The sequence below is a fragment of the Alligator mississippiensis genome, chromosome 4 (assembly GCF_030867095.1).
Source record: "Alligator mississippiensis isolate rAllMis1 chromosome 4, rAllMis1, whole genome shotgun sequence".
NCBI lineage: Eukaryota > Metazoa > Chordata > Crocodylia > Alligatoridae > Alligator > Alligator mississippiensis.
In genome coordinates, this window is record NC_081827.1 from 3,866,089 (window position 1) to 3,923,788 (window position 57,700).

Sequence of the window (57,700 nt, forward strand, 5' to 3'; positions counted from 1 at the left end):
CCAGACCCCGAAGCCAAAGGTTGACCATTCAAACTGGAGTGAATGCAAACAGTTTAGATGTTACCTGAATGGTGGAGGCTGCTCTGAAACTCAGTTTAACTCTTAAAAAACAAATCCTAGAAGACTAGTATCAATGGGAACAAACACCGCTGGGGTGCGATCTGTTTTTCACCAGCTTTACATTTGCTTGGATAAGATACAGTACAAGTGGGAACGCTCGCAAGAGCTCTGAAATGGGCAAACCTTTCTTGCTGCTGCAGCTACGGGTGCAGTTTTGCCTCACCGATGGGAGAAAACTTTAGTGTTCTTCAAAAAACTTTTTTTTTTTTAAAGTGTCTGAACATTAAGCGCAGACGGAAGCTGTGAGAGCCTCCTCCAGACAGCTCACTCTCAACGTATGGCAGCTGGCTTTGAAGCCCTGGCCCATTTTAAGTAGGGACGGCCACCTAGGTCAGGTCACATGGATATTGTGCGAGAGGAAGAGAAGCCAGGAAGCAGCTGATTTTGTTTTGGAAGCAAGGCTCAAATTTTGCCAGATATGAAAGACTCAGGCTGTTACCTACTTAATCCTACAGCCAGGGACATGCTAGAAGGGAGGGACAGGCTACAATTGGATTAGGACAGGTTACAGGGGTGGGCAGATGAGAATAAGATGGGATTCAACACTGACAAGTGCAAGGTGCTGCACCGGGGGAGGAAGGACCAGCAGCACACCTACAGGCTGGGGAACTCCCTTCTCATCGGTGCAGAGGCAGAAAAGGATCTTGGAGTCATTATAGACTCCAAAATGAACATGGGCCGACAGTGTGGGGACACGGGCAGGAAGGCCAACCACACCTTGTCGTGCATCCACAGGTGCATCTCGAGCAGGTCCCAGAAGGTGATCCTCCCCCTCTACACGACACCGGTCAGGCTGCAGGTGGAGTACTGCGTCCAGTTCTGGGTGCCGCACTTCAGGAGGGATGCGGCCAGTGTGGAGAGGGTCCAGAGGAGGCCACTTGCATGATCCAGGGGCAGCAGGGCAGGCCCTACGAGCAGAGACTACGGGACCTGAACCTGTTCAGCCTCCACAAGAGGAGGCTGAGAGGGGATCTGGTGGCCCTCTATAAACTGGCCAAGGGGGACCAGCAGGGAATGGGAAAGTCCCTGTTCCCTGAGCACTACTGAGAGTAACAAGGAACAACAGCCATAAGTTGACTGAAAGTAGATTCAGGCTAGACATCAGGAGGCGCTACTTCACAGTCAGGGCGGCTAGGAGCTGGAGCCAACTTCCAAGAGACGTGATGCTCGCTCCTACCCTGGGGGTCTTCAAAAGGAGGCTGGATAGACACCTTGCCGGGGTCGTTTGACCCCAGCACTCTTTCCTGCCCATGGCAGGGGGTCAGACTTGATGATCTGCTCAAGTCCCTTCTGACCCTACCTACTATGAAACTATGCATACTTGTTGGAGTTTGGGCACACCTTCTTACTCCGTTTGTTCAGCTGACTAACGTAGGCTACTTTCTATTAGGTTTGCGCGAAAGAGCACCGTCACGCTTCAACTTGTGTTTCAATGGAAAAGTGTTTCGCTTCAAGTTTAGTTTCATTTTGAAAGCAGTTTCATTTAATTTCATCAAAAAAGATTCAAAGTTTCAACACTATTTTGACATTTTGCCCAGGCTATAATATAGAAGCACAAAACTGGAGGAGGAGCAGCCTCCTCTGATCGCAGGCAGATCAGGGCCAGCACCCCTGGGAGGAGTCCGGCAGACCCCCACAGCCCTCCCAGCGGTGCAAACAGGAGGCTGCCGCTGCCATCTCCTTGGGCGCTGAGCAGGTGGAGGGAACAAGAGCACAGCCCCAGCGCTGTGCACTGCTACCCCCACCGGGCTTAGTTCCACGGGACACAAGCAACTGGGAACCGAGCCAGGTGGAGGTGAAGCACAGCCCCCGGGATGGGCTCCACTCACCTCCACTGGGCTTCAAGCTGCTAGGAACCCAGCCTGATTCAGGCAGGCTTCAACCTGCTGGTAACCCAGGCCAGTGGAGGTGCCTATGGCTTGAAGCCTGGTAGAGGTGGGTGGGGAATAGCCCGGGGCCTGCACTGCGCCTGCCTCCACCCAGATGGGTTTCCAGTGGCTTGAAGCCTGTTGGGAGCAGGTGGGGCAAAGCCCGAGGGTTCCCACCAGCTTGCAGCCCAGCGGATGGACAACGGGTGCAGCCCTGAGGCTGTGCTTTGCCTCTCTCCACCAGGCTCAGCGCCCAACGGCTCCCAGCCCCGTGGAATTCAGCCCATGGCAGGAGGTGGAGTGCAGCCTCGGCTCTGCCTGCCTCCCACCACCAGGCTCTTCTCCATGGGGCTGGTGGAGCCGATTGGAGTGCAGCCCAGTGTCAGGAGGCAGGCAGAGCTGGTGCTATACTCTGATTGGCTCTGCCAGCCCCAGGGAGTGCAGCCTGGTGGCAGGAGGCGGGAACAGCCAGGCTGCACTACCTGCCAGGCTGAGTGACATGGGGCTGCTGGGAGCGCAGCCCTGCCTCTCCCCTGCCTCCTATCCCCTGGCTGACTTCCTGCTTCGAAATTCTAAACGTTTGAAACATTTTGAAATTGTAAACTTTTGAAACATTTTGACTGGCCTCATTTTGCTTTGAGGCTGTTTCAAAGCCCTCTGTTTCATTTTGATTTCGCTGTTTTGAGCTTGAAATGAGTTAAAACAGCGTTGAAACGAAACAGCTGGTGAAATTTTACACAGCCTTACTTTCTATGCTTCAGACTAATAGAAGAACTCCAAGATCCCAAGGTCTACAGGGCCTGTGTATCCCAGGTGGCACAGGGCCCAGACAAAAATCTGAGTCCAGGTGGTGGCAGCGGGACCCTGGGCTCGCAGGTATGCTCCAGGAAGGGGGTTGGCCAAAAGTTGGTGCCACTGGGGAGGCATCCGAAACTTGGTTTTTATGGGGCACAGAGAGGCAGGTGTCTCAGCACAGGAGTGCCCCCTGCTGGCCTACCACGCGCATAACCTGGGGGGAGGAATCATAGTCACTGAAAACCTTTGAGCAAATAAGTCTTTGATCTGGAATCAGGTCAACTGGATAGGACTAAACTAGAATGACCAATAAGTATGCCAAAACCTCCGTGGAGGACCTGCAGCAGGAACTGACTTGAAGGGGCCTCCCTGTCCCCAAGGACCATAAGACAAAGGACCTGATTAGGTCCCTGTGGGTGAATGACTGATCCCAGGTACCACCCCAATCCCACCCCCATTCCAGGTGGGAGCGGAGCTGGAGGAACCTTTTTCCTGGGGTTTCAGAGAAAGAGCCCTGAGGGAACTGCTCAAGAAGCAGAACTGCCTCCAGGTCCTAGAGCTAGAAGCCAGATGGTGCAGCGCCAGCTGGAGGCCAAGCTATGCCAGCATGAGTGGGAAAACTAAGAGGCGCAGCGCAAGCATGAAGCTGAACCATGTAAACACAAGATTGAGCTTCTCCAGTTAAAATGAGATTTAGGAGCCGAGGAGGCACAGTGCCTAAGGCTGAGCAGCACTGAGCGGGGCAAACTGTGCCCCCACAGGGTGACCCTCAAGGACTTCATCCTATACAAAGACACAGAGGACCCAGAGATGTTCCTGAATAACTTGAAAACGAAGCATGCTGATGGAACTTGGAAAAAGAGTGCATAAGATCTGTTGCAATGGGCAACATGCCTGTGATCCTGAACAACCTGCCCTCTAGGTCGGTGAATGACTATGATGCCTTTTAAGTAATTCATTGTGCATAAGAGGTATAGTTTGGATCCAGATCATTTCAGGAAGAAGTTCCACACAGCTGCCCCACAGCAAAGAAAGTCTAAGGCTGAGTGTGTGGCCCAGTTGGGAAGTCATTCCTTAAATGGGTGGAGGGAGCCAAATCTGACACCAGACATAAGGTGCTGGACCTTATGCTGCTAGATCAGTTCTAGTTTAGGTGCTCTCAAGAAATTAAACAACCTGCCTACAGTGCTACAGGGACCAGTCATCCACCCATCCTGCCAAAGTTGCCATCTCCTCTCCTGGAAGGCAATGTGGATCCCTGGGACATTCATTTCTGCTGTCACCTTCCCCATGTCTCAGGAAGGGGAGGGGTGGGGGAAGGGGCCAAGGTACAGCGTGAAGCTGGAGCTGCTCCTGCCACACACCCCACAAGCCAGGGCCCAGGGGCTGGCCCTGGTCCATTGCTCCTAGGAAGAGAGCAGGGGCTGGCAGACAGGGTGCAGCCCAGAGCCCTACTGCCCCTTCCCTGTAGTGTACAGCACCTGGTACAGGGTCAGAAGGGTCCTGAGCTGTAGCTGTTGTGTCAGTGGCCAGGCCTGGGCAGGAGGGAGACTGGAGTGGGTGAGAGTCAGCATCCTTATTCTGACAGCTGGGGGCCACCTGTGGTTGGACTCCCCATGGGCAGAGAGCAAGAAGCAGCCCCCATCCCTGGGCGCCCTGCCCAGCTGCACCACATAAACCACACATGGAGGGAGGACAGCAAGAGCAGCCTCTGTGGTGGCATGTAACAGGGAACATTAGCCCTGTTACCAGGAGGTAGGTTGGTCCCTTTAAGACCAGAACTTTCCAGGCACAGCCTGCTGGCAGGGTAGGGGTTAAAAGCTGAGCCTGGCCAGCTAGTCAGGTGACCGGAAGCAGGCAGGCCAGAACTATAAGAACCCTGGGCTTGGCGGTAGTATGGGGCAGTGGCCAAAGGGGAAGGAGGTTGTGCATGAATGCTCCACTGAGAGGCTTGGCTGGTGGTCCGGCTGTTCTGAGAAGGGGACTGTTGATGGCTCTTAGAGAAGCGGTGGCAGCGCCGCAGGGAAGAGCATCACAGGCAGCGGGAAGCAGAAGCACCAAACCATGAAGAAAATGCAAGCTGGCATGCTGCCTTCTTTAATTCCTATTTTCTTTTGTGGTTATAACCCACTGACTTATTGTGTATGTATTTTTGTTGATTGATAGACCAGTGCTTGGCTGATTTGCTGATTTGTTGAGTGATAGACCAGACAAAGCTGTAGGGGAAAAGGAACATCATTAGTGCCTTGTGTGCAGTCATAAAAGGCCAAAGGGGCCTAGTGTACCAGTGTGTACAGTTGTATAGAGTCAGCATCTCAGAGCTGGGTGCAGGACTATTAAGCTGGGCCAGTGGGAGTTCAGGGCCACTGCCCAGCCTTGAGCTTGCAGCCCACTGGCTCCGAGCCCAGTGGATGGGCCTCTGGGCTCCATATTGGAAGCAAAAGGAGGGCCACGAGCCCCAAGATTAAGGAGCTAGAGCCTCAGAGTCAAACGCTATCCGGTGGGTTTAGACTGGTAGGCCTAGCTAAAGAAAGACAGGGGGCCAAGGCCTGTGGTGGCTGAGAACCCCAACATAGAACTACAGTAGGCAGTCTCCCGCTTGTAAAAACATCTGTATAATATTTACATCAAGACGTGGCAGGCGAGTAAAAGTGGAATACAGGACAAAAGATAGGAGGGAAACATTAAGGGATTTCAAGGGTGCCCCACAAGCCATAGGCCACAGATAGCAAATAAGAGAAAAAAATGCCATTGGGGAGGGCAACCTGTTATAGGGCACTACTAGACTGAGCTACCCACCTCATTGTGCCAGGCCCGAAACCTCGCTTCGGGAGGCTACAGCCAGCCTTCCCCCTTCCTGGAAAACACCTGCAAGCCTGGGGTAATGCTGTCATCACACGGGCGCTGGTCTCTTGCACAGCTATGTGCAGAGTAGGGATACACATAGATGTTGTGAATCTTGGGGTGCTTTGCCCACAGTAATATTTTTGGGTGCTTCTTTCAGTCTGAAGCATCCCAAGATAGCATCTGGAGAAGCTGAAGATTAGACAGGAAAAAAAAAATGTTGCTGGCCAGGGAAGGTGCAGAAGGCCACCCCACTCAGCACCAGTGAGGCAGGTGGCTCAGCCTAGTAGTGCCCCCTATTGTGCCACCACAGAGACTACTCTTGCTGTCCTCCCTGCATGTGTGGTCTCTGTGGTGTAGCTGGGCAGGGTGGCCAGAGGTGGGGGCTGCTTCTTGTTCTTTGTCCACGGGGGGCCCACCCCCAGGTGGCCCCCAGCTGCCAGAACAGTGAGCTGCTGTTGCCATAAATAGGGCCTCAGCTTGTTCTCGGCATGTTTCCAGTGCTCAGTGGAGTCCTGGGCCTGCCTGGACACCCCAGGCACACCCGGAGCTGCTCTCAGTGATGACTGAGATCTAGAAACACTCACGGAGGACAGACATGCTGTGCCCACCACAAACAGGTGTTTTGCAGCCCCCCCATGGCCCTGGGAGCCCTGAACCCTGCCACAGCTTGGACTCCCTCTGTCAGGCACTCACCAAGAACCACTGCCTGCAGAGTGTCATTGCACTAAGCAGGGAGAGTCAAGCCCTGCCCTTGTAGGACTTAAACCCCCAACCTCCCATGCATCCTGCAGGTTGGGAGAGAGCTTTTGGGTTTGTCTAGTGCTTCTCTCTCTGCATGGATGGGCCTGGTGGGATGGGCAGCAGAAGGACCAGGCATGGGGCAGCTGCCAACTTGGCTGGGCCCTTTGGGGTGCAGAGCAGAGCTGTGGAGAAGCCTCTCCCCTGGAGGCTCCCTGCTCGAGGGGTGTGATACTTGCTCTGGGTGTAAGAGGTCCTGAACTATGAGTGCCATTGGTTTTGCCTCCCCAGGCGCTGGCAGCCCTTGGTGGCTGTAGTTGACCCAATGAAACTTTGCAACTGTTTTCCTCCCCTGTGCCTAGGCTCCTCCTTGTGTGGCTTCAGGACTAAACTCCCCCTTGGATGTGAGCCCCTTCTTCCTTTAGGTGGGTCAGCACCGGGTCCTGGAAGGTTCCACAGTGAGCAGGGAAGATGGGTGTGAATCAGGCCCCAAGCTACCTGCCAGCAGGGGATGGGACTCAGCCCAATGTGGCCTTAGCAAAGCTCTTGGCAGGGCTGGAAACCACACAGCTAATGACAAGCATGTGTGTGGTTGGGGAATTCCAGACCAGCTAGTGCTGCTGTTGAGAGAACATCTGGGAAGCAGCTGTGCACAGCTGGCTCGTTGGTCTAGGGGTATGATTCTCGCTTAGGGTGCGAGAGGTCCCGGGTTCAAATCCCGGACGAGCCCCTTTTGCCATTGGTTTTAGGGTTGAAGTTGCCTGCAGCCACCCCAAGACCTGACACTGGCTGCAAGAGCTGGAAGAGTAAAGGCTGCAGTGCTGGCAGGGCATAGCTTGAAGCAGTCCTGAGTTCAAGTCTCATATGGGGTGTGAGTGAGGCTTGTCCCTTGCTCTTCCCCAAACCAGGGCAGTGCTCTGTCTGCACTTGTGGCCAACACCAGCAATCTGATCCATGTTCCTAGTTTCCCCCAGTGCTTAGATCCTGAAATCCCTTCCTGCTTTGAAGGGGAACACCCTCTTCCTGGGAAATCCTGTGGCGCTGGGTGGTCCGCTCACAAGGGACAATCACCCCCCAGAGCAATGACTCTCCTGGAGACATGGCTCTTCCCTGTGTGTCCTCAGCAGAGCTATGGACAGGGCTGGAAACCGCAAGCCCTGATGACAGCCTTGGGGGTGGCAGAGTTTTCCAGCCCTGCCTGCCTCTACTTGGAGACAGTGGCCGTGGTGGGGCTGCACCCAGCTGGCTGCTTGGGGCAGGCCTGTGATTCTTGCTTATGATGGCAGAGGTCCCAGTTTTAAATCCCAGATGGGCCCCTTTTCCTTTCCCTTTCCCTTCAGGGTCTGAGCTGCCTGTATCCAGCACAGGGAAAGAGCCTGCCCCCATGCAGGCTGGGAGGAGAAGGGAAAGATTCAAGCCCCTCTCTGCTGTCCACACAGGACAGACAGGGTGATCCTGGCTGGAGACAATGTGTGGTTGTGGGTCCCTGGCACTTCCTAGCGCCCCCCACCCCCCCAGGGTTGCTATATGTGGGCAACCTGAGGCTCTGCCAGCTGTCGTATCAGGCCACAATTCTGGTTTGGATGCCAGTAGTCCTGTGTTCAAATCCCCAGTGAATCCCTTCCCCCCATCCCTGTGGGACTTTTCAGGCTGTTGTGGGCCAACCTTCTTGCAGGCGTGCCAGGCATCCTTTCCCTTGCCATGTCTGCTGCTCTGCTTTCTGCTCCCTGCCCTGTCTCTCATGGTACTGCCTCTCCCCTCCCTGATCTTCCATGTGCTACACACAGACCCTGCCCTTGCTGCCTGCTGAATCAGCTCCCCCATCCCAGATCAAGACGGTGTCCCTCCAGACAATGTGGCTGAAAACCAGGAGGGATCTTAACATCAAACCTGTCCAAGCCAAAGCCCGGCACAAGGGTGCAAGCAGCATTCGAGAGTTGGGGCCGTAGGCAGGGGCTCTGGGACACTCTGCGGATGGCGTGCAGATGGGATGTGCAGGAGTATCTAGATGGAGAGAGGCGCCCCGGAGCTGGACATGTGGTACGTCCTAGACATTTGAAACCAAAACTGCTCCCCAGGGAAACCTGCTGCCCTGGCTGAGGCAGCATCAGCTCTCTGTTGCTCTGTGCACCTTGAAGCCTCTGTCCCAGTGTGGAGTTGAGATCAAGATGCCTCCAGTCTGGGCTGGGGGGAGACAGGCACTTTCCTTGAGCTGGTCTACTTGGGACTTCGATCGCTGCCTATTCTTCTTGCAGGGTCTTAGGGTGATTCTGCCCTGGCTGCAACAAGTCCCAGGAGCCCAGTGCTGCTCTGTCTGTGCTTGGAGGGGACAGGCTGGGATAGGCAGCCTGGAGGACCGGGCATCTACAAGCCAGGCAGGGGCTGCTGTGGTTGGAGCAGTGAGATGAGCGGCTGCTTCTCCTGGCTGGCTCCCCAGGGTGAGGGGGGGATTCTCACTTCTTCCTCCCCAAGGCCTTGGGACACACTGGGGTTGGGGCCAGGCCTGGGCAGCACTCCTTTGTCCTGGCCAACCCTTTGATCAGGGCATGCTGTTCACTTGTGCCTGTACCAAGGCTGCACTATATGTACCTGCTGGGCTACGACCCCCTGGTTTGCAGTCGCTTCCTCTTTGGAGGGGCCTGGAGGGTCCCACAGGCAGGAGGGAAGCTGGGAGAGAACCAGGCCCTGCCCTACCCACTGGCAGGGGATGGGGCTCAGCCCCTGTGTGCTTAGCAGAGCTGCAGGCAAGGCTGGAAACCACAGAGCTAATGACAGCCTGGGGTCGAGGACAAGTTTCCAGCCCTGCTGGCATCTCTCCTTGAAAACATCTGGAAAAATAAGCACTAACCTTGGCTCATTGGTCTAGGGGTATGATTCTTGCTTGGGGTGCAAGAGGTCCTGGGTTCAAATCCTGGACAAGCCCATCTTTACCTAGTCTCACCTTCACGCTGCTCAGGCCTGTGCCCTCTGCACCCAGCCTGGGTCTCTACTCAGCCCGGCTCTGTAGAGATACCCTCCATGTTTCTGCTTTGCTCCCTGGCTCTTTCCAGGGCCTGAGGAAGGGGAAAGGGCAGCTGCGGCAGCACTGTGGGGCTGCTCCAGCTCCTGCCCTTCCCCTCCCAAGTGGTCAGTGTCTAGCTCAGCTCTGGGTAGGGGACAGCCATTTTTGTAGCTGGGAGAACGTGAAAGGAGCTGCAGGGGCTCTGGGGGCCATGGCTACTGCATTGGAAGGCCAAGCAGAAGGCTGCTGGTTCAAGCCAGCCCAGCTTGGGGTTAACAGGGGGGAGGGGGTGGCATAGGCAAGGCAGGGCAGGACTTTCTCAGCCATAGGGGAGGCTCCTCCAGCCCTTGCCACTCCCTTGCACCAGCCTTGGAGCCAGCAGTGCAACCAAGGCAGGAGCAAAGGGCAGGAGTGATATGTCACTGCCTTTCCAGGGGCCAGAGCTGCTGCTGCCACCAGGAGCAGACTGAGAGCTGAGCTGGGAAGTCTTACCTGCAGGCACTGAGCCCCGCCACTACCCGGGCATTTATATCTATACAAGGCAAAGCAAGGCACTGGAGGCACATTCAGGAATTGCTCCCAGGACATCCCACCCCTAAAGTAGGTATCACACCCTGCCACCAAGCCACACTAGGACAGAGGCCAGGCTCTGCCAGGAGCTCCCACCAGCGCTCCAGAAGCAGGTCCCCACAATCCATCCAGGTTGCCTCAGGCTGCAGCACATAGATGGGGGCTTCCTGGGGCACCAGACCCACTGTCCCAAGACACTGTCCACTCCCTGCTATGCTACAGGGGGATCTGGCCTAGGGAAAAGCATCCCCCACTCCAGTGCAGCCCCCAACTGAGCCCATCGTGGTACAGGGGGAAGAGACCCACTTCTTTGCTGTGGGGCTTGTGGAAGGGAGAGGGAAGGGCTACCGCACAGAAATGCAGGTGCGCCTGCACCCTGGGGCCCATCGTGCTCTCCGGGTCCTGCTCCCCAGAACCCTCGGGCTGGACCCCGCCATCCTACACCTATCACAAGCCCAGGTGCAATTTAAACACAGGATCGTACCATTGTCTGACCTTTGCTGGGAAAGACACTGCGGGGCCTAGCAAGGCTTCATCACCCCTGGCACACCAGGGGTGTGCAGGCCACTGTTACGATGACTACAGGGATTCAAACCCAAAGCAGCCGAGTCAGCAGGCAGCAACAAGATGCAGTCAGGCACCAGCCCAACGCAGCCTGGCCTCTGCCATGAGGACAGAGATGAGGAGCCAGGTGCCCAGGAGGACCCTAGGGAACCCTGAGCCCTGGCAAGGCAACTCGAAAACCTCTGGGACTTGCAACACCACTCCTGGGTGAGCTCCTGCACCTCTGCCTTGCCCCTGCCTGATCCCAGGCTCACCTGTCCCTGCCCTGCTGTGTTTAGGCCTCCTGGCTCTTCTCCATCATCCCCCTTGACCAGGATACAGCCTCAACCCTCACCTGGGCAACTGGGACTGCAGTGGATACCCTCAGCCTACCTCCAGTAACTCATGAAGTGACTGCCCGTGGCCTGGTTGGTCCCCACAGCCACAGGCTGTTTCAGAGGAGTTGTGGGCCTACTAGATGAGCATGGAGGTCCACTGCGCAGGGGCATTGGGCAGGCCAGGGCCAATGGAAATACAAAAGTGGAGTGGGTAGGGGGTCTGATTCAGGTAGGGGAAAAGTTCAAGTTCATGCTCTTCAAGTCAGGCACGACAGAGTTCAAGGTCATGCTCCATCCCTCATCTTTGCCTTTTGCAGCTCCAACCCTTCTGCCCTCAATTCCACCCTTTGGTACCATTTGTGAGACTCCCCTGGCAGTCCCACAGGCTGGTTGGATGCTGTAGTCAGGACAGGGGTCCCCAGGCTGGGATCAACCCATGAAGGAGCAGGACTAGCCTTAGCTGGGACCTTGCACAAAAAGCAAGCATCATACCCCTAGAGCAGCAGTGCTCAACTTTTTGGCCCTGAGGGATCAGGCTGCATGTACTAGGATCTGGTCCCAAGCTGCCTCCACCCAGCCCTGAAAGCCCAGATTGGGCCCACACATGCCCCAAAGACACCATGTCCCCACTTGCCAGGTCTTGTCGCATGGGACTGGGAAGGAACCCCCCACCCTCCCACCCCTTTCTCTTGCGACCCATCAGGGATGGTTTTTTGCCATCCAACACTGGGTGCTGGCTGCAACATCAAGGATTGTGACTGGGCAGTGCCAGTGCTCCTGTGGGGCAAACACCCAGAGATTCCCAGCTAGCGTCTTGCCCCTCCACTCAGTCAGCCCAAGCACCAAATTTTGGCTCAAGAAGGAATTTTACCCCAAGGTCAGACTGGTACAGACTGGGTGGGGGCTGGCCTTCCCCTGTAGGGGTAGGGCTACTCCCCCCTAGTTTAACCTTTGTAGCAGCAGGACATTGGCCACCACAGTCTCCCCACTCTACCTGGTTTGTGTGCTATGCTTTCTAGCTATGGGGCAGGCTCCGTGTACTTTAAATAATAAGTTAGACAAGAATTTGCTTAGGGCAATTTGAATAGAGACAATCCTGCCTCAGGCAGGGGCTGGACCAGATGCCAAGTCCAGAGGTCCCTCCTAACCTCACTTTTCTGTGATTCTACAGCACAGACACTTGTGCTCCTTCCCAGACCCCGAAGCCAAGGGATGACAGTTCAAACCGGAGTGAATGCAAACAGTTTTATTGAGACTGCCATTCAGGTACCATCTGAGGCTGCTCTAAAACTCAGTTTACACTCAAAAAAAAAATAAAAAAAATCCTAGAAGACTAGTATCAATGGGAACAAACACCGCTGGGGTGCGATCTGTTTTTCACCAGCTTTACATTTGCTTGGATAAGATACAGTACAAGTGGGAACACATAATAAGTTGCACAGTCGCAGAGCTCTGAAATGGGCAAAACCTTCCTGCTGCTGCAGCTACAGGTTCAGTTTTGCCTCACCGATGGGAGAAAACTTTAGTGTTCTTCAAAAAACATTTAAAAAAAAAAAAGTGTCTGAACATTAAGCGCAGACGGAAGCTGTGAGAGCCTCCTTTGGACAGCTCGCTCTCAACGTATGGCAGCTGGCTTTGAAGCCCTGGCCCATGTTAAGTAGGGACAGCCATCTAGGTCAGGTCACATGGACGTGTGCGAGAGGAAGAGAAGCCAGGAAACAGCTTATTTTGTTTTGGAAGCAAGGCTCAAATTTTGCCAGATATGAAAGACTCAGGCTGTTATCTACTTAATCCTACAGCCCTGCCTGGCTCCCCTTCCCTGCCCCACTGTCCTTCTCCAGGGCTTTTCCTGGCTGCCCAAAGCCATGAAGTACATCCAAGAGCTGTAAGAGCCACATTTTAGGGGTGAACACCAAAGGCACAGAAACCATACACGTCATATACAACAATGATTATGATGATTGGATTTGCTGTCTCAAGTTATATCAAAAGTGTTATTTTTAGAAAGTTACATAAAATACTAGGAGTATACACAATGTCTCAAGCTTCTCATCTATGAAATGATCAATCCAATCTGAAGGGGGAAAGAAAGTCCATGTTTATTATGGCCCAGGGCCTAGAGGCCTGTAGCATTTGCAGGACACTGCAATGAAGGAAGGGATTTCAGTTTGCAGCTACCCCGTTCACCATGCCCCAGGCAGGACAAGTGCAAGCAACTCACCAACTTGTGCAAACCGGCTCTGAGTAACAGCCGCCAGCACGGGACAGATGAGACTTCACGTGGCGCTCCCCTATGTGGCTGGCTCTAACCGCTGTTCTCCCTGGGCGAGGAACACTGCGCGAGACTACGCCTCAGGATACTATGAAATAAGTGGTTTGATTTCTGAGGCGAAAGAGAATATCCCTGGCGAAGCAAGCAGCACATGGTTAGAAATTCCCAAGGTGATCAGAGGCTGCTGTCTACACGCTGCTTAGGAAGAAGGACACAAGGGGGAGCTTCTCTTTCCAGCTTTTCCTGGAGCCTTGCTGTTTTCTTAGCTTCTTTAAGCACATTTCACCTGGGGATTGCTACCTGGGAAACCCAGCACTGCTTCTCTGGTAAGTAAAGGCACTTCAATGATGCATGATTTGCAGAAGGCGAACAGTTTACACAAGAACTGAAACCCACCTGCCGTCTTTCCCCCCACGCCGCAGGCAGGCACTTTGCTGCTTCCTTATGGGACCAATGCAGAATTGCTTGCTTTTCTTACTGCTTCCCTTAATGCAACATGCAGGGCTCACACATCACATCAGTTCCTTGCTTCATCCAGAGCCACCAAGTGCAGCCACATGGTTGTGACCGTGTTCAGGGAAGCCAGAATTGAGAGAGTAACACAAATAGCATTGATGGTTCCCAGGGGCAGGCAACTCAAACCAAGGATGCTAGCAGCACCTGCAAGACTGCCCTCTCTACCATGTACCTCTAGGTAGGAAGCTTCTCCCACATATTTTATGAGTCAAACTACCTTAGGTTTTAGCAGCTCATTCAGGAGGTCTGTGCTGGTCTATGGAGAAGAGTGAGAATCCCTACTGCCCTGCTGCTGCTACTTTACTGTTTGCAAAGGGTGGTCCAAAGGACAGTCAAGCATCTCCCCAGGTCCTACAGCACATCCAGAGACAAGAGAAGCTAGTGGAAAAGCCTGGCCAAGCACAGCAAGACAGAACGCTGAGTGAACGTCTTGTCTTGAAGTGAGTACCAAGTACTTAGTTGTAAACACACTATGGGCTCCTAGCCAATTTCCGCCACGGCCCTCAGATCAACCAAACTCGTGCCCTTCTCCCCTGTCAAAACTAGCGTCACTCCTCTTTGTTTTTTGGCCTTGTTCTCTGGCTTAACAAAAACAAAACAAAAAAAAAATCCTGTAGCTAAGTACATACAAAGGTCAAGGGGATAGAGGGTTGGTGGGGCAGTGGGCAAGGACCTACCATTGCTCTACAGCTAAACATTTCAGGATATGTATCCTTCATTTCACATGGAACCAGAACAAATACAAAAATAAACAGAGCTCGTTAGACATCAAACAAAGTGTAAGTCTAAAAAAACCCCAAAAAAACAACAACCACCAAGTGTCATCATTAGAGTTGTTTGCAGAATACCAAAGTCCCCATCCCTTTGGGAAAAAGGAAAAAAAAGGACGGGATTGATTTTTTTTTTTTCCACCTCCTAGCCTGAAATAACAGTCTCAGTAGCGAAAACGTTTCTCGTGTCAATCCAGATGCTGTAAAAAATAAATTACTTTGAAGAAATTGGTTTCTCTGTCCAGGCCTCAGAACTCATCGTGCCGTACTAAGGCCTCCCCAAAGTCTGTGGCCTGGCTCCCCACAAATAAGTCGTACTTGTCAACGATCTCCTCTTTGGTGAGTTTGCCATCCTGCAAGAGACAATATACAACCTCAGAGTCACAGTGCTATTTGTTCCCACTGTCCGTCATTTATATGGAGGCACTTCTAGACAGAACTGACAGGTACGGGTCAGACCATAGGACCCAGTAGCACAGTAGATGCCGACAGGGCAGGGCAAACAGGGTTGGCCCCAATTTTTCCACCCTGGTTCTCTCCCTCTGTAGCTTCCAGCAATCAGAGGCTCAGGAAGTTCCGATTCTGAAGCTGCCGCATTAGCGATCCCATTCGATCCTGTGAAAGGGATTGGAGGGATTCCTCCTAAGCCTTTCCTTTTTGGACAGTGCTTCTCAACCAGGATGCTGTGACAAACTGGGGTGCCTTGAAATCCTTTAAAGTGCACTAATATTGCATGGCACCCAGAGGCAATATTAGGTTTGCCAACATGATTAAAAAAAAATAAACCCAAAGATTTCAAATAGAAATCCATGCTGTTGTTGGAAGCATTCTGACCTTTTGTGGTCTTCGAGTTCTCTGCAACAGAAAAGCTTTATTTTTCCCAGTCAAAACAGCAAAAGCTAACAGCTGGCATTCTGAGGGGTGCCTCAAGTCCAAAATGATCGAGAGCCATCCCTCTGTTGCAGGGCTCTACAGCGAGACAGGCTTTCACTCATGCTTACCAGAAAAAACCTAAGCCCATTGGGAAAGATCCATTTGGTGCAGCAGACACCAATAGCAGCCCTTCTCACCTTGTTTTGATCCGACTCGTAAACAAGATGCCGGGCTTCTGCCTCAGCGTGATCATAGTCTGAGGGCAGGATCCAGTCTTTTGTCTCTTCCTTGTCCATCTTCCCATCCCGATTCTTGTCTCGGAACTCCACAAACTGCTCCCGCTCAGTCTTCACCCATTCGGGCTCATCAGCATCACCATCATGGCTGTACATATCCCCTGCAGGAAGACACCAGAAATATTAGCCCTGCCTTGGTGAGGCAAGTTCTTGGATGCTAACAAATTGCAAGGGCATGTCACTCAGCTAAGAGCAGCTGCAAGCTCCTTCCTTACCTTTAAGAAGAAACTGCAGATCCCAGCATCCAACATTAGTTCCGATTAATCAAGCGCTACATACCCTGCAACAAATGCTTTAGAGGACACAGACCCCAAGTAACAGGGCCAGATCTAGGGCATGCAGTGGTGCAGTGACACACCCCCAGTTGATTCCTTCTCTGTCCAAACTTGGAAACCACTGCCTGGAAAAGCCAGCAGCATTCCTATTCAGGAAGCTGAGGGTGTCCACTGACTTCATGCCTCATTATAATCCTCCCGACTCCTGCTGCTCTCTCCAATTCACAGGCGATTATGACACCCACTGTTCAGTTCACCCAATTTTGTTGTGTTAGCTATTCCTGGTAATGTCTGTCTGTCTCCTATTTCACAGCCCTGAAGACTGTTTTTTAACTCAAGATAAAACCTTAACTCGGGTATGGTCATGCTAAAACTTGGATGTAGAGATGACTGACAGTGAAGTATTGGAGGTACTGTCAAGGCATTTAAGACAACTTAAGTTTGTTTTATGAACCCGAGTAAGAGATGTATATTCAGCTGTAATGAATACAGGACTGATGAAAAAAATATCTTGTGACTAATTTTTTTGCCTAGTCTGTTTTTGTAAATTTAATCTAGCAAATCAGTGCACATTGCACTAAATTTATACTTGTTTTGGCTTTAATTTTAAACTGAGTGATGTAGTCCTAAACCCTTAGCATATTAGTAAAGCTTTTAGTTTCTCTTTAAGTGGAGAAAAATGTGTTATGCTAGTGATGTGCGATGATGCACATCTACATGTCCATTTTCAAAATCCTAGATCTGCCCATAACAGGTGACATCACACAACTATGAAACTGCACTCTCTCCTAACATCAGTTAAAGTCCATGTAGCCACCTGGTTTCTTAGGCAGAGTCCAGACAGTGAAGTTTTAAAAACATCCTTTTTAGATATGTTTAGAAGAATGTATGATGTCTTTTTCCCCACTGGACAGAAGTGGGGATACCTTCCCCTGTCTGAAAGTAAGAGTTAGCATGGCAGCTGTGCTGCTATTTAATCCCACCAGGAGAACAAGGATGTCCCGTAATTGGCAGGGCCCATTAGTACATTGAAAAGCTGATACTGTGGATTTACAGCAGAAGTTCCCCTCTTTCTAAGGTTCTGGAACCACACTAGTATACTGCCAGGCAAACTATGGATGTCACTGTGATTACTTGTTTAACATGGAATTTCATGGTGAGAAATGAAGAGCAAAACACTTAGGTTCAGTTCCAATACTGGGGTGGAAAGGATGACACATTATAAAAGCCCCAGATGGTTGGAGAAGAGAGAAAGAGAAAAGCAAAGGGTGCAGCTGCTCTAGGCTGAACTGGCAGTAATATATAGCAGGCTCTAAGAAAGTTTTCACTGGGAATAACCTTTTACCAAGCAAAGAAGTGTATGATGCCTCAGGTGCTCACTTCAAGGAAACTGAACTTAAGGAGCTGCTTACCAATGTACTCTTCCAAGTCAATGAAACCATCTCCATTCTTGTCAATATCTTCCATGGTCTCCTACAGGGGTGGGGAGGAAGGGAAAAAAAAAAAAAAAATGGTTCAGCTGGAGGTTAAAAAGATGCTCCCTCCCACATGGGCTGAGGGGGTTCCTTCCTCAGCATCCTGTAGACTAATCGTTTGGCTAGGAGAAGAAGAGGCAAAGGAAATAATCAGGCCGAAGGTATCAAAAGGCATGACTTATTTCAGAGAATTGGAGAAAGATGGAATGGAAAAAGAACTAAACCAAAGTGCTGTGTGCTAAGGGCCACTTAAAAAAGCTCACTTAGTGATTAGATATGGCTAATTTTAGGCAAGCTGTAGTACAGATAAAGAATAAAAATAGGCACATGAATCTTAGAGTAGCATCTACTAGAAACGATTTTATATTTTACCTTACTAAGTTTCTTGATATTTTATACTCTTGCTTGGCTAAAATAATCAGGTATGCCTTGGAATGTTAGCTCAGGACTGAAGCAAAATGGTTCTGGCTGAACTGCCCAATTTTAAGTGTACTTGGTTTTCTACCTACAGTTCAAAATTAAGTTGTTAGGAAGGTCCTACCCTTAACAGGCTGGCCACCTGTTTGAGGCTTTTTAAAACTTTAGGATATTTTGCTTTCAAGCATCAGTAAGATTGTTATTCATTAACTAGATATGTACTTTCTAAAGTTTTAATGATGTGCTTTGTCTGCACTGTTAAGTCATGTATATCCTTTCTGTATTTCATTGCTGCATTTACTATTATAAATTTAAATCTGTTTGTATTTCATTTTGGCGGGACTGGCTCCTTGAACCTTTCTTGGCACTCAGAATGTGCCAACAGCCCCCAGCCCTTGCAGCATGCATAGCAGTGCTACACCAGGTCCAAGAACAAGTTTGAACTGAAGTGATGCGTGTTCTAGCCATCATCAGTATCAGGCTCTCAAACTGCCTCCGCAACACAGTTGTGTGTGTTACTCAGTGCACACTGTCCTCTCCAATCACCAGCCAGATGCCAGGACCCTCACCTGTACCACTATATCTTTCATGTAATCATATTCTTCTGGATGCAGAAAAGCAGTGAATTCTTCCTTAGTAGCAATCAAGTCTCCATCCTTATCAGCCATTTTGAACCTTCGTTCATCCCTTGTCATCATCTGTTTATAGTTAAACCCATCATCAGGGTCTGGGTCATCTGTGCAGGAACAGAAGAGTTAGAGCCATATCAGATGCCAGATCTCATTCACAGGATAATTGCCCCAACGTTCAAATCTGTGCCATGCTTTTGCTCTCAACTGTTTACACAAGCCTCACAATGCTTGTGCCAAGTGAGCCCGACCTCACAACCCAGAATCAGTGGTCACACTGAACACTTGATCCAAGTCCAAAAACTCCACCTATGTTGCACAAAGCGGAAAAGATGGCAAGCAGCTTCAAACTTTAAACAGGAGGGCAGCATAAACGTGACCTGCTTCTCGACTTACTGGGCCGAGACCTCTTTGATCAAAGGTGGAACAAGGTACTTGAACCCCTGTCGTCTCAATGGGCTCTCTATTCTTTGTAGGGAAGATCAGAGGGTGTGGACTAGATTGTGGCTATTTCTGAATTACAGTACATAACAGCACAATATTCTCCTGCCAACAAGCCATATTCAGTGTTTTGTTTTACTCTATCTGGCTACTCCTGCATCTCCACTTCAGTACTTGAAGTTACGGAGACTCAGTTTCATAGATTTCTAGGGTTGGAAGGGACTTATTAGATCATTGAGTCCGACCCCCTGCTCTGGGCAGGAAAGAGCACTGGGGTTAAGTGACCCCAGCCAGGTGCTTGTCCAACCTCCTCTTGAACACCTTCAAGTTAGGGGAAATCACCATCTCCCTTGGAAGTCTATTCCTTATTTTGACAACCCTCACCATAAAGAATTCCTTCCTGATGTCCCATCTAAATCTACTCTCCTTCAGTTTATGGCCATTGTTTCTAGTAACCCTGAGGGGTGCCCTAGTAAACAGAGTATCCCCTATTGCCTGCTGACCCCCACCACCCCCTCCTCAATGAGTTTGTAGACACCCAATTTAATTCAGCCTCATTAAAATTTAAATGTTGCAGGGGAAGTGATGCTGACAACAGCATATTTTAGTTATCAGTGAACACTTAAGGAGAACAGACAGTACGCTGCATCATTAAAATACGAGCAGCTGGTGTACAGTCCCTTATCAGTTAAGCCACGATCATACCCTGTGGCTAACACATGGATTTCCTTTTCTTTTTTTTTTTTAAAAAGGGCATGACATGCTGCACTGAATAGGTACACTCAAAACATAGTATTTTACTGCCTTGAATGCTTGCATGAGATACAGGATCTGGAAAGCCTCAAGCACTAGATTACTGGACATTTTACTTCCTGAAGCCCAGTCCTTTAGGAGTCATCCTATACTCCTGACAGTGGCCCAAATACATAGAGGGAAGTACAAATGACCCCAGCTTAACTGTACCTATAAAGAGCATTTGAGAGGAAGTATGGGGTGAGGGACAGACAATAACAATGGTATTATCAGGGCTTACAGTAGCTGGAGATGGAACAGAAAGCAGGCCCACCAAATATTAACATGAATACGTATGGAAATCATACCAATAAGAGCAGGTACTGGGTTTTGAAGTCTATACAGGAAGCTAGCGACACTATAATTATAAAGTGAATATACCAGCATTAAAGAACTTGAACATTGGCAAGTATAACAAAAACCTGAAGCTTTAAAGAAGACATCTCTAAACCCTGTATTCAACAGGAGGCTGGGCCTGTTTGCCACTGAATCATAGTGCTCAGTGTAGGCCCATAGAAATATGCTTCGCCTTCAAGGGACATACACTAAAGATGGGATATTTGGAGGCATCTATATTCAGGGCAGTGAGATGACCAGCTCTGTATTAGAGTTTACTACAAGATTCTGGTCACTTAGGGTATAAACAAAGCATTGCCTTTGTGCTGCTGTAAGAAATTTTATGTCCACACCATTTATCATGCTACAAGAACCCAGATTTGTGGCCATGACAAAAGGTGGTAATAGTCACTGCCACTTTATCGTGGCAGGTATCTGTTTGCTTTATGATATGAGAGTCTGGACAGTGTGAAGCTAACCTGCTCTTCAGCCAACCTGGACAGACATTCCTGATCCTGTATGCCCTGGGAGTTCCCATGGAGGATTGAGCCCCTCCAGCCCCAGAAGCACCTGCTCAGCTTTCCTCCTACAGAGATACACCCTGGAGGTTCCCACCTCTGCAAGCAGGGAATAAGTCACCCGTCTTGTAGGATCAACGGGCATTGTGCGTTTCACCCAATGAAGTGGCCTAGGTACATGGGGCCATAGATGCACTGGGGCACAGCTGATATGCTTCATTTGACAACATCTATTTCTACCCCCAGAGAAAACAACAACAACAACAACCACCACCACCTAAAACTGTTTAAATACTGGATACGAAAGTCTACCAATAAGCCAAAAGAGCTACAGCAAAGGAGGATGGTGTCTCAGTGCCCGCAAGGCAGATGCATGTTCTTAATTAGAGAAGGGCATCTGTTCATTTTTTGGCCATGATTCACAAGTTTAAGAGTAATTTCCAGTTCTGTCCATGTCAGCAAGGAAAGAAGAAACTGTGAAATAGTGAACAATCTTCTGGTCTACAAGTGCACTGCAGGAAGTAGTTCCTGATTAACCTCAGTGGGCAGTAAAAAAAAAAAGTTATGCATACATGCATAGCTTTGCTAGGGAGTGGAACACTAAAACAAGAGGAGACTGGAGTATTTTTAAGTGTGCCAAATCATTAACTCTTAGTAAGGAAATGCCAGGGTGTATCATAGAGATGAAAATAAATTAACATAGCAATGTAATTCAACATAACAGTTGCATCAGAGTTTGGCTGGGGCACTTAAAGGTATGCTGCTTATTCCAAGTTAATATTCATGAGCTCTCAAGACCCAGTGCCACATGCATGACAAGTGAAAAAAGTGTTTGGAGTGAATTGCATCATGAGGATAATTTTTCTTGCAGTCCCACACCTGCAGATCTGGTGTCAACTATCATCATCCATCTGCACAGACTTCAAACAGAAGCCATGAGGACCTTTCAAAAGGAGTAGAAGTAGCTTCTCTCTATAGGAAACCCTGCCAAACTTAAAAGATCAGTTACCTTAGGCTTTCCAGCACCAAAAGGAAGTGCTGTGGATCCCAACAGAAGTCTGGGACTTACCCTGTCTAGCAAGTGGTGTAGGACTTGGTTTCCAGCCCTAGGGCAGAGGCTGGCTGTCTTCAGCTTTAAAACATGCTTTATTTTTTCAAAGAAAATAGGCATCTGAAACTACCCAGGAGGACTGAGTGACAGAAACATCTCCCCAGGGGAAATGGCTTTGCCAGAAGATTGTGGCTGTAGTGCCCAATAGTCTCAGGAAGAGCGTGGAAAGCATCATTTGTTACAAGATTCCTATAGCAGTCACACTGCTGAGCAAAGCCTATCCCATTAGCCCATACACGTACACAATGCTAGTAAGAGGCTCCTGCCAGTCACCCTCGACTTCAAACAGCCCCAGAACAGGTTCCCCATATCCAACCCCCATGGCTCCCGAGCCTCTGCAGATTTGTACTACATGATAGCTTCCAAAAGGTGCTGCTGCTGCTAGCTTCCTTCTGCTACTTGGCAAACTGATAAAGAAGTGTCCAAGTGTGTAGGGTCACAGCCAAAAGAGTGGAGGAACTGAAAGACAGGGGTAGATACTAGAAGGGAGAAAGGAGGCAACACACTTTCTGCATGTTTAAAAACTTGGAGATAAAAACTAGAGAAGACAAGCTAATTTCATTAAATCAGGAATGTAGCCGACATTGAAAATACCAAATTACCCACATTTTAAGTAAGCAAGTGCGGCAGGGGCTTGCTACAGCATGTCTGACTTTCTAGTCACACAGATACTGTTGCAGGAACTATAAGCTCCCAGTGCCTTAAAATATTGAAAATGAAACAAAAGAAATGCTAAACAGTCATCCCCACAACCTTGATTTAAAAGCACCAAGATGATTGCTCAGATTGAATTTGGACCGAGATTTAAAGTTGAAAGCATCAATAAAGCAGAGTTAAAGTTGCATCCTCAAACAAGCTTCACCTTTAAGTTTCTTTCCGCTTTCCTCATTTTTTTTCTTGGAATTTCCTTTTACCAACACAAACTGCTGTCAATTGACTTGCATAGGAAGAGAAATTTGGCTAGCGGATGTGCACAGGGTGCTAGCCACACAAACAAATTGAAGAAAGCATCCGGGCAGACTGGGGTCAGCGTTTCCACTGCCTGCTGACTTCCAGGCCAGAGTATGTGCTCTCAGGTCCGTAACACATCTGCTTTATTGATCAGAGCCCACCACATCTGCAGGTTTGACATCTCGCCCCTTACCCAGGTAAGTGCCATATGTCACGTTTCTGTACTCATCCCAGGAGATTAATCCATCTTGATTCATGTCAAACTCCTGCCACTGGCGTTCGACATTGTCATACACGTACTTCTTCTGGGCCTTCTTAATCCAGGCTTTCAGCTCCCCCTCCGTCACAAACCCATCCTTATCCGTGTCTATTTTACCTACAATCATTCTACAAAACAAAACAGCAAATTTCAAGTGCCAGCTCTGCAACACTTTCACTCCAAGAGCAGAAACCTACCTAAGATGTAGCCGTAGGTGGCATTTTTATACTCTTCCCAGGAAATGAGGCCGTCCTCATTGAGGTCGTGCCCCTTCCACTGGCGCTCTACATCCTCGTAAATCCACCGCTTTTGTGCAATTTTAATCCAGTCTTTGAGCTCTTCCACAGTTACAAACCCGTCCTTGTCTTCATCTATTTTACTTACAATCTTTCTGTAGAAAATGCAGAAAAATCCAGCAAAGGTTAAGAGAAAAATAAGGCTCTATTTCTACTCAGCAGAGCTGTGCGTTCTCAGTGGTGATACCCTGCGCCTTTCTGTAGGAGTGAACAAATCAGTTCCGGATCTCAGTTTTGCAAATTGCCAAAAACTGCTGTTCAACCCAACACCACTCTAAACCAATTAGACTAATCATGGTTTTAGATAGGATTATTCCCCCCCTTTCCCCAAATGCAATGCAAAAAATGGAGGCAGCAATGTCACCTTAGTGCATCAGGTTATTGGAACGCTGACTTGTTCACTCCAAGGCTGCCCGGTTTTTGTATTCTTCACAAAATGAGTCTTAAAAATACAACATCCTCCGATAGCTCTCAGAGAAATCCAGCTCTGCATTTTACTATTACTTTAGTTTGCGAATCAAACTTCTACATGTTTAAAAATAAAAGACAGCACTAGTGAAGAAATACAAAAACCACGCTGTGCAACCCCAGCTTGTTTCCATGCTGAAGCCAAGCAAAGGTGTTAAAGATCCTACCAGAACAGAATGATGAAATGCTAGCACACTGATATCACAGATCAGAACATCCAAGCGTGATGCTCACCAATCTACAAAGCAAGAGATTAGAGATGTGTGGTTTATAAAGCACAAATCTGAGACTGTATTTTTTTTTTAAATGGTGGCTACAGAAACCCATGTGAAGGAGCGCAAAGATGTTTATTTCCAGATATTTGCAGATTGATGTTTGTACAGAATTTTGAAAACAAGACTTCCTACAGAAGTACAAGTATGACTAACAAGGTTATTAAGGCAAGGAGAAGAAAAAAAAAAAATAAGAAAGAGACAAGCAGTAAGAAGGAAAGTGACATGTAAGAATCACTGCCAAACACAACTAGAAATAAAGAAAAAATATTCCCGCTCAACTTCATTGGTCATCTTCAGTTTTACTTGTTGCAGCTTCAGAAGATTCAATTTAGGCCAACAATTTCGATTTATTTAGACTCTTAAAAAGTATTTTAAAATTACATTTGCATTAAAACTAGGTATTTCAAACAGAATTAATTTAAGTTTCTGTATATTTCTATATTTAAATGTCACCTCCCACAAGTTTCTCATATAATATTATGTACAATATTGTAACTAAACTCTTATCTTCATTCATGCTGAAAGATTTATGAATCTAGAGGGCCCAACCAGAAAGCACTGCGTTAACTCCCCTTTCTACAAGTGGAACCATCATCACTTGTCTTGCAAACACTTAATGGGCTTGAATGCTGGCATTGCTGTGAAGGACAATGAGATGCTGAAACACCACTGATAACATTTTATAATGGGAACTGACACCTGAGGATTAAAGTCACAAGCAATCGATTTCTCTTCCTCAAAAGATGCAGAACTGAATGAATATTAATCATACAACATCAAATGTTTTACAGATGAAAGAGGATACCCCCAAACAGTAGACTTGCCCCACCTCCATTCTACACATGTAGGGACGCCATCTTCTGGGATGAAGCAACATATCCTCCCCATTACGCATGAATGTTACTTCCATAACCACTTGGCAAGAGGGTGCACTAAGGGCCTGATCCCAACGGAGCCTTCCCAAATACTTTATTAAGCATAAGACTAGCTCTTACAGGCAGAGCTTTCTATCACCAAATCAAGGTAAACTGGTACTTAATGGTAAGTATCACAGCTGTCACGACATTATGCTGCAGTTATTGTGTGTTGTTTGCGGCTGGGTTTGGCGCGCACACTTCTCTCTCCCACTAGCTAATGTTCTGCCTACCAGGAAAGGTAGCAGTCTGCAGGATCTTGTTCACATAACACTCTTTGCCTCATGCTTCAGGTAACTTAGGAAAGTGTTGCCCAATCCAGGACTGCAGTTACATTCAGACCACGCAAAGCAAGACAAACCATTCCAAAGCAGATCTGCTCAGTCTGTAAGAGCATGACAGGCCACAAGTGGCTCTACTCACAGGCTGAACACCACTGCAACTGGGCATGAAAGATAACCCTAAAAGCAGTGGCTCTGTACAGCAGCACAAAGCATTGCTGCAAAAGCTTTGGGACAAGAATCTCTCAATAGCAGAGGCCTGGAAATACTTCCTTTCATTTTAATAGAAGGTGCATTTCATTAGCAATGACCAAGCATGACATTTATGAAAAGCATGAAACCAATTCAGATTCAGGAACTTGAGAGAAGTGCCACTGCAACATAAAACAGGTAGAGTGTCCTAGAAGGGGTGGGTGGAAACAGCCTTTCCGATATCTTCTCAGAAAGGAAACTTCAGGCTGGCCCTCTTTCCACTTCCAGTGTTTTTCAGAAGATAACTTAACAGAGGTGCAACATTAAGAGAAACTGAGGATGAAGCCTGGAGAGTAGCCCTGCAAGGCAGGATTATATGCCCCACTCTGCAGACTCCAACCAGGTTTCTAAGCTGCAACTCCCTTCCTGTACACGCTCATGTTTAGAAGCCTCCTGATGCTTCTCAGTGGGCCGCTGCCTTCATAAAAAAAAAAAAGTACTAGTTTCATTTTAAAGCTGACAGCCCAAAATACACTGTTATATAAGCACTGACAGCAGCCTTCTTTCTGAAGAGATCTTATAGGCTGTCATCTTGGCATCAGCACCGGAAGCCGAGTACCTTGAAACATTACAAAAAGAGTGAGCTGGTACAGTAAAACATACAGGCTTCATTTCCAGCATTTTCTTCCTTCCTAGGCTGCTGTGCAACAGGGAAGCAGCATGTTGATTTGAGCAACCAGTAGCTCCCTCAGCAGCTTTCTAAGCCAGCTTCCTTGAGCTGGGACAAGCACCTGAGATTGGCTTTACACTGGACATCTGTATTAGAAGAGATTTCCTCAATTGATGGGTTAATACCAAGGTGTCCATTTCTAGAAAGCTTTCCTATAAGCATCTGGTACCAGTCAATATCAGGGACAGCATACAAGACTACACAGGCCATTGGTCTCATGCAGTATGATAATCATTAAGTTCCTGTCCTCCAGACTCTTCATGGAACTCTTATCTAGTGCATGAAGCAACAGATAAAAGGTAAATATGCATGAGCAATAGCTAAATGCTTGAAAACTGGCATTTGAAACAAGAAATTTCATAGAACAAGTGATTGGGTTTTAGCTGGCATCAGTGAAAAGAAATGCAATGAGTATTCCCCTGAAGAGGCACTCGGGTAAGCTTATGCTAGAAATTTGGCTTTCCGCAACAAAAAGAAAGGTTTTGCAAAGTCTGCTAGAAAAAAAAAAAGACTGAGCTCTTTTTAAAAAGTAAGCCCTTAAATATTTGCATTCAAGGGTTTCCCACCAAATATCTGCACCCTGAATGTTCCATCTATGCCCTAAGCAAAAGATACACACCGGCACCTTAAAACAGGACAACTGGCTTCAGAGACATTTACGTCAAAAAGCATCTGAGGACAGAGTATTGCATTATCTGTTCTCAGAGCACCCCCAGCCAATCACAATGCAGGAATCGTATCATTTTTTAATATGAATGTGGCTGGTTTCATTTACTTACTGACCCAACAGAAAAGCACAAAGTAAAGAATAAAAAACAAAAGGAAGTTTAGATTGCAGTGCTAGTGCTAATGCCACAAGAGCATTTATTGGTGTTTTAGGACAATGCATCTTGTAGCTGGTGCTACAGGGTTGTTTGTATGGTTTTAGGAATAGGTTAGACAAAGACTTGCAAGGGATAGTTTGGATAGGGAAGATCCTGCCTCCAGGCAGAGGACTTGGTCCCTTCTAGCCCTATGTTTCTATAATTACAATGAATTATAAAACATCAGTTTGATAAAGGACTGTTTTATAAGATAGATGATCTGGCAAAGCAGGAAGGCTGTGTGCAGAGGAACTACAAAAGAAGAGGCCTCACAAAATGACCCTTCTACAAAATCTTTCAGAAGAAATCAGGATTAAGCTTCAAAGTAAAGCTAAATCTAAAAAATGAGTGGTGACAGCTGCAGCTCTTTGATGCTTAGGACACTGCTGTGCCCCAGCTCCTTCTAAAGGCCCTACTCTGATGTTATCTACGCTAATCAGTGAGAAAGAAAGAAAGAAAGAAAACAAAAGTTAATTAAAAAAGGCATTAGTCTCACTAGCTTGTGTCCGGGATACTTTCTTTGTGGAATAGTTAGCGACCTTCAAGCTGAGAAGCAACAGCATAGCCAAAAAAGCCAAGTGATGCCAGACAGTTTTAGTTTCCTTTAAAACCAGAAGCCAAGCTTCATTCAAATGACAGCTTGCCAGAAGCTAGTTACAGGTAATACAATTTAAATGTGCAAATGGCAAGTGACATGTCTGCTGATTTAGATATTGTGCTTGCTGGTAGATTACGAGGCACTCAAATTACAAGGCTAGGCTTGCAATGCTTTAGCTTGATGTAACCAGCAAGAGCCATGCTGCGCAAGACCCTCATCTTCCCAGGCAGCATTTCCATATTCAAGATGCGAAAAGCTGCAGAAAAATGGTGCAACTTCAGTTAGCATTTGTCCTATGGAAGATATTTCAGCTACTGCTGCCTCATGAGCAACATTTTAAAAGATGTAAGTTTAGCACATTTGTACCAAATGGCTTTCTGCTATGCAAGAAACAACATACTCAAGCTCCAGGATTTCATTTTAAAGAACAAGGTCATAGTTTTGGAAGAGGACACAAGAGTAAAAAAATAAGTTCTTGTCCTTAATGAGATCTTTGCTTCACATTGTTTCCTTACCCAAGTCTCTCCTTGCTTTCCTCTGGTGTCAGCTGGTCAAAGGTCTTGGCTTCATCAGCACCAAGGAAAGCATCATGGTCATAGTCAAAATTCTGGGCATCATCATGGACCTTGTCGCTGAGCTGGGGGTCGTGGTGAACCCGGTCCTTCTTCTCAGTGGGTTTGCTTAAGATGCAAACCACACAAAGGAACAGGTACACAAGAAACTGAGGAATACTCATGACGACTCTGATGAACCTTTGGGATATCAAGAGAAGAGCTGGTTAGATTTTTCAGGGAGCCCATCAGTTCTTTCCTAGTTCGACAGTGAAGGGAGGGACCTCGATATATAACCCCGAAATTGGTCTGACCAACCCACCCAAAATAAGCAATCACCACAGCCTACAAGGGGAGCCAATCACACTCCACAGATCTGCCTTCAGTGAGAGAGACTTCCTTAACCTATAAGCAGGCCACCAAACTAGTTTCTCCACGTAGCTTTGAACCTGATTAGCTGTAATTAGTGTGTTTAATTTACCAAATCTACGCAACTGATTTTACTGCATTTCGAGGTGCAAACAGAAGTGTTCTGTGCAAGCACCTTAAGTGAAGCTAGTTTGCAGACTACACACAATACTTTCTGCTCCCACAGTCTTCTGGATTTTCACCACCAAGACCTAGAAGCTACTTAACTGCACCAAAGTTTAGCTTGGGGCTGATCGCCAGAAATGACTCAAACAAATATTGCAATCAGCTCAGAAGGGGTAGGAGTTAGCAGCACTTGGATACTACAGCAATCAGTTGACTATGTGCATAGACTGCAATAAGAAAGACGAGTGCCTCCAGAATTGCGGAAATGCACACTTAACTCTAATGTTCAACTCAGCACAGTACCATGATTCCAGTTTGATTTATTTATTAGGTTTAGCAATAATGTTTAGCTTTTACAGCAACAATAGCCCTGCTTGTCATTGGACCAACAAATCTAATGCAAATGCATTGGAAAGCTAAAGTGACTCTATACTATTTATTTTGAACTCGGGAGGTTAGTTAAATGATCCCCAAAAGCTAAAACTCGCATTTAAATACTCCTCATACAGATCCCTTTTACCCTCCTCCCATCACCCCCACCAAAAAGAGAGACTAAAATGGACTCATGAGCAATAAACCAGTTGAGAATTGCCAGGTAAGATAGTGTCTCCTCTCTCCCACAAACATTTCTTGCCATGGCTTCATTTATTCAGTCAAAACTCCTATTCAGAAGCGCCAATACATGAACTCATCTCTGATATTCAAGTCCTTATTCTTCCATAAACCAGAAAAAATTAAAGCAAAGCCAAATTTACATAGAGTAAAATCCTGAGTAAAATCCTTTTAAAAAAACCTAAGCTCCAATCTATGGAAATTGAAGCGGTGAATAAAGAAGCCATGGCAAGCCACTTTGAGAAGTGAACCAAGAAGGCAAAGTTAAACAATTACTTGAGTCTTCTTGTAATGTCACAGGGTTTCTTTAGTCTAAATGGAGCGTAACCACCTCGCTGTATATTTGTTTAGGAATATGTAGGTTTGCAAAGCAAGGAATAATTAAAAACTTTGTAATACTCAAAGGACTTATTTATACAGTCTATTTGCCATATGAATCATTTGAAGTTGTCGGGATGAAACGCAATGCCACATTCAAAGCAGCAGGTCTCTCAGGCAGCACCATCAAATGAAAGGTTATGATGACAGAAAAGATCATCAGAGGAATACAATTCTGCCATGGTAACTAATATTCACACCCAGAGGATATGAACTGAAGTGAAAACAAAAGGAACAAATCCAACTGACAAACAGCGCTATCCTACACACCTTCCAAGAACCGCAGACCTGGAGCTGCTGGTTTTGGGAAGCCTGCGTTATCCTTGCTCCCACAATTGACAAGCATGCTGCATTTGTAAGTTATGAAGGTATTATTTATTACAAGGCAGACAAGGTTCCTTGGGTGAATTTGATATCTTTTATTAGACCAACCCAAATGGTTGGAGAATAGTTATTAAGCAAGCTTTCGGGTTCAAAAACCCTTCATCAGGCTAAGGAAGCTGCAGTAGTTGGTGTGTGCTCTTCCTGGATGGGATGAATTTATTACAACACATTCCTCATGTGGAACATGGAGTCAGTCTCTGGTTCCTATCCATGAAGAGATGCAGGAAATGTGCAGATAGTCAGAGATAAGCAGCTTCAAGAGACTTCCATATAAAGTCTCTATGTACAGCGTGGACAGGAAGGCAGCAGCTCCAATTTAACCACTTTATGGATGAACAAGAGAACAGTCTGCAAAAAGCTCTCCCGGGTGTACTTACACATCTCCTTGCCACAAGGAAGTTAGCAGGATTCACAATGCGTTAAGGCACACAGAAAGGAGGAAAACATCCTGCTTGGTTTCACAGGAAAAGGACCAGATTTTAAATGCACATGCCTCAAGCCCACAAGTCAAACATTAATGGCTGGATTTGGAGAAGGGCTGAGGTACCAGAAGTGGCATACGTGCAAGACTAAGATCTGCAAAATCCCTGCTAATCCTTTAGGCACCTAGAGTTTTCTGTTACTGCACATGCCCAGGACTGCTCCAATCTAGACACCAAGCAGCTCAGCTCCGCCAGTCTCAGACCTAAACCTGCCTAGATGAGAAAGGAGTCAACCCTGCTCCAAGTTGCTCCTTAATCACCGAGCTATAGCTATGCCAACTTTTGCTCTGTCTTTCTAATCCACAAATCTTGAGCTCAGCAGGAAGAGAGCTCCCAAACTAGCCTCTCGCTTGGTTATTAATTGATAGGACTGTCTTCTGGGATGCAGAAGAATGGGTCCGAGTCCCCTTGGGCTGAGGAGGGCATTAAACCCAGGTGCCCCAAGTCCTTTACAAGTGCTTTAACCTCTAAGCCAAGGGTCAGCAACATTTTTGGGCAGAGTACCAAAAACACATGCACCCTCAACTTGTACAATGTTGGCACCCGAGGGGCAGACAGCGGGGGAGCCGCGAGGGGCCCAATCCTTGTTGTGGCATTGCAGGCCTGGCCCCTACCCCACCATCCGCCTCGGGGGTGCACGTATCAAGTAAAATGCCTCTGCATACCATGCACTGGCACCTGAGCCAGGGATTGCCTACCCCTGCTCTGAGCTGTTATATAAAGAAGGCAGTAACATCTCCTCTGGTAGCCACGTTAAAAAATACAGAGTAAGCCCATCACCTGTACCCAAAGAGACAGTTTAAGCACCTAATTCCAGATAAGGCTTTGGGTCTGTTGATCCCATCTCACAGAGATGTCCAGCTCACTGCTGCAGGAAGAGGAAAGGAATATATCCGAGATCCCCTTGCAGCATTTCCTTCCTCTTCTGCCCCTGCTCAGTGCGCGGCTTGTTGCAAATCCTGCTTGTGCTTGCCTAATGGTCCCAACATATTCTATAAGGAATGCAGGTCCCCGACTCAGGACTGTGGAGGTCAGGTGGCCACATCCCTTTGAGGATCTAGAACAGAGGGATTGGTACTGGAAGGAATCAGCTCTTTATTCTGTAACTGTTCAATGTGGGATTTCTCACATTTCCTCTTGCACATCAAGATGCATTACGTGACTAAACAAGACAATGGTCAAAACCACTACAGCAATTCCTATTTGCTTTAAGTGTCTAATGCCTAATTTGGCTGCTTTGCGTCTGCTATGCAAAGAGAAAGACTGAATCCTTGCATAGCAGACAGATTAAATCTGACTATACTTCACTAACCTGAAGGGAAAACAAGAAGCAGAGGCATTTCTCCACTGTGGCTAAAGAAAAAAGATCAAGCATGACAATGACAGTGGCAGCAATTTCTCTTTTGTGCACTTGTATTTTAAGAAAATAAATAAATCCAAGTTCTAGCCTTCCGCATCCCACCACCTGTCACATCTAGTCATATTTAGATCATAAGCTTATTTAAAACAGGGACTCATGTCAACAGAAGGCTCAGCACAGAGACACTCCAAACCTGACAGGGATTTCTGGGGGTCTACTGTATCGTAACTAAATAGTATGAAGATGACCTCTGATGAAAATTAGTTTAAATATACATGGTTAAATTAATTGCCTGTCCATATGCAAGACAAAGCTTCAGAGTTGTTGGTATGTCAAGGGATTTTTTTTTCAAAGCTGAATGCTGGAGTATTTGGAGAGGAACACTGTCTGGAAAACCTCCAGGAATGTTTGGCGATCTCAGCTGGCTTCTGCAATATAAAAATACATATCACCCGAAAGCTGGAACTTGTTAACTGCATAAGCATTCAGGCATCCATCTCATCTATGCAGAAGCACAGCTTCTCTAGAGAAACTAAACGCCGCTAACACGACTTGCCAGACTCTCATACCATTGCATCTGACTTTTTTTCTTTAAGATTGGAATACTGCGGCAATTGAAGTGTTGCAGCACAGTTTCTGAAATGCTGATATCATTAAGGAGGGTAGCCACCAGCACCATATTAAGCAAAAAGTGCTGCAAAGTCTGAACTGCTTTACAGACATCAATTCAGGCTTCTCAGTAGTTTGTCAATAAGTCGATTTTACAGATGGGGAAGCTAAAGCAAGAGATTAAGGACATCCCCAGTTTGATTTTGCAAGTCCTAGGTTAAGCTGGAAACAGAACTGAAATGCTAGTTCTTGGTACAGTGCTCGAGCCATTACAACAATTATGAAAATCATTTAACACCTATAATGCTTTACATTTCAAATAATTTACAAACATGGGAATTGCCAGAGCAGATGTATCAGAGAAAAGTGCAAATATTTAAATAGTTTAACAACAATCCAAGAAGGCAGTTTTTTCCAAACTCCAAGCAGTTAGAAGTTGGATTAATTCCTGAAGTGCAAGGATCTCTTTTAGAAGTATTTATACTACTTAGCATGACTGTGGATATTTAGACAAGCATCTAATCTTACCACTAAGCTGCTGACTACAGTATTTATGGTTCATGTCATACCACAGCTTAATTAAGCACTGCATTATAGCAGATATTCTTTTTATCAGGTTTATATTGGCTGCTTCTTAATACACTTATATGCCCTCAGCTCTTCTATTATGAGAAAGGTAAATGGGAACACCCAAATTACTTTCTATATGTGGTTTGTTACTTTTATTTTTATATTCAGCCACCCTCTCTTATCCATCTACTCTAAATAAGCTGTCCTACCCTTTCTTACTGTTCCTTCTATAAAAATATATCTATCCTCCTAGTCCATTTTAACCCTTTTCCCTCACCTCTTCTGCTATACCCTTCTGGGAGCACTGTATTCACTTGAAGGGCAACCCCTTTAAGGTCTGTCCATACTACACCTCTGTTTTGCAATTAGTTTGTAACACTTTCCCCGGATCTTTTTACAATGACACAAGCATGATTATTTTGCTGCTCCAGATATGACCAAATCATGTGTGCACCTACTTCCAATGCAGAAGCCATGTTCTTAACTCTTGTTGAATAGTCAGGGCACCGATTCCAATTGCTTTAGCAGTGCCCTGCGGACATGCACTCAGGATGCTTCAAGAAACTAATACATTTTGGTACATCTTAATACAGATGCACTAGGTGCCAGCAGTACCTGCCAAACTCAACATTGGTCATGTTGCAAGAAAGAGGATCCCGGTCACATGGCAAAAAATAACTGTTAAAACAAGTCCTAAAAGATAGGCACATGGCCAACTAGTCTTCTCGTATGATGCACCGTTATATGCCACAGTTTTATCCATGCTGGGTCTGGATCCTAAACATGTTCAGAATCGGAGTTCTGTTAACTGGCTCCTAACCTGTGATTTAAGTCCATGTTCAATTCATAGTAGTTGTTTCCACCCTGGCCAATCACGGACCCAGGATTCAAATAAAATGCTCACTATTAGAAATCTTGTTCTAATTCGGCACGGCAAGGAAAGAACAAGACACATTTTTATTCAGAGTTATTACTAAGGGGGATAAAAGCCAAGGGCTCTGTAACAAACCAATAGCCCTGAGGCTATAATATAGTGTCACCGAATCATGATAATTAAGCCACAAACCGCTAACAGTAAGTATACAATCAACAGCAGTCCAATCCACAAAACCACCTAACAAGTTATGGTGTGGTTCACCACCAAAAAAAGAAGCAATAATTAGTGGCACGTAGTTCAGAAACATCAATTTGTGACAACAGGATTGCATGAGAATGCACCCGCTGAATTCTGACCTTTGTAATTGTGAGTTTTTGCAAATACATTTTGGCAAGATGACACTGGTGACAGGTCACCAACTGACCCACACTTCTGAACTCCTGAAAAATAAAGTTGACATCTGGGAGTCGATCTGATCTTGTCTAGCGCACAAGGCAAATAACACCCTGAAGCTGTACTCAACTTAGTCTTTAATTACACTGATAATGATCCTGATGGCACAGCCACAACAATATTCCCCAGTGCCCCGAGGATCTGCCTTATCACATTAACAAATATAAAAAAATCACACAGCAATTCTGGCTACAAGTCAGGACCGCTGCATACTCAGCTGGCAGCAGAGGACAAGAAATGCTCAATGCTGCTCAAATGACCCTTCCAGTCAATTAAAAGATTTTTGGCTTGGAAATGTCCCCATTTCAAAAGCTCAATGTTATGACAAGGGTCAGTGGGGATGTCTGGGGTCGGCCAGCAGAATTGTGTGGAACAAACCCTCCACAAGAGGCATGGAAATTGTGAGAAGCGTAGAAAACCAGCTGCTACAGCCAACTGCCTGCTTTATACGGATGACAATTTCACAATTCACTTTCCATCTCACGATATAGTTTATACATCAGCTCACGGACCCTTGGGGACATGAAACATCAGTGAAACATCATTTAAAGGAACTTATGAGAGCACTAATCAGCTTCAGTTCTGCCTAGTTTTATTAAGCACCAATACAAGTAACTGGTAAGAAGTTCACTGCGGCAATTCATGCTGCCTGAGAAATAGTCTATTCACCTACACAAAAGAGATGGAGAGCCCAAAAAGCTGCCATCTTTCTCTGTTCAGCTGTAGGGAGCAATAAGAAGTCCTGACTTGTATTGTGCAAGCAGATGGATTTTTCTTCCATGGGCAGACTTCCCCTCAGCATCGCAGGGGACGATTCACAGGTCAACCTCCCACTCTAAATACACCTACTGCAACACACGCATGGTTACAGAGCTCTTGCATCACCAGGGCCAGACACAGGCATGGGCAAACTGGGCAGCCACCCAGGACCCGGACAGAAAGGGGGCCCAAAAGTGGTAATTTCTTTATTATCATCATCATCATTATCTCTGGCGAAGAGGGGCTTGATACTAAAAGTTCACCCAGGGCCGCCAGGAGCCTAGGTACGGAGCGGTACATCACTGTCGGCGTTTGGGCCAGACATCCCGGGAGCAACAGCACGCAAGCACCTGGACGGATGCACTCTTTGTGGGCAAGAGCTGGCTTTTCTCAACCACTGCTCTGAGGCCAAATCTACAAATGACATTTTATTAATAACCAAAGCTCTTGGCAACTTTACGCTTGTGTCGTCAGCCACTCAAATAAGTGCCCTCCACGGCAAGGGAGGGGAGAGTCGACGGCAACATTTGTGCCACGTATAAACACCGATACGAAAATAACTGCTCTTAAAGTATTAAATCTATCAACTCCCCTGTGAAACCCCACGAAATACGAACTTTCCTTTCTACTCAGCAGAACTTTTACTCTCTTTTCTCCGATGCCGGACGAAGGGTGCCTGAAAACTTGCAATGAAATAATTTTTTTTGCAAAGAAAAAACACTCTTGTTGGTCTAATAAAAGATATCACCTCTGCTACAAGTCCCGATTGCTCTTAAACTATGGGTGGATTGCCCCTCCCTGTGCATTTTTTAACATTAAATTAAAACCTGCAGGTTTCATATAAGTATTTAATGGTTCTCAACTGTTTTCGTACCAGGACCCATTTGTAAGACATCAAGGCCCGCCCCGAGCCAGCGCCCCTCACCCCGGTGCTGGAGGCAGGGGAGCCCCGAGCAGCCTGGTCCCCGGCCAGCCCCCCAAAAAGCGGTCTCCGGCCTCACTTATGCTGGAAATTAGCTACCGAGCCGTTAATGACAGACCACTATGTTCTTAATGACACCCATGGCCCGAGCAGGGGATGGGGTGTAGGGGGAGGCCTCCCCATCATAAGCGCACCAAACCCGTTACCTTCCCCGCCGCCGCCTCCAACGCCTCTGCCACCCGACTTCCGCCCCGCCACCGGAAGTAGCACCGCCCCCCGCGCCGCGCCCAATCAGAGGCCGAGCTCTTCTCCGGCGCCGCCACGCAAGGAGCTCTGATTGGCCACGACGCGTTCTGTGTCCCTCCCACCCCGCTCCTGCAGCCCCGCCCGCACCGAACTCGGCGCACGCCGGCCACTCCCCGCTGCCATTGGCTGGAAAGCGCCACGTCCTCAGGCGCGCGCCAGCTGCGGCTCCGCCCCCCCGCACCCTCGGCCGAGGAGTTGGCGTCTCTGCGCTGCGCATGCGCGAAGGGGAGGGGCTAAGATGAGGGATCGAGGGGGAGTGACCGTTAGAAAGGGCGGGAACGCAGGGAGCGTGACCGTTATATCCTGTCACAGCCTCGGCGACCTCATGGCGTCACCCTGATGTCATGCTGCGAGGCATGGCACATTGTCCTGTCGTGCCTTGGGGTCCGTTGATCACGATGGCACGTTGTTGTCTCGTGCTGTTCCCCGTTCAAATCCAGCCCCAAATGCCTGACCCCTCACGCCTATGACTCACAATAAATACCTCGCGTTGGCCATCGCAGAGTCCACGTCCTGTGACGCTGAAATGCCGAATCATGACATCCTGTCAGTAACACCTCACGTTTGAAGCGTGATGTTCATCCCTTCGGCCCCAGCGCTGCACGAACGGCAGGGGCCCGTCCTGGATGGATCCCGCACGGATCAAGCGCCGCTAGAGCGGCCATTGAGGCGCCTCAAGAAGAGAGGACAGTCGCGTTTAGTGCCAAGTGATCGCGTTTTTTTGACCCTTCCGAGCTGACGGACGTTGTCGTAGATTCATAGAGTCATAGATGTAGGGTCCGAAGGGACCTAAGTAGATCATCAGGTCCGACCCCCTGCCATGGGCAGGAGAGAAACCTGGGCTCGAATGACCCCAGCCAAGTAAACGTTGAGCCTCCTCTTAAAGCCCCCAGGGCAGGAGCGAGCACCACTCCCCTTGGAAGTCGGTTCCAGATCTTAGCCGCCCTGACTGTGAAGTAGTGTCTTCTAATGTCCAGCCTGAACCTGCTCCCTAACAACTTACAGCCGTTATTCCTAGTTACTCCAGAGAACAGGACCTCTCCCATTCCCCGCTGGTCCCCCTGGTGAGTTTATAGACGGCCACCAGGTCCCCCTCAGCCTCCTCTTGTGGAGGCTGAACAGGTTCAGGTCCCACAGCCTCTCCTCGTAGGGCCTGCCCTGCTGCCCCTGACCATGCGGGTGGCCTCCTCTGGCCCCTCTCCATGACGTCCACATCCCTCCTGACGTGCGGCGCCCAGAGCTGGACGCCGTACTCCAGCTGTGGTCTGAGCAGCATTGCACGGAGGGGGAGGATCACCTCCTGGGACCTGCTCGAGATGCATCTGTGGATGCATGACAGGGTGCAGTTGGCCTTCCTGACCGCGTCCCCACACTGTCAGCCCATGTTCATTTTGGCATCAATAATGACCCTAAAATCCTTGTCTGCCTCTGCACTGGCGAGAAGGGAGTCCCCAGCCCGTAGCTCTGCTGGTCCTTCCTCCCCCGGTGCAGCACCTTGCACTTGTCAGTGTTGAATCCCACCCTGTTCTCAGTCACCCTCCCCTGTAACCTGTCCAGGTCCAGTTGCAGCCTGTCCCTCCCTTCTAGCATGCCCACCTCTCCCCACATCTTAGTGTAACCCGTGAATTTGAACAGGGAGCTTTTCACTCCCTCGTCCAAGTCGCTGATGAAGATGTTGAACAGCGCGGGCCCGAGGACCGAGCCCTGGGGGACCCACTGCCCACAGCCCTCCAGGTCAAAAATGCCCCGTCCACCACCACGCTCTGTGTGCGGCCCTTCAGCCAACTAGTGACCCATCTGACCGTGTAGGCATCGATGCCACAGTCACCTAGCTTTTTAATGAGAATGGGGGGAGAGACAGTGTCAAAAGCCTTCCTAAAGTCCAGAAAGACTACATCCACCATGGCACCTCCATCCAATGATTTTGTGACCTGACCATAGAAGGCCACCACGTTGGTGTGACAGGACCTGCCTCAAATGAACCCATGTTGGTTGCTCCTGAGCATCGTCCCCCCCTGCTGCTACTTCCCAATTGTGCTCCTGGATAATCTTCTCAAAGAGCTTCCCCAATATCAAAGTAAGACTAACGGGCCTATACTTGCCCGGGTCCTCCCTCCTCCCTTTTTTGAAAATGGGGCCATGTTGGCCTTCTTCCAGTTGTCCAGCACCTCTCCAGAGCACCGCGAGCGCTCGTAAAGCCGTGCCAGGGGCCCCTCGATAACCCCTCCCGATTCCCTCAGCACCCTGGGGTGGAGAGCGTCTGGACCTGCTGATTTGAACACGTCCAGCCCCTCCAGCAGTTCCCTAACTCGGTCCCCCCTGACCTTAGGCCTGGCAGAGTCTCTCCCGAGTCCATCCTGAATCTCAGTGGGGGAGTCCTGGTCCCTGCTCAAAAAAATGGAGGCAAAGAAATTGTTAAAAAGGTCTGCCTTTTCCTCTGGTGCAACCACCAGATTGCCAAGTGTATCCTGCAGGGGCCCCACATTACCTGGTGCTTTCTTCATACTCCCTATGTATTTAAAAAAGGACTTTTTGTTGTCCTTGATCCTTGAAGCTAGCCTTAGTTCAGTATCTGCCTTAGCTTTCCTAACAGCCCCCTTACAGACCCGAGCAGTGGAGGTATAACTCCTCTTTGGTGATGGCCCCTCCCTTCCACCCGGTGTATGCCTCTTTTTTAGCTTTCAGGCATTCCTGAATGCCTTTGGTGAGTCACGGGGGCTTTTGATCACTCTCGCTCCCTTTGATTCTCATTGGGACTGTCACCCCTTGGGCTCGGAGGATCGTCTCCTTAAGGAACGACCACTCATCTTGGACACCCCATTCCCCAACCCTCCAGGACCCCAGTGCCTCTCCTACCAATCTCCTCAACTCGTTGAAGTTGACCCTCTTGAAGTCCAGGGCTACAGCCTTGCTGCAAGCCCTTGACACCCTGTGCTGGATGATGAATTCCAGCAGGCAATGATCACTGTCACCCAGGTGGTCAAGAACCTGGAGTCCCCTCAGCAGGTCATCGCCTGTGGCCAGGACCAGGTCCAGCAGGGCGCTCCCCCTGGTGGGGCTGTGCACCTCCTGGGTTAGGTGGAGGTCCTGTATCTCGGCAAGGAACCTTTGTGAGCAGTCTGACCTGGCTGATTGCTCCTCCCAGCAGAAGTCCGGGTAATTTAGATCACCCATAACAACTACATCCCTTGCCTTAACTGCCTTCGCAAGCTGACCTGAGAATTCACGGTCCAGCTCTTCCCCTTGGTTGGGTGGTCTGTAGGAGACCCCCACCATCAAGTCCCTTTCCCCATGACCCCCTGTATTCTGACCCAGAGCACTTCAGCCTGCCCCTCCTCTGACCCCATCCCGTTAGTTGAGGACGTGTATTGCTCTGTGATGTACAGCGCCACACCCCCACCTTTCCTCCCCGTTCTATCCCACCTGTATAGTCTGTAGCCCCTAATGTTTACCGCCCAGTCGTGGGATGAATCCCACCAGGTTTCTGTGAACCCTACTATGTACGGGTTTGAACTAGCTATCTGGAGGGCAAGTCCCTCCTGCTTATTTCCCATGCTACGAGCATTAGTGTAGAGGCATTTAAGGCCTTGTATTGGTGCATGCACCCCCCCCCCGATTCTTAGGACTATCCAGACCCCCATCACTTACCTGGGTGCTCCTTGTGCTTGTGACTCATCTTGGTTGGGAGGTGTCCTCATGTCCTCCTGTGGCCCCATCCCCCGGCGAAGCTAGTTTAAAGCTCACCGTACGCGATCAGCCAACCTGGAAGAAAAGACACGCTTGCCTTTAGGAGAGAGGTGTAGCCCATCCCTCCCAAGTATGCCCCTTCCGCTTGGGCGTGTTGAAGGAAGGGTGATGGCCGGCTGATTTTGAAGGCAAACGTTGACCAGCGGCAAGCAACAGCTGTAATGCAAGGACGTCATTAGGAAGCACGACAGACAGGACCTTCGCTGGCATTCATGGGACCAGGACAAACACGGGATTAATTAAATGACAAATAGGTGAACCAATGAATATAAACGACAAACAGGCTGACCAATGAAGATAAACAATTGAAGTTCAGTTATGGGTTGAAAGGTTTTCAAAAGAAAAATAGAGGACATGAAGGTGTCCCGGCGTCGTATCAATAGAGAGCAACAGAAAACCGGACCATCCTCTATGAAACCAGGTGACTGGCCACCCCAGGCCCCACACAGCCAAATTGATCCCAAAGTCCTGGATTGGGGCCTGCACTATCTTAGTCTGGCCCCATGTGCCCAGATCAGGCCCTGCGTCACCTCAGCCCAGTCCCATGCACCTGCAATGGTCCCCACATGACCAAATCAGGCCCTGTGCTGGGATCCAGCCCCATGCTGCTCCAGCCCCGTGCACCCAACCTAATGTATAGGGTCACTTCATCCAGCTCACCAGGCTCCCCACAGCTCCAGGAATTTGGTGGCAGGGGAGAGGTAGCAATTAATGCTGTTGCCGCTCCCCCACTGCCCAATTTTTGGACCCCAGACAGCTCAGTGGGCCGGTGACAGGGCTCTGCAGGGCCAGGGGTTCAGCCCTGCTGCGCTAGATCAAAGTGCTAGGTCAGATGCCTGCCATGTACCGCGCATGATGTTATTTTAGTCATCACGTTATGCCATCATACATGAAGCATAGGAAAGTAGGGCTGGAAAGGACCTCATCTTGTTCAGCCCTTGCTTCAGGCATAAGCATCCCTGACTAAACCATCCTACCCGATGTGGAAAGGTTTCAGCAATGGAGATTCCACAATTTTTCCAGGTGCTTGTTCCAATGCCTGGCCACCCTCAGCATCAGAAAGTTCCTCCTCATCTCCAGCCTAAATTTCCTCCACTGCAGCTTGGGGCCGTGGGTCCTGGTCCTGTCCTTGACAGCCACAGGAAAAAGCCCATCTCCATCCTCTCTATAATTGCCCTTCAGGGATTTGAAGATTTAGTTGTCAAATCACGCTTCAGTCTTTTCTTCTCCAGACTAAATAACACTAGTTCTCTTAGCCTTGCCTCATCAGTCTTGTTTTATACAGTTGCACAGACAGGACATGAGACAAGCTATGAAACTAGTTATTTTGCTTCTTAAATCTTTTTTTTTTTGCTTAATAAATCAAGTTAATAAAGAATGAGGGTGGGTCACTGGGATTGCCCTGCAATGAGGTATGTAACCCTTAGGCAGAAGGTTGTGCCTAAGGCTACTGATATTCCCCCTAAAGTCAAGGAGAGTTTGCATTGCATTGACTGCAAGACGGGCAGACTCCCATCCCAAGATTGCTCATTGCATTTTAAAGCATTGTTGTGTCAACAATAAACACCCTATATGGAACTGAAGAGCAATGGTTTTCTATTTTTGAGGCATCATACAGGTAGCAAATTTATGCCCAAATTGGCCTGTCACCATAGTTACTGCACAGTACGGGTGTACACATGTAGACACACACCCATACTGTGCAGTGATTTTCAGTTACTGCACAGTAACCTAAATTACTGCATCGTCATTGTGCATGTGTAGGTGCACCCAGAGTGTCCATCATCTCAAATCTAAACATTGTCCTACAATATGACATGACATTTTGCTTGGAATGAAATCCCTGCACTTTGGACCTGTGCAGGAATATATCAGTTTCACTAAGCACCTGGATCAATAACTAGATGAAAATGCTCATGGATTTTAAGGCCAGAAAGGATCGCTATATTACCAGTAATACTAGGCACAGAATTTAATCCAGTTACTCATCTCTTCAGCTCAGTAAATCATGTCTGGCAAAAGCATATCTCCATGATCTGAAGACAGGAGGTAGCAAGACAATCCATCACCTTGCTTCAATGGTTAAAACATGTTCACAGTTAGAACTTGTGTCTTTCTTCTTCTTGGACTTGGACTCTAATGTTTAGCCGCTGCTTCTCACTATGCCTTTCTCCTCTAAAACAACAAGCCATTTACAACTCAGTTTTTTCTCCTCATAAAAGTACTTATACACAGTAATCAAGTCACTTCTCAGCTAAACAGACTGAGCCTGAAATCTCTCAGGAGAGGACATTTTCTCCAATCTGCAAATCATTGTTATAGCATTTTCCTTCAATTTTTTCCAACATCCTTTAAAAAATGCTGACAGCAGAACTGAACAGCGTGTTCCAGCATTAGTCTCACCAATAGTTGTAAATAGAGATAAAATCCTTCCTTGCTTCTATTTGTTATTTCCTTTTTTATGTGTCCAAGGATCGTGCTAGTCCTTTTTGCCGTAGCATCACACAGAGAGCTCTGAGTTGAAGGATCTCTAATTTTCAGAGCTTCTGAACTCTCAGAGGGTCTGATCTTAACCTCCACTGAAAGCTCAGAATTAGGGAAACGAATCACTCGACGACCCATCATTCATACATAGCATTGTTTACTCGTTTGTCATGTTGTGCAGCTGGTTGTGTAGCTGGAGAGCAGGGCAAGAGGGAGACCTGGGATGCAGTATGGGGGAGTGTGATATTGTTATTCCATCTAACAGTCATTCCAGTTACCATTCGAAGGAATAAACATAATTCCCCCATTTGCCCAGCCGCTTCTTGACTCTTTTCTTGAAGGGTCTGAGCAGCTTACAATGTTTGTAGGTTTAAAATTAAATATATCTCTCGAGAAAGATACATGACACTGAAAGCAGAATGCATATTCTTCTTTCTAATGTTTCTTGGATTTTGGCTGTGTTTTCTATGACTCCATGGACAACAAGGGAATGTATCTGTAAAAGAAGGGAGGCTGGAATTTGCAGACTGAGCCAGTGTTTTATGTTCCAAACCAATCTAAAGGACACTTCAGACCTCAGCGTGGGAGGCCCACACCCTCCTCATTCTTATGTTCTTAGCTCTGCAATTTAACATTTTAATCCCGTGATGCTCAACCTTTTGGCCCTGGGGACCAGATAAGTGGTGCAGGGCTAGTCTGTAGGTCCGACTGGGCCCTGCACAGATTTGACCAGCCCCTCTATGCCCATGCTGGCCCTACATGCTGAGCCCCACACCACCCCACCTGGCTCCACATGCTAGGATCAGACCCTGGGGTCCTTGCCACCCACATCCAGCCCCACATGCCAGGATAAAGCCCCACACCAGCCCTGCTTGGCCTCATGCATTGGGATGAGGCCCCACACTGCTCTGTGTATCTGATCTAGCACGAAGGGCCATGCTATTTGGCTCTCAGAGACCCCACCGGGGTCCAGAAATTTGGCAGCAGGGAGGCAGCAACTGACTCCCATGAGCCAAATGATGCAGGTTGGGAGTTGAACACCCCTGATCTTGCTTAATCAAGAGATGATTAAGAGGAGGCTCGATCAGTGTTTAAATACCCATGCAGAAACACAACCTTGATTATAAAGGGCTCTTCCATGCAGTAGACAAAGGGGTAACAACATCCACTGGCTGGAAGTGGAGGATAAAAAAATTATACAGTTTAGAAACAAAGATATGAAACTTGTTTTTTGTGCATAATTAATCTTTAGAACAATTTATCCAAAATTGTGGTAGATTCTCCAGGACTGGACTTTTAAAACTTAAAATGTGTATGTTTTCCTAAAAGAAATATGTTCTCGTTCAAACAGGAATTAATCCAGGGTGGTCCAGAAGTCAGACTAGGTGATCCAGTGGTCATCTCTGGCCTTATATGTATGAATATCCTGCTAAAGATGTCCTTCTCCTGTAAGGTTTGCAAAGGGAGAAAAGGGGAAATACTAGATGAGAGGAAGAGACAGTAACTCCTAGTTTAGATTGCCCAGAGCACTTTTTCTGATAGGACCGAGAGCCAACATCTGGAGAGTCCCATCATGCAGGAGAAACAAAGTGCGTTGAAGAGATTACAGTCTAAATAGTCTTGATTTTATGGTCTCTTGGACTCTTTCAGTATGTGTCTATAGTGCAGTGCCAAGCATGCAACTGGTCCCTGGCAAGTACAATGCAATTAAAAAGATTAGTAATTAATAAGAAAGCATTGCAAACATGCCACTACAGGTAACTGATGAACCTCACAGATGTGCCTGCATTTCAGATCTGTGACAAAGGCAAAAAGCACAAAATGCATAATTTTTCCAGGACTTGCTTGGATGGATTCATTCTGGGGATGATTCTGGGTGAGCGTATATGAGATGGAAAGCTGAATTATAACTTGACGAGTCCTCCTTTCAACCTCAAATGCTCCCTGTTTGCTGAACCTGTTTTTAAAATTATGTAAGCTTCATCTCCAAACACAGAACAATATTTTGCTTGGATTAAAATAGCTTCGTTGCGCATCCCTGCGGTGTGTCTGTGGTCCAGCCCTACAACACAGAGCCACACATTCAGGCTTCACTGCATTCAGGATCTTACATACTTGTGGGGAGATGGGGGGAATTTCCCATTATATGCTGTATCAAAAAGAAGAGGGGGTCTTTGTAGCCTAGAAATATTATGAACATTCAGTACAAAACACTTTGTGCTCCAGTGCTTTTCCAACAGCTCTCCCAACTATATAGTTGGTCTAATAAAAGATACCACCAAAAACTCCTTGTATCTCCCAATTTCCTGGACTATCACGGCTAAATACTGCAGCCTTAACTGCTGTTCTAGTGTATATATAAAGAAATAGCTAGCATCACCTCCTGCACCTTAAATGACCTTGCTACAACAGCATTTTGTACAGATCCACTCGGAGTGCCCATAAGATCAAACTCCCTGGGGGAGACAGGCACAGAAGTGCCTTGTTTCAGGATCCAAACCAGTGAGGAGCCAATTGCAAAGCCTTGTCAAGACAAAGGTGCTTTTGGACCTGCTCAAGCTAGGTATCTAGGGCACTGTAACATTGAACAACTGTGGTGTTTCCAGGGCAAGGCAGCAGCTGGGCTGAAATTTTCATTTGGCAATTTTGGACTCAGATATCTATGTCTGATTTTTAGATCTGAGCCTAAATCATGCTAAGAGGCTTCAGTGAAAATCACCACTTCACTGGTGGTGGGATGGGGATGCCTGAAAGCCAGATAGCCTGTTTTGATGGCTGTTGTATCAATAGGCCTCTCTGTCATAAACACAGCCAGCCTCAGCCCAAGACCATAGCTTTTCATATATGATTTACATTTCCCCAGCACTTATAATATCCCTGCAAAATAAAACAGATTCCTGCTTCTCAGCAGTTGTTTCTGAGGTCCTGGCAGGAGCTCAGCTTTCACCCAGACTGAACCCAGAAAGAGAACAAATTTGATTGACTGGGGTTTCTCAGACTAAAAGCAAAGCACCTCATTGTGATTTCACTTTGACTAGTTCACGGTGGTGTGGTTTTACTGACCTGTCCTCGAGGAACTGGAGTGCTGCTAGATGAAATGCAGCCAAAAGCAATCAGCCATGCTCGAGAGAGGAAATCCAAGTCAGAGAAGCCCTGCTGGAGTATGGGTGTGGGGGGATGATACACAGAGCTGCTCATCTCTTTCTGCAGTGATTAACCTCGGCCTGGCTGAGTCTCAAGAAAACTCCAGCTCCTAAGGCATTTACAGAGAAAAAGTGGAGTGAAGTGGCTTTCTTGCACTCATTGCTGCCCATCTGCTGCTAATCTGCCAGCAGAGCCAAAGCTGAGCACCCTTGTTTCACCTTTAGCATCTCCCCACATGTGCCCCCAAGCCCATAAGAGACAGAATCCACCCCGTGCTGTGTTAACCACCCAGCCCCAGACCACAGCCCCAAGATCCATCAGCCAGTGCTGAAACAAGATGTGTGCCATGGATGCACACAACGACGAACAGAAAAGTAAAGCATGAGCGCACACATGCGCCCAAATGCAAATATGCATAGGCGGGTCTAACTACTTGTCACTCTTCTGCTGAGCACCTGTCAGCATCAACAAGGGTCGGGTTCAGTTTTGGAGGTACTAAATATATTTTACCTTGACTCGAGCCCCCCACCTAATCTACCCGGGAAACACTACATGAATCACTAGGGTGTCCAATAAAACCAACAACCCTTCCCTGGCAAGCAGGATGAACACAACCCCCTGATTTATTACAGACACACACCAGAACACAACATGCAGTCAAGAAAAACACTGCCCCAGTTGAAAGTATACCCTGTGTCAGCCCTACCCCTAGTGGGGAGCCTTCAACCCCAGGTTTGGCAGTCCAGGAGCGGAGGAGTCTTGACCCAAAAGAGGTTTGTCCCCTGGAATTTGAGTGCATCGTCTCCCTCGATGTCACTGTCTGCTGGGGTCACCGGTTCCATCTGCATTGCGAAGGGCCCTTTGCAGAGTTGATGCAGCTCTGCCGAGCTGCTGGGGAGTGCCAGTCACTGCTCCTGGCCTGGATTCCCATGGATATACCTCCACCAAGCTGCTGTGGAGCCCCGATCTCTGCTCCTGCCTGAGTGACCATGGGGGTGAGCCACCGGCTCCTGCCCTGTACTCCCAGACCAAACCCCACACGGATACTGGACTTGAAACCTAATTGCAGGGCCCCAGTCAAGAAGCAGCCTCACTGAAACACTGCTAATGCAGACCAATCAATTCAAAGGGGGTCGGCACTACAGGATTTGGCCAGTCACTGAACTGGTTTTACAGGTTCTGTTCAGGAATATTAAGGCAATGGTCTGGAGGGGGGGATATGCTGTGAGTTCAGCAACAACACTCTGGACACTCCTGTGTTGAACTACCAGTTATTTATGAATATAACTCTCTGGAATCATATCCAGGGCGGATCTTAACAGTTGACCTTGTATGTCTGCAAGATTTATACTTGCTCTGTCCCTGACCCTGACCCAGCCCTGTCCTGGTGAGTGAGAGGAACCAAGAATATATCCCCCGGCTCCTCAAAACATGGAAAATAGAGTCCTCAGTGCTGTAAAACTGCCCCAAAACACACTGAACCCTGCAGTGCTGAAAATGAGGGTTTGGGCCTTAAAAGGACAGAGCAAGGAAAATCCAATAAGACACAACACCCCCCCCCCCCCCACAGACAGAATAGTCAGCCAACCATTTGGGAGGGCTCCACTTCCTCTGTGGTCTTTCCATAGAGCCTGCTTCAGTGAGGGCTTCAGCAGATAACGGTCCTGTCAGCCTATCTGGAGAATCAACACCAACGCTTCCTTCTGACAGTGATGGAAAAGGGTTTGAGTTGGTGGAAACCAGTAGACACTTCCCCAACGACTCTATGTCTGTCGGTGGTGGATTAGTGCCTGGAGACAGCTCAGGTGTTGGGTTATCAGTAGGAGAACGCCCATGCAGTTGGTCCACGTGACGTCTCCAAACTTGTCCATCATCAGTCTGGACTGTATATGATACGGGTCTTGTGGGGCTCACAATTTTAGATTGAGCCCACTGTGGGCCTGTCCCATAGCTCCAAGCAAACATAGTCTCTTGTGGAACGAAAAGACGTAAGGTACCCAATGTCAATGCAGAGTCCAGCTCCTTTTCTTTACTGAACTGCATGTCTCGCACAAGATCTGGGTTAACACAGTCAAGGCATGTCTTGAGACGATGACCCATAAGAAGCTCTGATGGGCTGGACCCTGTTGTAGGGCAAGGAATTACAGGTTGAGCAAACAGAAATCTGGCCAGTCTGGTGGGCCAGTCTCCTACAACAATCCTTTTCAGTGCATCTTCTGTAGTCTGCACCATTCGCTCAGCTTGCCCATTGGTCTGTGGCCTGCGAGGTGCAATGGTAACACTTCGAATGAGGTTGCGGCTGACAAAATCTTGGAAATCTGCTGAGGGGAATGCACTGCCATTATCAGAAACGATAACCTGTGGGTTGCAAACAGCTGATGGAGAGCTGTGATAGTGGCAGTTGATGTAAGAGTTGAGACAGTAATCACCTCAAGCTATGTTGAGTATGAGCCAACCACAATTAAGAAGTCCCTACCTTGGAAAGGGCCAGCAAAATCAATGTGGATGTGTGACCAGGGTTCCTTTGTCATTTCCCATGCGAATACTGGTGCCTCTGGTGGATTATGATGGGTTGCTTGACAAGTGCTGCACTCCCTTACAACCTTCTCTATGTCATTGTCCATACCTGGCCACCCTACATCACTTCTAGCCAGCACTTTCATCCTCACAATGCACACACCTGGGTGTGCTGCATGCAGTGATGTCAGTATGATTTGGCATCCTGTTGTTAGGATTGCAACATGATTTCCACAAAAGAGACAACCCTTGTGGGCAGACTTCATGGTGACATGATGAAAATGGCCTGAATTCCTCAGCCAGCTTGTCTGCAGGCCAGCCTCTCCACACCCCGTTGAGGACCCGGGCAAGGATAGGGTCTTTTGCTATCTGATCAGCCTGCAGAGGGGCTTCTGGCATGGATTCCAGCATGAGGTCTTCCGCTGGTGAGGGAGTAGCACAATCAGGTATTTGTAGTGGTAGGCGGCTCAATGCATCAGCATTTGCAATCTTTTTCCCAGGTTTGTACACAAGACTATAGTCATATGCATTTAGCATGATGCTCCAATGTTGCATATGGGGAGACAGAATAGGAAGAGTTGATTTGTCCATAGTAAAACATCCAAGAAGGGGTTTGTGGTCCATTTAGATTTCAAATTTTAACTGTAATTGTGACATTTTTTTGCTCCTGCAATGATTGCCAATGCTTCTTTATCAATCCACATGTAGTTCCTCTCGGCTGAAGTCATTGTTCTTGAGTGAAAAGCAATGGGTGCGTCCATGCCGTCAAGCAATGTGTGACTGAGGACAGCGCCAACACCAAACGGCGAGGTATCACAAGTGATGGACAGTGACTTCCGCTCATCATAGTGAACAAGGAAAGAGTCTGATGTCAGCAACTTCCTGACGCCTGGAAAAGCTTCGTTGTGCTGGCAAGTCCACTTCCACTGAGCTCCTTTATCCAGTCAGCCATGAAGGGGCTCTGCTGTGGTGGCTTTGTCTTTCAAGAAGAAGTGATAAAAACTGAGAAGTCCTAGGAATGCTTGAAGATCCTGTCTGCATTTTGGTAGAGGGGCATCATGTACTGCTTTTACCTTGTCTTCGACTGGGTGAATGCAACAAGCATCAATTTGATATCCCAGAAAGTTGATTCTGGAAACTCCCAGGTGATGACATCTCTCTTGTTTTACTTTCTCACACCTCTGTAAAACTTCTCTGAGTCTCTCAGTGAGTTTCTCTCACATTATGGGATGCTGCTTCAGCTGCCAAGGCTTTTTTTGTGCAGTAACCAAGGTCAAATTTGGTTCAGAGAGCAGGCCATGTTGGATTGCTTCATCTTGAACCCCACAGATGAGATGATCGCGAAACAGGACATCCAGGAGATCACCGAGCTCACCAAATTTGGCAAGGTAATGGAGCTCAGCCAGGTAATCTGCTACGCCTTCATTGGCCTTTTGGTCCCATTTAAAAAATGACACCTCCGCAGGGTAACAGATAGCCTTGGGCAAAATCATGCCTTTAGCGGGGCAATTAGTTTAGCATAAGACTCAGTGGTTGGTAAGGCAGGTGCTGTGAGGGAGCGAACAATAGGAAACATTTTGTCCCCACAGACTGTCAGGAGGCTCGCACGCTTTCGTTCTGGGTTTTCCACTTCATTGGCTTCCAGGTAATAGGATAGCCTTTCCGCATGAGAGTCCCAAGAAGCCGGCTGGCTCACACCAAATTCTTCTCTATGCCCCCATGTGGCCATTTTAACTAACATCCGCCATAATAGAGAGGGGGGAAAGGAAAAAAAACTTCCCTCTGATCACAAAACACAGCCGGGTCTCACAATGTTGTCCCGCAGTCTAGCATCCTCGTCGCCAGATGAGATGTTGTGAGTTCAGCAACACACTCTGGACACCGCTGTGCTGAACTAACAGTATTTATTATTATACCTCCCGGGAATCATATCCAGGGCGGATCTTAACAGTTGCCCTCGTATGTCTGCAAGACTTACACTTGCTCTGTCCCTGACCCTGACCCAGCCCAGTCCTGGTGAGTGAGAGGAACCAAGAACATATCCCTTGGCTTCTCGGGATAAATAGTCCCTGGTGCTGCAAAACTGCCCCCAAACGAGCTGACCCCCGCAGTGCTGAACATGAGGGCTTTGGCCTTAAGGGAAAGTGCAAGGAAAACACAATAAGACACAAGGGGCTGGGGGGGGGGGGGGGTCCTGTTCCATCCTACAGGCAGCACAATATACAACAATAACACTGGAAACGTGATCATCTTTACAGCCAAACAAGATACACAGTGACACGAAACACTTTGTAGCACAGAATGACCTGTACATTTTGGATGTGCTACATTCTTGCAATTCTTCTTCCTTTCGTTAACTCCCTGCTTTTCATTTTGAAATGAGGTTGGCAACGTCTTTATGGCTTGACATGCTTCATGAAACCCTCTTGCACAGCTCACCTGTACAACTCGTGAGCTTTAGCTCACACTTAGTAAGCCACAGAGGGTTTTCTAACAAAAGAAACTTCTCTCCCTCTTCTCCCTGGGGAGAAGACCTGCTACCTCCTTGCTGTGTTTGCAGGGAGAGGGGTATCTCATTCAGGAGCAGAACTATTCGTCCTATTTTCCAGCTATCTTCTTTCACTGAACCCCCTTGAATGTCTGCACTGATCTTTACATTTGTGGATCATGCAGCTCTCGCTGTGGTATCAGTGTAGGCTGATAACAGGCGGTGCAGGGTTTCTCATCCCTGTGAGAATCATCTATACTTTTTAAGCTAGATTCTCTTGACCTTTGCGATATTTCCAGGGATGAAAGGGCAGGAGAATCACTTTTGTCTTGGTATTTTCAAGCAGGCAGGAACTGCAGTTTTGTGAAACAACTGAACCTGATGTTATTTTAGCTCTGGAAACGGGTCTCCGAGGCACTGAAACATTCATGACCGCGCATACAAAAAACACAATGATCCGCACTGACCGGGAGACCTGTTTGAACCCATAGCAAAGGACCAGACTTCTGCAATAGGGGGCTTTTCTACCACTGCTGCAGAGAGAGGCTGACTGTGTGATAGCTGAGCTGTCAATACAGATGCTTTCCCTCCTCATCGGGACTGGGTAGCATTGAGGGCTCTGTAATATTCAGCCTTGCTTTAGGTAACAGTGGAGAAGGGGGAGCAGATAGTGCGAAGCCTCATCACCTATAACAGAGCACATATTTATCTCCAGTTAAAACGAAACTGTAAGCTTTACAAATAAGCTAGTGATCCAGGCACAGGTGGATGCAAGCAGGGTGCACCAGTGCCCTTTGATTCTTGCTCCACCCAAAGTTTAAAGCCAACTGCCTGGCAGTGGCAGCAGGTCAGGCAATGCCGAGGCAGTCGGGTGACTCCATGGCTCATTGTCATCTACCTGATCCCTTCTAAACTCTTTATTCCACTGGTATTAATGACCCTCTCTCCTTTTTAACAGTTGACTAGGTGTTGGCTACAGCCAAGGCTGGAGATTTTGACTGGGCTGTGCCAATGCTGCTGCTGGGACGCAGCACTGGAGCATCCTGGTTAGCGGGTCTCGCCCCTGCGCTCAGGATCAGGCCAATGTCATATTTGGGGTCAGGAAGGAATTTTACCCTGTGGTCAGATTGATGCAGACTGGGGGGTGATTTATCTTCTTCTGTAGTGGGGGGCATGGGCTCTACCTGAGACCTCTTGAGCATATATTAGCAACCTTTTACAGAAGCAGGACATTGGCTTCCCTGCTTTACCTGCGGCAGGTGAGGGTGTTATGTGGTTGTGTCAGGGTTGATGGTAGTTTTACAAAGAGCTTAGAGCATGGATTTGTGTAGGATAGCTTGGACAGGGCTGATCCTGCCTCAGGCAGGGCTTGGACTACATGACCTCTGGAGGTCCCTTCCAGCCCCACTTCTCTGTGATCCTATGATTTGTTACGATAGGTGCACCCCAGGGGTGTTCCCCCTTCAATCCACCCCTATACCATATGATTGACTTGGACGATTCTCTCATTCCCAGGCTGGGCTCCCGGCTGTTGCAGCGTATTGTTCAACACCCGCTGTTCAGCTATGCTGGCAGATCTGATAGAGCTGAGGCATCGATAGCTCTCCCTATCAGGAGTCAGCGCCCTGTAGTGCACAGCGATCAAACACCTTTCTTGAAGGTATAGATACAAAATACAGTTTACTAGCCAACTGCCCATCAAAAATGATTGGGGGGGAGGGGGGCGGGAGGACCACCCTGCGCCACCACTGCTTCCCAGGAACACAGTGGGGGAAGGAGGGGGAGCTTGCACGCAGCAGCCACCACCACCACCCACAGTCTGGTGCTGCCACCGCTCCACATCCAGCCGCACGCACACACACAGATAAGTGTGCACACTACTTGCTCATTCTCTGCGCATGGAAACAGACACAAACATACCTTCTCTGCTATGAACACACACACATGCACGCAGACACCGATACATGCACACACAGACACACACGCATGCAGATGGGCGTGCACTCTACACTCACTCACTCTGCACATGGACACACAGACACAAACATACTCTCCCTGCGATGAACACAAACACATGCATGCACACTCATCCATGCACACGCAGGCACATGTAGTCACACACATGCATGCACACATGCAGATGGTCGCGCACTCTACTCACTCATCTCTGCATATGGACACACAGACACAAACACACTCTCCCTGCCATGAACACAAACACACAGACACATACATGCACACTCATGCATGCACACACACTGACACACGCATGCACATGCAGACACACACATGCACACACTCAGATGGGCATGCACACTACTCACTCTCTCTCTGCACATGGACACACAGACAAAACACACTCTCCCTGCTGCCACAAACACAGACACATGCATGCACATACAGACATGGGCACGCACACACACACATGTGCACTCTACTCTCACTCACCTCTGCATATGGGCACAGACACAAACACACTCTCCCTGCCATGAACACAAACACATTCACTCATACTCACACATGAACACACACTGACACACACACACGCAGACACACACATGTATGTGCACACACAGATGGACGCACACTCTATTCACTCACTTTCTGCACATGGACACAGACACAAACACAGTCTGTCTGCCATGAACAGGCCCCCACCCCGATGCCCCTCACTCCTGACCCACAGTCCCCTGGCCAGTGCCCCCCGCACTCCCAACCCACAGTGCCCTGCTCCCACCCCGGTGCCCCTCACTCCCGACCCACAACCCCCTGCCCCCCAGCCCTGCCCAGGAGGAGCGCGATGGCTCTGATTCATGCAGGTGGCAGCGGAGCGTGTCTGGCCCCAGCGGGCTGAGGGGAGAAGAGGGGAGACTTGTGGCCCCCCTCCCTGGGATGGGGCTGCAGTGCCCTGCAGGCAGCCTGGCCACAGCCCCCTCCTGCTCCCCATCCTTTCCCCCATCCCCTGGCACCAGCGCTGCTGCCCGGCCACGGAGCTCCCCGCTACCCCTGACCCCCCCCACCCCCCACCCCCCTCTGGAGAGCAGACAACCCTCCTCCGCCACACCCACCCTGTCGCAGCCCCAGCCCCCACCCCCACTCCCACCCCCACTCCCACTCCCCTGCCCTGAGCAAACGTCCGGGGTGTTGCTGTGCCCCGGGTGGCAGAGGGGGAGGGATGGAGGCAGCAGGGAGCCCCACATGGGTCTGCGCCCCCACAGCTGCAGGCAGGGCCGTGCATGCTCCCCGCTGCCTCCATCGCCTCCCCCTGGAGCAAAAGGAAACCCCGGACAACCCACCCCCATGGGATCAGAGGGAATAAAGCAGGGGTGGGCAATTATTTCAGGTGGGGGGCCCTTACTGAGTTTTGGCAAGCCATTGAGGCAGATAAATATTAATTTTCTAAAATTTTTTAGGGGCCCCATGGGCTGGATAGAATGGCCTGGCAGGCCACCTCCAGCCCGCGGGCCGCATTATGCCCGCCTCAGCTTAAAGAGGGCAGGGAAGCTCAGACATATGGTAACCCTATGTCGCACTTCCACTTGAGGAAAAGCATTATGCACAGACAGACAGACAGATTAAGCCCTTTATTATATTAGAACTGTTTCAATAGAATTAAGGCAGATACTGGACAAGGATTGTTTGGAAGTCTACACACAAAAGGCCTGAATCTTTTCCACCTTTTATGTATCTAAGGGGATTTAGGCACCTAGACACAATTCTATTTCATCCTATTCAAGTCTTGAAAAGGCACAAAGGCATGTACTTTTGTACTACACCTCTGCATCTGATCTGCAGGGCTGAGTCGCAAAAACGCTGTGAGGAGAGGACACACACCCGCTGTTCGAATGACCAGTTTTTCAGGGGTTTGCGCAGGATGAAACAGGATCACACTTCAGCAGTGAAATCTACTGAGGTGCCGAATAGGTGCAATAGTATCTGGCCAACAGTAAACATCTTACTAATCAGTTCGACCCCAATGTTCATCCAGGATTGTGGAGCAGCTCCAAATCTATCACCAAAAGGTATCCGTGAATGCACTGTCTGATGATGGTGAGGAGAGTTGTAGAAAGGGGCCAAAGGAGCCTCGCTGTAGGATAAATAACAGCTTCTGTCTGCCAGATCTATACAGGAGCTTACCACCTCCCCAGAAATTCAGCAACGCAGAATATGAGATTGATTCGCCCTGTGCAGAAACAAGGCCTGTATTTAGCATCGCGGTTGGAGGAAGGATTTTTATTGCCAGGACGGACAAGCCACAGGCAGTTCCTCAACTCTGGGATCACGCAGAGCTCCTGAACCCTGAGATCATGGACTCTTGGAGATAAAATCATTATGTTCTAGGCATCTGTGGGCAGAAGTCAACTGATTTTCACAAAAACTGTAGCAAAAGAAAAGGTAGTAAATGAAGGGCACGCCCAGCCCCAGCTGATTAGCAGCCCCTGTCCCTGCAGGCTTCAGGAGAACCGGTTGATGGGCGCTGTTACCACCTCATCCCAGCTCTGTCCATGATCCCCAGGGGAACGCTGATGCTCTGAGCGATGTCTCTTCCAGGCAGAAGAAAGACAAACTCTAACTGCGGGGGGAAATGGGGATGAGGAAATGGGATCAGGGGTCAAAGAGCCCTCAACATGCAGGGGAAGATGGTGGGAGCTAGTGTTGGGCATCATGAGGGATCGCAGGAGAGTAGGATGGGAGGGTGGCATGCGTGGCAGGGAGCTGGAAAAATGCAAGGAGCCGCTATTGTGTGCAATGACCTTGGTTTACAGCAGCACTGGAGCGTGTGACCTTCTCTTCTACTTTGTCACAGAAAGTCACTGATTCACTGCTGACCTCTGTGTTGGGATAGGGTCCTGTGCCACCCCTGCCCAGCCCTGCATGCCAGGATCAGGCCCTGTGCTGCCCCAGCATGCCAGGATCAGGCCCTGGAGGCCCACATGCCAGGATCGGGTGCCTGGGTGTCACCACTCCCCCACTGCCAAATTTTCAGACCGGATGACCAGGAGCCAGGGGCTGGATCTGGCCCGCAGGCTGCTGCATCATAAACATAGGAACAGGCTATCCTGGACCGTTGATCAATGAACCCACAAATCCTGCTCGGCCAAAGCACCTTCAGCGACAGGAGGGAGACTGCATTGCCTGCTGTGCACGGCTGTAGCTGGACCACCGTGATGGCACGTGGCAGGTCATTTACCGTTTCCAATCAACATTAGCCCCCTCCAAAGAGTAGCTGTAGGACTCCAGCAGCTGGGAGCACAGGGAGCTTCCCCATGACCAGGCCTCTGAGCGATCCCAGGGCTTTTGATGCAGTGAGGTCCATTCTTCCCTCTGTGTTGGCAGAACAGTCACACACGTGGGGCCGTTCTCCTCTCAGGGGTGGGGAAGAGGCTGGTGTCTAAACCGTGCGGAGCTACCTCCCTGCAGCTTCTCAATAATGAGAGCAGCGATTCTCTGGGCATTCATGGAATATCATTTATAATGACTGCGGTTCTGCGCTGGCTTTTCTCTCCCTTCGTTACTACTTGGTACTTCATATTTTACTCGTGATTTGTGTCCTGCTGAATTTGGAATTCTATAAAATGCACAAAAACAGCACCTGAAACCTGTTTTTACTAGCTAAATTAAACTGCCTTCTGTTCACGCTGGAGCGATATGGAAGGGTTTATCAATACTTCTTGTATTTAAAATGGATTAATTAAACAAAAGTATTCTCTCTCATCAGAGAATTGAATTTTTCCCTCCCCCCCCATCTACATTTCCTTAAAAACGTTAGCAAGTTTGATAGCTTATTTTTTCATAGATTAGAAGACAAAAAACCAAGCCTTCTGGCTTTATCAAGTCCTAACCAATTTCTCAGTTTTGAACGAGCTAATCATTGAACAGAATGTATTGAATATACTGAAATAAGAAAAAAAAAGATTTCCTCTGCAGAGGAGCTTTCGGCTGTTGAAAGCTGGTTTAAACACTTCAACCAATGCTGGTTCCAGGTGCTTTGCTACTGATTTCTACCAATCCGTGCTTTGACTTTCTATATATTCAGTAGCAAACACGCACTGCTTGAGCATTGTATTAGTTATTTAATTTACATTATTTAAATAGCTTATAGAAACTTTGGAGTCTTAATTCATGTGCCAGAAGGAGGGAAGAAATTACTTGAAGCCATGCCCCGTGTGTTATTTTGCCAGTGAAGACCTCGTTCTCTCTCCTTTCTTCCCAGCCTATGTGGAAATATGAAAATGGCATTGAAAATTGAGTCCTTATTGTGATTCTGAAATTCAGCTGAGCTCCCCAACTCTAATCTAGAAACGTCCCATGTCTCAGCCTTGCCTGTCTCTGGTCACCGTAAGTGCAAGCAGTGTCCCTGGGCAATGCCAGGGTGCTTGACTCCGTTCTCAAGCACCAGTGGTTTAAAACAGAGACTCCCTTGAAGCAGCATTGCTGGGACCTGCTCTCTCACTCTGAGCACTGCGAAGCTTCCCTGCAGGTAATGAGATGAAATCTGTGCTTCGCAGCCCGCACCCTTCAGATTTTAAGGGGCTCTCCTGCTTATTCTGAGTTCCTTCTGTGTCCCACTGCTCTCCCCTTAGCTTGCCAAGACAGGTGTAAAGGTTTAACTAAGCTCCACAGCCCTCAGGTTTCTGGTGTCCTGAACTATTTGCCCTGCTGACAGCAAAGCCAGGTTGCAGCTGTCACCCTGCCTATAGCGAGGCTGATTACTACAGAGCCCTCAGTGCTACCGAATCCCAATGAAGACGAAGGCATCTGCATTGGCAACTCCGCCTCGAAAAGACCCCAACTGTGGAAGTCTGGTCACTTAGTATGGGTTCCAACCCGTTTCCCGGTCAGTTTGGATTTGGGGATAGGCCTGGTGTGACTTCTGTATGCGTGGTCATAAACGTTTCAGTGCCTCCGAGACGCATTTCTAGAGCTAACATAACAGCAGACCCAGGTGTTTCACAAAACTGCAGTTCCTGGTAGCTTGAAAATACCAAAAAGAAACGGATTCTCCTGCCATTTCATCCCTGGAAATAGCTCGAAGATCCAAAGAAACTAGCTTAAAATTGATAGGTGATTCTCACAGGGATCAGAAATCCTGCACAGCTACACTGATACCACAGCGAGAGCTGCATTAACTACAAATGTAAAGATCAGTGCAGA

At 48.3% G+C, this 57,700-nt stretch overlaps 1 protein-coding gene, 1 long non-coding RNA gene and 1 other non-coding gene across 4 annotated transcripts; 1 reads left to right on the plus strand and 2 right to left on the minus strand.

Moving 5' to 3' along the window:
• The first annotated feature begins 7,026 nt into the window (after positions 1-7,026).
• On the plus strand, positions 7,027-7,098 carry TRNAP-AGG (transfer RNA proline (anticodon AGG)). The gene has a single exon. It is a non-coding gene; the product is annotated as a tRNA-Pro (tRNA).
• Positions 7,099-12,051: 4,953 nt separating this feature from the next.
• On the minus strand, positions 12,052-36,136 carry CALU (calumenin). 2 transcript variants are annotated; one of them, XM_006261129.4, is made up of 7 exons: positions 36,066-36,136; positions 27,884-28,120; positions 22,686-22,879; positions 18,284-18,450; positions 17,235-17,295; positions 15,449-15,648; positions 12,052-14,731 (listed from the first exon to the last, which is right to left on the minus strand). In XM_006261129.4, exons 2-7 carry the CDS (start codon positions 28,102-28,104, stop codon positions 14,627-14,629), a joined length of 948 nt encoding a protein of 315 aa, XP_006261191.2. In that variant the 5' UTR covers positions 28,105-28,120; positions 36,066-36,136; the 3' UTR covers positions 12,052-14,626. The 2 variants fall into 2 exon arrangements, with proteins under 2 accessions (XP_006261191.2, XP_006261192.2); XM_006261130.4 differs by lacking the exon at positions 22,686-22,879 and adding an exon at positions 22,949-23,142.
• A 7,442-nt stretch (positions 36,137-43,578) lies between these two features.
• On the minus strand, positions 43,579-46,710 carry LOC109284621 (uncharacterized). Its single transcript, XR_002092154.2, has 3 exons — positions 46,247-46,710; positions 45,460-45,649; positions 43,579-43,842 (listed from the first exon to the last, which is right to left on the minus strand). It is a non-coding gene; the product is annotated as an uncharacterized LOC109284621 (long non-coding RNA).
• Between the last annotated feature and the right edge of the window lie 10,990 nt (positions 46,711-57,700).

Coding starts and splice junctions, on each gene's coding strand:
- CALU (XM_006261129.4), bottom strand. CDS start 28,104: ATGAGTATTCCTCAGTTTCTTGTGTACCTGTTCCTTTGTGTGGTTTGC. Junction 18,451..22,685: donor GACATATGGCACTTACCTGG/GTAAGGGGCGAG, acceptor GTTCCTGCACAG/ATGACCCAGACCCTGATGAT. Junction 14,732..15,448: donor ACGAGTCGGATCAAAACAAG/GTGAGAAGGGCT, acceptor TGTCTCTTGCAG/GATGGCAAACTCACCAAAGA.